The 72,089-nt window shown below is 32.1% G+C and overlaps 5 protein-coding genes across 5 annotated transcripts; 3 read left to right on the forward strand and 2 right to left on the reverse strand.

Moving 5' to 3' along the window:
• Window positions 1-2,647: 2,647 nt before the first annotated feature.
• LOTGIDRAFT_55346 (hypothetical protein) lies at window positions 2,648-4,115 on the forward strand (the record flags this gene model as incomplete). Its single annotated transcript, XM_009047724.1, has 2 exons — window positions 2,648-3,038; window positions 3,967-4,115. Coding segments are annotated over 2 exons (540 nt in total), but the record flags the coding sequence as incomplete, so codon positions are not given.
• A 15,878-nt stretch (window positions 4,116-19,993) lies between these two features.
• On the forward strand, window positions 19,994-36,289 carry LOTGIDRAFT_171529 (hypothetical protein; the record flags this gene model as incomplete). The annotated part of the gene is made up of 31 exons (XM_009047725.1): window positions 19,994-20,081; window positions 20,369-20,448; window positions 20,717-20,891; window positions 21,203-21,315; window positions 21,745-21,833; window positions 21,871-21,989; window positions 22,420-22,514; window positions 23,187-23,279; window positions 23,731-23,825; window positions 24,023-24,088; window positions 24,342-24,480; window positions 25,457-25,507; window positions 26,600-26,714; window positions 27,135-27,253; window positions 27,620-27,709; window positions 28,260-28,421; window positions 28,585-28,623; window positions 28,960-29,136; window positions 29,513-29,701; window positions 30,190-30,700; window positions 31,035-31,187; window positions 31,607-31,824; window positions 32,265-32,438; window positions 32,691-32,891; window positions 33,259-33,404; window positions 33,561-33,615; window positions 34,066-34,188; window positions 34,959-35,105; window positions 35,359-35,429; window positions 35,750-35,827; window positions 36,211-36,289. 31 exons carry the CDS (start codon window positions 19,994-19,996, stop codon window positions 36,287-36,289), a joined length of 4,050 nt encoding a protein of 1,349 aa, XP_009045973.1.
• Window positions 36,290-37,108: 819 nt separating this feature from the next.
• LOTGIDRAFT_224478 (hypothetical protein) lies at window positions 37,109-42,749 on the reverse strand (the record flags this gene model as incomplete). Its single annotated transcript, XM_009047726.1, has 14 exons — window positions 42,686-42,749; window positions 42,324-42,444; window positions 41,777-41,863; window positions 41,361-41,457; window positions 40,780-40,871; window positions 40,230-40,327; window positions 39,917-39,963; window positions 39,430-39,516; window positions 39,233-39,277; window positions 38,944-39,000; window positions 38,692-38,743; window positions 38,205-38,339; window positions 37,459-37,583; window positions 37,109-37,166 (listed from the first exon to the last, which is right to left on the reverse strand). The coding sequence occupies exons 2-14, from the start codon at window positions 42,409-42,411 to the stop codon at window positions 37,109-37,111; spliced, it is 1,068 nt and encodes a 355-aa protein (XP_009045974.1). The 5' UTR covers window positions 42,412-42,444; window positions 42,686-42,749.
• Window positions 42,750-43,555: 806 nt separating this feature from the next.
• Window positions 43,556-43,744, forward strand: LOTGIDRAFT_99667 (hypothetical protein; the record flags this gene model as incomplete). The annotated part of the gene is made up of 1 exon (XM_009047727.1): window positions 43,556-43,744. A coding segment is annotated over one exon (189 nt), but the record flags the coding sequence as incomplete, so codon positions are not given.
• A 694-nt stretch (window positions 43,745-44,438) lies between these two features.
• On the reverse strand, window positions 44,439-47,792 carry LOTGIDRAFT_237739 (hypothetical protein; the record flags this gene model as incomplete). The annotated part of the gene is made up of 2 exons (XM_009047728.1): window positions 44,439-46,231; window positions 47,633-47,792. The coding sequence occupies 2 exons, from the start codon at window positions 47,790-47,792 to the stop codon at window positions 45,039-45,041; spliced, it is 1,353 nt and encodes a 450-aa protein (XP_009045976.1). The 3' UTR covers window positions 44,439-45,038.
• Between the last annotated feature and the right edge of the window lie 24,297 nt (window positions 47,793-72,089).

The following is a 72,089-nucleotide window of genomic DNA, read 5'->3' on the forward strand; positions in this document are numbered from 1 at the left end:
ATATATTGCCATCCAGAAATATTGGTCTGTAAATTTAAGACTGTAATTAGTTCTACAGGTACAATGTATTAGATTATAGACGAACTCTTTGTCTCATTTTCAATTTGAAAAGTGTTACTTGCATTTGACATTTACAACAAATATTTCACGGTATCACACCACAAGTCAGAATAAAAATATACCCCTTTAAGCAAACAATTTTCATCATGAGTATTTTTTGTTCAAGTATTGTTTCCAAAACAATTTTAGCCTTCGTGACATTTTTTATATAAGCAGACCATCTAAATTCAAATTTTCAGTGATATATGCGGAAATGAAACGCAGTGAGCCAGAAATAGAAGATGTTGTATTTCGACAAGGTGGAGTGGATTTTACAGGATCTGCTCATGTGTTACTACCACAAATCTTAGATAGAACAAACCTATTTCATTGTTCTAATCTAAATTTAACTAAAGATTTAAATCTTCAACCAATATGTTACCAAAGAGGTTAGTTATGTTGTCTTAAAACGATATGTTCACCATACGTCTGACCAAAAATAGTGCTTACAGCTTACCGTCGAAAATTGAGCCTTTAAATCAATGTGTGTCCAGAATTATCCGCGTTTGAATGTTAAAATGATGACTCATCTTTTCTTGATACTTTGCCATATATAGAAAAGACATATATATAAGAATAGACAGTGAAATTTCTAGTTGGAGGTATATTTGAAAGGATTATGCAATTTTCCTGTAGCTTCAGATTTTCAGTAACAAAATTGTTTCGCTGGTATGTAGTTTTCATGATAACAATTTTTTTTGCAGGTGATATGAACAGTGTAATGACTTTTAGACCAGTACAAGCTATGAGTAAAACTTTATTTCCCTATAGATCATTACATCTATTAGATGTGGAGGGATATCAGTTTGACAGTATTGAAGGAGTAGATATTATTACTGATAATACCTATGATAAGACTATATTATTGTGGGCCTGGCATCTTATTACTTTAACTAAACGAGAGGTTAGTATTCAAATATTCTTTTAGTATTTCAAAGGGCAATAGTCACTAGTGCTGGGTATCGTCAATCATGCCACGATACGTATCGCGAAATGAGGTAATGGGATTAAAATTAACATTTTATTGTCAAAGCTTCTATATACATAGTATGTTAATTGATAACTTTATAACTGCAAATACATCGATTCACCAATATATCATTCCAGCACTTATAGTCACAAAATTAAAAAAAATACATTCTATTTAATTTAGCCTTAAGTGATAATGAGGAATTGAATTAAATTACATTAAATAATGGAAACGAAATTTTCTAGTTTACCACTCTTGAGTTTTATTTTACACAACGTTTACTTTGATCCATAAATTTTCATAAATTTTTCTTTCCATAAATTTCAATAAACTATTCATGTTTTGTGTGGTTTTCAAATAAATTTTCACCATAATATTCAGTTTTAAACTATGGACTAAGGAGATATGGATATTAGAAATATACCAAGTAAATTGGTACATAGTACTACTTTTTTCAGTCTCATGAAAATTAGACCAAACTTTTCTCTGTTTTATTAGCTTTTATTTGAATATAGCCATTTTGTGATGGGGTGTTGATCAGGTTAGGTCAAAGGGTAAATTTGACGAATATTCAAGAGGGCTGTCGTTAGATCCTAACTGAAGTGCTATATTAAACAGAAAGTAAGTTTGGTCTAATTCTAATTTTGATTAGACTGTAATTATTTGTCATTCAGAAGAAATATTAAATAGGTCTTATATGCTGTTAAAACGCTCAATATAGTCAAAATATATTCACTTAACTTTATATTTATAGCCTATAGAACTGGAGGTATCAACTCTGTTGAAGAAAATTGAAGGATTATCTTCTGTTTCCAAGATAAAGGTATGTCTATATACAAAATACAAAAAGTAGAACAAGACAAAAAAGATGCAAATGAATTTGAGTATCTTATCAAAAATTATTCTTACTTTAAGGAGGATTCAAACCCACGGCAACAAATCGCCAACATGCTATCACTGCTTCTTGGTGTTAAAGATTCATTGTGCTTGTGACAATATTTCTTAATCATCAGTATGCCATGAGAAATTGTTATCTGTCATCATAGGATCTTAATTGAAAGAAAGAAATTAATGACTTCAGGATGAGGAACTTGTAAGTCTTATAAATCCATTTCAGTTAACAAATGCCATCTACAGAATTATTCATCAGATGTGTTTCCATCTATATTTTGGTTTGGGTCCATTGTATGAACCAATGTCGTTTAATAAAGATAACCTAGAACTAAACAAGGCTGCAAGGGTAAGTTTTTACATATTTTGATTTTTTGAGTATTTACATATAAACTGTTTACACAAATTGTTTGTTAACATACAAAATGGCTGTCATACTGAAGTGAAATGTTTTGGATAATAAACCGATGTGCTCCATATAATTAGAAGTGCTTTGTTGTCTTATTTCAGGATCTGGGAGAACTTGTGGAGCAGAATTTATCAAATTCTGGTTTAAAAGCTGTGACTGTGATGTTTTCAGATGACAAAATATATATGTGTGAAGCTCACGAAAGTTGTTGGCAAGTCAATGGTGAACTGACAGAAGTGCCTATAAATTTGTTCAAATCAAATTCTTATTACCTGAAATCCATTCATCTAGCCAACAACAAAATTGAAAGCTTACCTGAAGAATTTTTTACGCGTCTGCCATGTTTAGCAGATATTGATATCCATAGAAACCATCTGAAAGAAATTCCAACCAACATTGAACAATGTAAAAGACTGCTGGCCTTCAATATTGGTTATAACTTATTGACCACCCTACCAGAGGAAATGGCCGCCTGTAAATTGCTAGAAAGATTGGATATTACTGGAAACAAAATGAAAGTCATCCCTCCTGTAGTAACGAAATTAACTAATCTCTACCGATTCTATGCCAGTAACATGCTACTGAAAGAGTTACCAGATGATTTTGGTAACCTCGTCCACTTAGATAAGTTGAATCTTAATGGTAACTGTTTCACATCATTACCCAAGAGTTTTAGTCAACTTAAGAACCTGACAGAATTATTTCTAAATGGCGTGCCTTGGTTTAAAGCTAAAGTAAATGGTATAGTTTCTAAAGAACATTTTGAAGAACATCTGTCTCAGAATGGTCTGTTAGAGTGGTTAGAAGGGCATGATCAGGTAAATATCACTGTTAAATCAAGAATAATAAAAAAAATTAAGTTTGATCCAATGCATTATGATAAAGAAGAATCATTGTCTTCAAAAATGGGAAATTTTTTTCATGTGATTTGCAACAATGTGATCAGTTTCCAGATGAAAGAAGTGGTCATTGATAGACTTCAATCATTGAATTTATCTTTTTTTTAAATTGATGCATAGAGGGCATCCCGTTTGGGGCGAATTTAAAACACGCTCAAATAGTTTACGGCCTGTACAAATCACTGGCATCCAAAATGCTAAATATTTCAGGCTGATTATTTACATCAGCCATCAAATTCGCTTCTCTACCTGAGTCAGACATATTTTATCGATTGATCAACCTTTTTAAACCAATCCGATTTGATGTTGATATTGGAATTTTCAGGACAAACTTTCAATTTTCAAGTTTTTTGATGAAGACACTAATGGTACATTAGACCAGAAAGAATTAGGAAAATTAAATGCCGTTATGTTTAATATATTTCCTAGATTTGGTTATAAAGGAATGGAACCTCCAGGTAATGTTATACGATGAGACGGGGGGGGGGGGTCCATCACTCATCTTGGGTGAAGAAACTTGGGTCAAGGAAACTGACTGGATCTGCTTCAAAAAGTGCTAGAGATCTACTGGCGGTTGATGCAAAGGAAACACCCTCTCCAAAGAAGGCAAAGATGATGTCCCTGTTTCTACTTTTCAACAATTTTCAGCAGTTTTTTTTTTTTTACAGATGATGACATGCCAAGTGGATTTCCACCAGAATTACTAGAATTACCAAAGTTATCATATCTTGGTTTCCGTTATCATGGTATAATATCGGTACCTGAAGAAATAGATAGATTAACAGAATTAACAGTCTTACATGTTGGTAATAATCCTAATCTCCTGTCATTACCAGCTCAGTTAGCTAATCTACAGCTGAAACGTAAGTTGCATTTACTTTTATTAAGGATTAAATAAAGAAATAAAGCAAAAAATGTCTCAGGTTTTTGGGGGAAATAAAAAATATCCTTAGCTTCCTTTTCTCTGTGATATAAAATAATTTTTTTTAAAATGTGTATATAGAAGGAGTGTTGATTTGACTTCATTTGCCAGACACGTCTGACATTGCCATTGAAATGTCCAAGAATGACATATCTCTGTAAGGCCTCCGAGCTGTGTATGTCAAAGAAAATCAGTCTGTAAAAATTCAATTCATTTTTTTTCTTTTGCAATTGAGTATATATGATTTTTTTTATGATCAATGCCAAGAGGTTTGGCCAAGGACCAATTGGTCCTCATCAACCTAAGTTTTTATCTTTTATTTTTTTTTCTTGAAAAGGTTTAGACATAGAAGATTGTCCTATGTTAAAAACACCTCCTAAAGAAATAAGAGCTAAAGGATTTGCCACCACCATAGCCTATTTAAAACGGTTGCTGAGTGGATCATCAGAATGTATGAGGACTAAATTGATGTTAGTTGGTTTGGGTGGAGCTGGTAAGACAAGGTACTGGTTTAAATTAGTGTCTATAGTCTTGATCATCAACATATTTTCTCTTTTAACAGCCACCGTGGCTCAGTGAGTAAGATGGTTGCTTGCTTACCTGTAATTCCAAGGTTCGGGGTTTGTATCTTTTGATTTGGTTATGGTGAAATCATCTATATTCGTGAGAGCTCAGTTGTAATAAGATAGTGCAGGCTAGCCAATAAAATTAGAATTTATTTTAAAGTATTTTAATGAGCAAGAAAAATATTTTGGAAAAGGATAGAATTCTATACATTTACATCTGCCAGGAATTCATATCTGAGGACAAATCCGAGAGATTTGGTGCAAGCCAAAATAAATGATATCTCAGTAAATCAAAGTTATATTAATCCTTGATTTCATCATGATAAGGCCCTTGGCATTATGGTGAGTTTTTTCCTATGTTATTTGTAGTTTGGTGAAAGCATTATTAAGTAATGAAAATAAAACTAAGTTAACAGTAGGAGAAGATATAACAGATGGTAAGTTTAATTTTTGTCATTCATAGTACTTGAGGAAAACAATTCAGAACTATGAAGGTGCAAATAGACAGTACAGGGTTATCAATACAATAGAAAATAGAAGGTAGAGTCACACAGACCTTAATGAAAATCCTGATCTTTTTACAAAAAGAATCTACCTAATTAAAGGGATTGTAAAAAGGTTTTCTAAATTTTTTTATGTGTATCAGGGACACTGATTTGCACCATTCCAATTTGATATCAGATGTCTGTGGTTCCTGCAATTCCACTAATGGACTCACATAAGGACTTTGCAATTAATGACATCATGAAACACTTAGTTTTAGTGGAATTACAGGAACTACAGACGTCCGATTGAAAAATGGAATGGTGCAAAATGATGATATCAGTGTACTACATTATATAGTTGATAAACGCAAATTGATGTTTTTGTCTGTACAGGTATTGATATTTGTCCATGGAAGGTTAAAACACAAGAAGGAGAGTTAACATTTAGTGTATGGGATTTCGCTGGTCAGACAGTATATTATAATACACATCAATTCTTTCTGTCTGATAGAGCTGTGTATTTATTACTGTGGAATATCAGATTAGGTCATGAGCATGCTGGTCTTGATTTCTGGTTAAGTTCTATATCAGTCCATGCACCTAAAGCTCCTATATTTATTGTGGGTACTCATGTAGATCAGGTGGGTAATTTTTATTCTTTATAACAGATGCCTTGGAGGTTATATGTTCTCCCCTCCCCCCTTGCCCCTCAGAAAAATTATTCATACCCCCATTTCATTTCTAAAAAATTTTGAAAATGATTTTTATGTGTTCTTGCTTCCAAAATTGTATCAGTATACACCAAATCAATTTTATTTTTCAAAAAATTTCTGGGAAAAACCCCGAATTTGTGAGGCTTATGCAAATTTGCTTTTGCATTAAAAAGTTGCAAAGTTGTCACTCCATCTATCAGTTTGCCCCCTATTTGTACTCCTAGTTCCAGAAGGCTGGGGATGCCTCGGCATGCTACATTGAAGCTCAGAAATTACAGCCAGATTTCTTAAGTACAAACTGAGCTTTGTTTGTTAATCTAGGTCTCCAAAGTTGAATTACCTACAAAAAATATGTTAGAGAGATATCCTCAAATAGCAGGTTTTCATTATATATCATCACATACTGGCAAGGTAAGATTTCCAATAAAACCTCAAATTTTTGTCTGAAAAAGTGCTAAAGAAAACATGGACTTTTTGTGGTTAAGAAGTTATTTTACTAAGAATCACATTCTAGCTGTCAGTCAAAATGTTATGTGATTAAAATTCTTCATGAATAAGTATTCATAAGTAATACTTTAGCCAGTATGTATAGTGTTAGGTCTTAAGATGTCTTTTTGTATACAAAACGGACTTGTTATTTTGTACAAGAATTCATTTGTTTCATACAATGAAGGCCTATAGTTTGCCAAAGTAAGTATTTGGCAAACCCAGATCCATAATTACTTTAATTATTGTTTTTATTTTTGACATGGGCTAAGATTATTTGGCTTATAAATGGTCCATCATGGATTCCATATGTGAATTGCAAAATTATCCATCTTTCTAAATATTTTGTAGTAAATATATAGACCACTTTGGTTAAAACTCTCTGACTGTCTTACCTAGGTTCAAGTTTTTCTGTCATTTGGATGACATCTGTCACAAACTTCATCAGAATACTAATATAAAGATACTATTTGATTGCTATTTAGGGTATTGATGAATTAAAGACTAATTTAGTAGAAGAAACATTAACACAACAGTATATGGGTGAGAAAATACCTGGTGTTTGGTTAGGATTAGAACAGTCCTTACAAGAGTAAGTTTTTAGCTTTTATTTTTGAATTTTGATAATGGTTGTTTAGTTAGAGTATTTGTATTTTGGTGCCATTTTGATCACTTGTATCCAAAAAATAGTGGTTGTGGTTTCTAATCTTGGTCTGCTTGCAAAAGTCTGGTGATCTTAAATACGTTATTATATTCCAGTCAACCCAGCTGTAAATGGGTGGCAAAGGATTACCTGCAAGATGCAAGACAGGATCTTAACAGAAAAAAAATTATCTTTTTTTTCATAAATTATGGGTTACTTTTTACTTACATTAGATGTTCATATTGAAACATTAGACTGCAATTTTTTAAGAATGAAAAATTGGAATTTATTTGGAAATGGTTTTCAATATTGTATGATTATAAATTACCATTCTGATTGTGCAGAATACAAGAGAAATGTGTTATTACCTATAGTGAACTAGAGAAGAGAGCCAATATATCAGGAATTTTTGACAAATCTGAGGTAATGATTTCAATTTGTAATATTTGTCCAGAAGTTTGTTATAATAACCATAAACTCATTCGAATTTGTATTGGTTATAAATCTAGCAAATACAAGACAAATGCTTGCTCTGAAATGTTGTTTTGATAAAAAAAAAACATATTGTATACTGTATAAACTCAAATTTATTTCAGTGCTTAGTGCGCACCTCTTCTGTAAGGGGCCCATTTTGGGATAAAAAACTGTGCATTATATTCAGAAATATACGGTATATGTTAGTTCTATGACAGAACAGAAGTTGACGTGTGGGCTATATCATATTTATTTCAAAAGGGGTAATATGGGTGACGAATTTTTCTCAATCTTTTTCATAACATGTATTTGGAAAATATTTATTTCAGGTGTCCCAAGCAGTACAGTTTCTCCATGAATTAGGTTCATTACAATATTTTCAAAATGAATTTTTAAAAGGTCATGTAGTAATCAGTCCACAATGGATTGTTGATGTTATGGCATGTATTGTATCTGTTAAAGACTCAGCTATCAAGGTACAGTTAGATGAAAATTGTGCATAAAATATTGTGTAAACGTACATTAGATGTGTAATTTTTTCTTTGAAATGTGTATATTATATATTAAAATATGTATGTTATATTTTAAAATGTGTAAATTATACATTAGAATGTGTATAATATATATTAAAATGTGTAAATTATACATTGAAATGTGTAGATTGTACATTACGATGTGCTTATTATATTAAAATGTGTAAAATATACTTTACAGTGTGTAAATTATACATTAAGATGTGCTTATTATATATTAAAATGTGTAAATTATACATTAAAATGTGTATATTATAAAGTAAAATGTGTAATTTATACATTAAAATATGTATATTATATATTAAAATATGTTGATTATGTATTAGAATGTGCAGATTATACATTAAAATGTGCAAATTATACATTTCAATGTGCTTATTAGTACTATTGAAATTGTGCTCTCAGTTAATTTCAAAGCAACATCATGATCTTAATTGCATGAGATTGAATCTTGTATGATATTTTATCTATAGGATGGACGTTTAAGACATGCTGATATTGGTAAAGTTTGGAAGAAATATCCTGAAGATTTACATTGGTGGTTATTGAGACTAACAGAGGAGTTTGATTTAACATTCAGACTAACAGATAAACCATTAAATATTATACCTTGTTTACTCCCTGAGAAAGAACCAGATGTAAGATTTGATTTTGAACTTTTTTTTTGATCTTTGTTATACCAGCATTTCAATATTCTCAAGAAAGACAATTTGTAGGTGACAGGGCAGTGTGTTTTAGTTTTATTTAAGTGATCCTGGTCAAGGCTGTCAATTCATAGTTTAGCCATCAAAGCTGTAAATTCATAGTTTAGCCATCAAGACTGTAAATTCATAGTTTAGCCATCAAAGCTGTAAATTCATAGTTTAGCCATCAAAGCTGTAAATTCATAGTTTGGCCATCAAAGCTGTCAATGTATTTGCATCATATAAAAACATTACATTTGGACTATGAACTCACACCATAGTGATCACCAGTCGCTTATGATTGCAAGTAATAATTGTTGGATATTGAAGAGTCAAATATACTTCAGATTGATTGGCCAGATATTGAAAAGAATTCTTCATTGAAAGAGACTAAAATGGTGTATAAGTTTGACTATTTACCAGCCGGCCTGTTTAACAGAGGACAGGTAAAGAAACATTCGATAACAATTTCCTTTTATAGGGTTAATATGCATTAATTTTAGTACTTTTCCACCATGTTTTCCCATATTCTCCATTGACCATGTTAGACACAGAGACAAAAAGTTCTTTTCAATTTTATTTTCTTGAAATTTTAGGTTAGATTACACCAGTTTTCAGACAGTGCCTACATCTGGAAGAGAGGATCATTCTTAAAGAAAAATGAACATATTTGTTTGATCAAACAAGTCAAGTATGGACTTATAATTTCTTTTTTTGACTTTTTATGATGGACCTGTGCAATAATGCTGAGTTTTAGTGGAATTACAGGAACCACAGTATGACTGAAAATTAGGATCTTCCGATGGTGCAAATTGATGCTATCAGTGTCCCCAATATACATTGAAAAAAGTCTCAAAAACCTCTTTATGATTGAGTCATGACTGATTCAATATATATAATGGCTGGTTGTGATTTTGCTTTAGTACTGAGTTATTTTCAACTTTTTAAAGAACATCACTGACTGGATCATATTGGTTTCATACAGATGAATCACTTTTCTGTTTTGTCTCATCTAAATAGGGATTCAGAGTTAGTGGTGAAAGCTCAAGGTGCCAGACCAGAGAATGTGCTATTTTTAGTACATGAAGTATTTGAAGGTTTAATAGCTGAATCCTTTCAAGGTGTAACTTATGATTTCTTTTTGCCATGTCCTGATTGTCAAAAATTAGTAAGTTGCCCATTACTATATCACAGTCAAATTTGAAGTTGTTGCCCATATATTTTTTTTTACTCGCTTCCTGGTCGCTGTACATTGGTGGCAGCACAAGCTTCCTTGAACTATAGGTACAAATAGTGGGAATAATGACTTCATGAAGGGGCAAACTGACTTCATGGAGGGGCAAACTGATTTCAGGATGGACAACCTTCAGGATTGAGATTTCAAATGAAGCACATGCGCAAGTCTGCCATGGATGTTCTAAGGAGATTCCTCTGAAGAAACATTTGAAAAATTGAATTGATTTCGTGCAAATAAAAATTTGGGACAAAAAAAAATATAAAAGTTATATTTTGAAATTTCTCAGAAACAAAGTAGGGGTACAATTTCAAATACAGACAAATGCATCAAACACTTAGTTGTAGTGGAATTGCAGGAACCACAGTAATCTGATTGAAAATTTGAATGGTGCAAATTGATGCTATCAGTGTCCACGATAAACATACAAATTTTAGAAAACCTCTTTAGAATCCCTAAGTTATGCTATAAGTTAACCTGTTATTTTTATAGGTTTTGAAAGATCCACATTTATTTGCTGCATCAACTATAAGAAGAGCTACTGAACTTCGAGCACCATTTTTACAATGTTTGAAATATTTTCATACAATATCTATCATAGATTTACAAGGTAATAATTCAATCATGGATTCCTATCTTCGGCAAGTGGCAATTTAATTTTGAAAAATATGGAATTGATGAGAGATCATCTCATGTTACTGACACGTTTGGGATTGATAGTCTTCATCAGGATAGCTAGTTTCCCAAACTAGGTCTAATGGTGTAAGTAAGCAAACTCACTGAAATGACGCAAGAAGGCAAGGCAATAGGGAGACTTTCGGTTTGTATTTAATGATCTAGAGCTCATCTCATGCTGCAACTATGTGTCTCAGATACTCAAAAAATGTGTAAGAATTCATGTTTTTTTTTCCTTTTTTTTTATGTCGTCGCACATTGTGAAAATGATATTTTTACCTTGTGATGTTATTTCAGCCATGTTGCCACCAGATTCTAATACAGACTATGACCTACATCTAGTACAGGCTGTTAGAGGCTTAAAAGAGTTGAAGAAAGAACTAACAACAGGTTTGTCACAATTTGCTCAGTTACTTAATTTTTTTGTTATTTGTTAGAAAACTCTTACTTCTTATATGTTTTGGATGCTACTGGCCTACTAAAATCTAATTTTTGCTAATCATAGAAAAAAATTAATCGCAAAAGTGGTCATTTTTGACTCACAAATTGCGATGCAACGCAAAACGGCTAAAATTGAACTTTGATGTACTTTAGTTTCTATGGTTACTAGGTTTAATGATAACATTTTTTATTTTTAGATTTATTTATGTCATACTGTGCTGAAGATATAAGAAATCCTGCAGATTCTGTACCATGTAAAACTATTGTTAATGATCTACAGAACAAGGGTTATAAATGGTAAGTATAATGCTATTTCATGGCTTATATATTTAAAGCACACTGTTGTATACTTTAGTATTAAAAAAACTGGCCAAGGCCACAAATAAATAGATCTGAGGATTCCTTTCAGAGTGTTCACATAACTAGTTATTATTATATGATATAGGAGTTAAAGGGACACATGCCCCATAATTGGGGATTGATTTGAGTCTTGAATATATGTAAATAGTCTTAAACTATACATTTTATGTCACTATTACACAGGTTCTTATATATATCAATAGCAGCTTTAGTGAAAGTGACATAAACAAACCCTTACTTTTAGTGGAATAGCAAGAGCCACAGACGTCTGACTGAAAATTGGAATGGTGCAAATTGATGCTATCAGTGTCCTCAATACAAATGAAAAATTTAGAAAACGTTTTTACTACCCCTTTAATCAAATTGTCATATATTTCAGTTGGTATAAAGAAGATGCTAGTAAATATACAGTGGATGAAATGGCTAGAGCTTTGATAGATTCTTCAGTATTTGTAGCCTTTATATCTAATAATTACGTGAAAGATGAAACCTGCTGTAATTTATTTAAATATGCCAGATTGACTCTACATAAACCAATAATAATAATAGCTATGGGTAGTGGTTTAGAATGGAAACAAAGTAAACTTGGTATACTACTTGTTGATGAGGTATGTATTAGACTGTACATTTTTTTTTTTATCTCAGACCACATCTAATTTAACTCATGCTCAAAAAATGATCACTTAGCGTATAGCAATATGTTTCTCACAATGCATATATTAAATATCAAAGCTGATAATATCTATGAAGCAGGCATGAAGGGAATTAAGCATTCATCATTCAAAATATAAACAAGTTATGTTTGGATCTTCTCAACCACCAAGATAGCATCTCAATGATGCCAGTGTTAGAAATTATGGATATTCCAAACTCTGACTTGCACATCGCTAATAATCTATAATATTTATTGTAGGTATTTGTTGATATGAGAAATAAAGACAGATATAAACATAAATTTCCTGAGTTAATAAAAACAATTTCTCATAGATTGAATAAAACAATAGAAATGCCATCACTACCTCCATGTTTTATCAGCTATAGTTGGCAGAACTCAATAGAAGCTGTGTCCAAAGGATCAAGGTAAGATATCAAGAGAGCCCTGATATCCAGAGCTCTGATTGGTTGCATGCTTTTGCATATAATCATTGCGTGATACAAGAAAAGAGCCCAATGAAGTAACCTTTTTCTTTCGAGAATGGTGCTTGTACTATTAATTTGTGCCAGTGAACATATATACAAAACAATACAAAATGACTTATACAAGCGTATGGATTGGCTGGTTTGAATATCATGTGACATTATGAATATTTTTTATGCCTGTCACAAATTCAAGGTCTACCTGCTAAAGAGAAACACATTAGAAATACTGTATATTTCCGAATATAATACGCAAGTGTGTATAATGCGCACCCCTTCCTTATCCCATCAAAATCTGGAAAAATCCATTTACCTGTATATAATGTGCACCCTTGTTTTGGAAAAAGGTTGGAGATGGCATAATGCAGACACCACCGGTATGTAATATAGACGATAAACCAAAATATGACCCCCGATTGGGTTGCACAGTAACTCTGTTATATTTTAGACAAGTTGAAGGAGCAGTAGGAGTGACAGATCCTAGAAGTATTAAAGTATATCTAGAACAAAAGAAGATCAAATGTTGGCTAGATGTAGAAAGAACTGGAAATGTAAGTGTTAGAATCCAATTGTTAGGGAACTTTGAATTATTACCATTAACAGCTGCATGTTTGCTCATATTTTGTAATATTTTCAAGGCTGAGAATGCCCTATTTATTGGTTAAAATGGTATTAATTGTTCATTGAAAATTCTATTGAATATGATTTACAGACGGCAAATGTACTAACTTACAACAAAGCATTTAGATCTGTATCCCAATAAGTATATCCATGCTTCAAAAAAATTTTTTTGTTTTGTAGAATGGTTTATTTGATGATATAGCTGAAGGATTAATCAATGCTAAAATAATGGTAGCCTGTGTATCAGATGAATACTCCAGTTCCCCAAATTGTCAATATGAGTTCCGCTATGCTGTCAATACATTAAAGCTGCCTATTGTATTGGCTGTAGTTGGTACTGGTAGTAAATGGAGAGCTTCAGAGGTATTTTATTTTATAATTTACATGTTAAATTAATAATGGTAATATGTTCTGATATAGAGAAGAAAATCTTCCTTTTGAATACTTTATTCCTGTTTGAATCCCTGGTAGAATTAGCATCTCATCACTTAAAGGGGCATTCCGTTTTTTTTTTGTAGGTCAAAAAAATTAATTTGCTCAAATTTGTGAAAACTATACACCGAAAGTGTCTCATTAGGCATCTGAAAGTTTTAAGTAACGATATCCAGCAGTTAATTTTTTAATGCCAAAACTATCTAATATCTTACTTTTGATATATATGTACTTGTATTTGTCTTATTTTTAGTAATGCCTACTTGTATTTGTCTTACTTTTGATATATATGTACTTGTATTTGTCTTATTTTTAGTAATGTCTACTTGTATTTGTCTTACTTTTGGTACATATGTACTTGTATTTGTCTTATTTTTAGTAATGCCTACTTGTATTTGTCTTACTTTTGGTACATATGTACTTGTATTTGTCTTATTTTTAGTAATGCCTACTTGTATTTGTTTTACTTTTGGAGTATATGTACTTGTATTTGTAATATTTTTAGTAATGCCTGCTTGTATTTGTCTTACTTTTGGAATATAAGTACTTGTATAAGTCTTATTTTTAGTACAATATGCCTACTTGTATATGATTTTTAAAGGGATACTATCCTATATTATTTATCTGTATTAAAAGGAATCAAAGCCTCATACAATTAATTTTCTTTTTATATTTAGATTGGTATACTATCATTAGATTGTCCAATTGTCAGTTTTCAAGAGAAAAGTGAAACAGCCTATAATAAGCTACTAGAAATAGTTAAGAGTTATATGCCTGAAGAAAAAGCTGAGGAGAAAAAAGTAGAGAATAATGCTGTAACTCAACAAAAAGACTTGTCTTTCCAGGTATTTCAACATTAACCCTTTGAACTTTGAGTGTAAATTATATATATCAATTACCCTAAATATCTTCCCCTTGGCCTGTGCTTTCGTTATTTTGATTATGTTGTTTTTTCAACCACTTTCACCTAAATACCAAGTAATAGGACTAAAAGCTTATAATATTTTTCATCATCACATGGTAAGAGCCACTTGTTGTAATTGTCAGGCGGCAGAGTAGCAGCTATTGTTGAAAATGATTTTTTGACAATTTTTCCGTTGACTTATTTGGATTTTAAATTCCTAGATCTATTCTTGTTTCAGGAATTGCTGGAGTTGGCACAAAGAAAATTTCTACGACAAATCATGCATTATGCTGAAAAACAAGATACCTCACCCTATCCTAGATTATTTGTAACAGATTTTATGAAACATAAAACTCAGGAAGGTACGTTATTTCTATGGTGTTTGTCTTCCCTTGTCAGTGATGCTGCAATGCATGTCAGAGGGGATATTTTTTAGATGGATAGACAGACAAACTGACAAACTTTTCTTCATTGTATCCAGCATCAGATTGCCCATTTTATTTTTTTAGCATCATTAACACATAGAGGCAAAATATACAACTAAAGTTTGATATTTTTTAATTGTTCTGAATGATTTTTTCAGCAGAAGAAACAGAAGACAACAATGATAAAGATAAGAAAGATAAAGATAAGAAAGATAAAGATAAGAAAAAAGAAAGTACTGACAATCAGAAGATAAAGAAACGTAAAAGTGAACTAGTAGATGATGATGACTTTTACAGACAGAAATTTTCTGTTAATATACTGTGTGAAAATGATGAGGTACATGTAAACACTAACATATGGACTGGGGTATTATTTAATGTTAGAATGAGTGGTAGCTATTCTGGTTGGAGCCAACTCCAAAAATACCGACCAGCTTGGTCGATTTCGATTATCTTAAATAAATTACCCTAAATCTGAAAAGCTATAATTGGGTATGAATATTGAATTAAAGATCACTGGCAAGAGGTTTGACCACTGACTAGCTGGTTTATAGGACTGTCAAAAATTTTGCTTTCCTAGCAAAAATGGTTCCTCCTACTTTATTGTTTGTAATGGAATTATCTTTAAATAAATTGCATTTTTATTTTTTTATTATTTATGTCACATATGTATTTCTTAAGATTATGAATGTGTTTAGAATGCTTTTTATACTCTTTTTAAGGGATGGCATTGTTGCAGTGAACCCTTACCACTACCTCAAGATTTTGGAACCACGAATCTGGAGAAGTTTTCACCATATATAGCTAGAGTTACAGCTATAGCTAAATACAATAAACATCTACTATTAAACTGTCTAGAAAGCGAAGAGGGACAAAAATTCTTAAAATGGCTAGAAGAGGTATGTACATGAGTGTTATGTTGAAAAAATTTTCACTTTCATAACATATAAGACTTGATTCAAGACTTATGGTTTATCTGCAATGCAATGAAAATTAAAGAGCAGTTGAAACTGATTCCAAGCTAGATGTCTTTTTAATTGGATTCATAAAGCTTAACTAAACTTTGATGCAGTATGAATATGTTTGTAGGGTTACAAATGTTTGTAAAATTTCATTTATTATTTAGAGCCCACAAGTAGCAGTTAATGCTGATTTTGAACAGATTTACTATGAACTCAGACAGGAAGTGATTCAAGCAGATATAAGAAAAACTATGGGCAGTTTATCAAGGTAATGCTTTTTTGATATTGTGGCTCTACATCATGCCAAAATTTACAGGGATAGGAACTACATTTTGGTTAAATGTTTAGCATTTAGCTGACATTACTGTCTGGTAAACAGATATATGTATTTAACAAATACATTCAAATTCTGATAATACACTATTAGGCCATCTGTGCTACACTTCATACTGTTGACTATTTCAAATCTCTTCAAAATGGAAAAAGTAAACCTGCATGTACCTCAGTGATCGTTGTATTGGAGCTTGTATTAGCAGCGATAGTGACGTAATAAAACGCTTAGTTTTAGTGGAATTGCAAGAACCAAAGACGTCTGATTGAAAATTGAAATAGTGCAAATTGATGCCATCAGTGCCCCCAATACACATAAAAAGTCACGAAAAACATATTAGTATCCCTTTAAAGCTATCAGGTTGAAGAGTGATGTGAGGTGCTCACACTGTATTATTGTGATTTCAGATGCCATTTACCTAATGGTAAAATAATCTGGTTATGTGAAGAACATCAGAAGAGTATGAGAGTAACAGTATTAAGTAATGAAGATGTAACTAATATCAGTAAAGCTACAGAAAGTCTAACTGTAGATTATATGTTACAAGCTTTACGTGAAGTTAATATCTCAGATGTATCATCACAATTCAAAGGACACAAACAACGCATTGGTAATATAATAACCTATCTAACTAGCTGATCAAGGTCAAATGTGGTTCTCAGAGCACTTTTCAGAAATGGAAATCTGGCGTCTGCTTCTTTTTGATTGACTATAAATGTTCTGTCGAAGCTTAGACTCATTTTCAGGCAGTTTTCAGTATAGTATGTAGTCATATCTAATTATGACTTCAGTGATGTTATATGTACATAACAAGTCAAAAATAGACTGGAAGTTATAACAGTCTTAACTTCCATGGTAGTTTATTATTTTCTTATTGTCAAGTATCAATACGCAGCCTTGCGATACGATTCATGTATTGTGATATGTGGTATCGCGATACAGCGATTCACTGATGTATCACATCAGCACTGATGTGTTTAACATTACAATCAGAGATTAAGGAAAACTATAATTCTTCCTTGTTACAGGACATAAATCTAGTAAATGTTAATTCATTTATTTGCAGGTTCAGCTAAACGACAGATTGAAAATGTCAAAGAGCAAAAACCAACCGCAGTATCAAAAACCACTTCACAGTCTGTGGAAAAGACACCTGCAGCTAAAGAACAAACTCCAGATAAAACAGGGGAAACTAAGCCAAAACCTGATACAAATAAACCAAGTGATAGCCGTCCATCATCTACAGCTTCAGTAAAAAGATCTACTGTAAATCCAGGGCCTCAAAGTAGACAAAATGAGGCTAATAATTCAAATCAGTCGAACGCTAGACCTCTAACAAGACAAACAAGTCGAGCTTGTATTGTGATGTAGAGATACAAGTTTGATGCCTTATTATGATTATCAAAGATATTTACGCATATTCAGGTACGATAAGAAACCAGGGGAGCAGTTCATTTTATTTATAGGTATTTATGAAATGAACTTATAGTTATTATTTTTAGTAGTTCAAAATAGCATTTATTGGACCTGAAACCTGATTTTTACATTGTGGATTGTCCCTGGATAGCTGGATAGACTATAGCATGTCTGATAGCATGTTATATTTGTTGTGGTATTGTTACAGCTGTTTCTTGTTAATAGGTTTGATAAGTTATTTTTCACTTCTACATTCCTTATTGAAGTAGGACGTAAAACTCCATTCATTTCATTTCATTTACATTCCTTATTGCTGGTAGATCAGATTTTATACATGTATTAATCATTTCATTTTCACTAGAAAATGTGTCTCTAATTATGAAGTTCAAAACCTAATTTCTTACAAAATTGTAGGGATATGTTGGAAACTATTATTTCAATACTGCCCTTCATTGAAATAATTTGTGTGTATTTTACGTATTATCTGATATTGTACTGTATTTGTATCATGAAACATTGGTTTGTTAAACTTTATGAAATTTAGCATCGTAGAACATGAGTTACAATTTCTTTACTATAATTATTTCAAATAGGCCTGTGAACAAAGTTGTTTATCTGTTGTTTAAATATATTATGTTTTTGTTGAAAACTTCAGGGAGATAATAATCTTGCACCATGATTGCACAATCTGTGATATAAGTAATTTTTCAAATTTGTTATTACTATTTAGCAATTTTTTTTTTTCATGTGTATCTTTATTATATATTAGCAAAGAGTTACCGGTGACTCTAGAATTTAGCAACTAATTACCTATTATCAATTATTAACTTAATAAATCCCGTCCATTTTTCAGTCTATATATTTTTGCATAGTTATATTTATTTTATTATACAAATTTTTCTGTTATTTTTTGTATACATTCTATTTCAGGATCCGTCCATTTTATACACTTATTTTCTCATAGTAAGCAATTATACACTTTTATTTATGATATTTATCACCTTACTTTTTGTAGAATTTTTTAAATATACAAACTATAATAAAACACTTAATTCTTTGGTAAGCTTTGTTCTTAATGAATGGGAGAGATAAGAAAACCACTTTTAAGCAGGATTGTTTTGGAGCACCTGAGTATGTTAACATGATATCATAGTTGGTGGAACTATTATGCTGGAATTGTCCTTATTTTCTTACTGTTGGTTGAAGCCTATTTTGGTTGAAGCCAACACTGGGTCCACTTTCAGAAGCACAGAACGTGTAATTTGTGGGCTTACTAACGTTCTTTGACAGGATTTAACAAGAAAGAATAAACACTGCTTTGTATTATATACTTTAAAATGATCCCTAAAGGAGGAAATAAAAACAGAGTGGAAATGATTTCCTTTATTACTACAGACCGATATTGAGCAAAAATTTGACATTGGTTATGAGAGTTGTCTCCCTTTACCTGAAAATTGTTTTAAAATTGATATTATCTAGGTACCAGGGAAATGGTATAATCATCTCCACTGCTTAGTTTGTTGGACTGTATAAGAAAAGTCTTAGATTTTTAGATAGTTCCTTTCATAGATCATAATTATGCTTATTTATCTTTAATAGTGTGACCACGAAGAGATTCGAATGCATAAAGTACAAATTGTATTATTGTCCAATCAGAGTTTAGCAAAATAATCATCTCAGCCCTGTCCGGAACTCGTAGGTAAACAATGGCGGCTTTTGTAAATGGCAAAACTTAAATATAGTTTTCAAAGTTATTTTCGTCTGATCTCAGACTTAATTTAGTGCGTTATCTCGAAAAAAAGAGACATGTAACCCAACTAATAAATTCCCCAAAAGATTGAATCGGTATTTGACGAATCAACTTCATCCATATTAGAGAAGTTCATCGACTTCTGACCAAACTGAAACAAGTTCTAACTTGAGTTGAAGTATTTATGATATTCACTGACCTGTCAAGTAAGTTCAAGTTATTATTTCCTAATATGAAGAGGTGATTTTCATAATGATTGCACTAAAATATTGTGCCTCAAACAACAATTGTTTATTGATGCCTGGTAATAGATCAATTGCCTTAGGCATTGGAAAATTGAATCGGATTCGAGATAGGTGAATGCTTATTATTAAAGACGGAGTGATATAACCTTATAAATGACATGGCCTAATTCAAGTCATTAGGCCCTATGCTCTGGACTTATATATGGCACACAAAATCTTCACATGTTATTTTAAATTGTAGAATGACAGATCAAAGTATGAATATCTCATCCTCACTAAACCTGACAATGGATACAAGTGCAAATTATCCAGCAGAATTAGCTAACCTCAGACTACAGTTAAAACAGGCTAAAATTGAACTACAAAGTGAACAAGGTAAGCCTTTGAGGATATCCAGAAATGTTTATAAATACGGTCATTCAAATGCAGAGATGAAAGAAATATTGATACAAGCAAATTTGCATATTGTTGATGATTATGTGACCTAAAGATATTTTGCAGTTAAATGCAAAGTACCGATACTTTTGACTGTGCTATGTCATTGTGTTAATGCTTTTGTCTTATTAGCTTAGCCTATATGACGTTATCAGAACAATTTAGGACAAAAATCAGGGTATAAAATAATATGTAAGTTTATGCATATCTGTTATTGATTCATATAGATCAAGTATCACAACTTCGACGCAGACTGAATACAGCTGAAAAGGAAAGACTGGAGTCAGCTAGCAGGTCCAATATAGAGGTAGGCCAATGTGGAGAAAATATAGTAGCATGTAGTGTATTAATTTACATTTTGTTGTTAAGGAAAACAATTGTAGAAATTGATAAAAATGATGAAAAAATATACAAGATTCTTTCAGGCGTGGTGATTCAATACAAGTGAACCTTGAGTTCATCCACATTGTGCTGACCTCTTTCCATGCTCTAATGGAGAATAGTGAACTCTGAAATTAGGTGAATTAAAAAAAAAGTATTGAAACCAAATTTGAAAAGGTTAGATTTATTTGTAGGTTGCTTCATTAGAAAGTCAACAAGCTAGATTAAGAACTCAGATTGAGAAAGGGGAAGCCAATAGGCATAATGTAGAATTTGAACTAACAAGAGTAAAACAAGAATGGAATCAGTATAAACAAGCACAAGTTGATAGAGAAACTCTATTATTGACCACTAATGATGAATTAAAAGGTAACCATCCATTTGATTTTGATATCCAACTTTTGATAAACCATAGTTATATGTTAAATTTTTGAATCCATCTATTTTATGTTTTTGCATACACATTGCAAATGAAATTTTATGCTGAGCAATGATGTAATTAAATATTATAAAAGTTAATTAAAATTAGACCACTAACTTTCTGTTTTTTATTAGCTTTTATTTTTAATGTAGCCACTACAGTTAGGGTCTCACAACAGCCCTCTTGAACATTCATCCCAACAACCTTTGACCTAACCTGTTGACATGTGCTTTAACAAATTTTGTATTCATATTTTTAGAAAAAGTAAGAAGTTTAAGTGATGAAGTACAATGTTTACAGAAAAAAACTCATTCATTAAAAAATATACATGAAGAATCAGAAAGGAGATATACAAAAGATGTAGATGAAAAGGTACAAATCTAGAATATAAGCTCATATTGTAACTGGCTGTATGAACATTATTGGAAAGGGTGCCTTTTTCAGGGGTTAATTTGAGTCTTGAATATATGTAAATAGTCTTCAGAAGTACTAGAAATGTACAAAAATTGCAAAATTCTCTTAAAATATACCTCAATCTAAGAATTTCACTTTCTATTAAATATCTTTTCTTTATATGGCATCATTGTCATTTTAACATTAAAACGTGGATTATTCTAGACACACATAGATTTGAAGGCTCAAAATTTGACTGTTAGCTATGATCACTATTGCTGATTAAAAAAATCAGTGAAAAAAATGGCTTGAATTCAATTGGTCAAACGGATGAAAAATTTGTGTCCAAAGAATGACATGAGTTTTTTACTATTGTTGTTATTTTACTAATGAACTGTATATTTGTAGAATAATTTACTAGCCAGATACCATGCTGAACAAGATGTATTGATAGCAGAAAGAGATAAACTCAATGCTTTAGTAATGGAACAAGAGATGTAAGTGATTTGAATCATTGATTTTTTTCAATATCAGACTACAAGATACAATATTAACTTATCCCATTGAAGGAAGTGTAAAGTTATCTGTTAAAGGTCATGTTTTCTGTTGCAGTGTTTTAGCAGAATTATCAGAAAGAGTCAAAGATCATGATTGTAAGTGTATTATCTAAATTATTTGAAATTAATAACTGTTGCTCTTAAAATCGAAGTTAATATAAGCTTCATTTGATAAATGTATAGAAAATGACTTGTAGTATTTACAAATAACTCAGATCATTTGTTAAAATCAGGCATGTATTTCTATTACTAGAGATGGGACTGGAGGTATGAATAAGTGTGCATTATATTCACAACTATATAGTATGTCCTCTTGATATATACATGTGATTAGCACATAGTGGCTGTCTGTATACTGGAATAACTGATATAGATGTTATTCACAAACTGTATTCACTCATTTGATTAAATACAAATCTGATTGTTTCATTTTGTGTTTGTCTGAATTTGATTGGTTGAAACAAAACATCACGATTTGTGTTGAAATCAGTTGAAACGTTTCTTATTTGTAAAATTACATTTCTAGCTGATATGAAGAATCATACTGAAAATTTAAGAAGAACTTTAACAGAATTAGATTATTCTAAAGAAAGAGAAGCAAGACTTAAAACTGATCTAGAGGTGTGTAGTTTATTCTACATGAGAAGAATTTTAATTTAGGTTCAATGACAAATAAAAATGAAATGAATGGAGTTTTACGTCCTACTTTTCTGCACAGGTTCAATGACAAGATGTGATGTTGTACAATATGTTGACACAAATTTATGATCCATTTTATTTGATGACACAATGTTTCTTGAGTGAAATTCGATGTTTTAGTCCAGATTTATTGACAATTCAACTCATGAACTGGGCTAACAGTGAGTTTAAATAGTCAAGAATGACCAGTCAGCAATCAGGATTTTTGAAAACGGAAATTGGACTATATATTAAATGTAGTAAAATCCCCCTTCATCACACAAGTGGTCTTGGTCAGAGATATTTGTTGCCGATTAGAGTCTTGTCAGGAGTTTCGCGGACAGGCACGGGAGGCAAAAATCTCTAGTCGGCCGTTTTCAACCATGTCAATCATTACGTGCGTATCATGCACTTGAAAGGAAAATGAATCTGATTGGATGATGTCAGCAGACGATAAAGCTATCAGAGATAATTATCAAACTTGGTTGTTATTATAAATCCTGTCACGGCACAGGCACACCCAAGATGTTACTCAAGACTCTTATCAGCGACAAAAATTGACTACCAAGACTTTGACTACCAAGTATAAGATATATTACTGTATTATTATTATAGACAGCATTACAGAGAAATAAATCATTAGAAGAAAACATTGAACTAGAAAGAGCTGCACATTTAGAAACCAAGTTTAATTCTGAAATTGTTCAGGTATTAACTATATTTAATATATAGATGGACATGTCCTTGTTATTCCTTATCGTCATAATTATATGCCTTGTGTATCAACTACTAGAAATGTATTTAGTTGAGTTGTGCATATACAATTTGGTATTGAATGCAAATTGGCATTGTTAGAAGATGGAAAAGGGTATTCAACATTATTCAAATCAGTTTTTTCTTCTTTTTTTTTTATTATTGGCAAAAATCTGTCTCTCTGTTGAGTAAATAGATCAAATTCCTTCATGCTGCAAGCTGTACACATAGTTTGGAAACAAATTAGTCAGTGGGCAAAATTTCCCTCATTGTGCAATGAATGGGGTTGCCTTTACATAATGTTCTTTCACAACCAAACCTTTTATATGCAGAGAGTTAATATAAATAGGAATCAATCCTATTTCTTGACAATGATTTTAATCTTAGTTTAATTGATCTATTCTAGTTGAGAGCACGAGATCTAGAAGGCGGGGTTGAAGTCGAAAAATCAGCTAACTTTGAGGCTACCAAATCTATTGAAAGGTTGACTAAACAACTTAGGTAAGTGTGATTTGAACTTTCCAAAATAGATGTCGACAAACCTTTTTGTAGATTGTCTTCTTTAGTTCGATGCTAGGCATTATATACTGCAAGATAAAAAAGGTACCACTTCACTCACTATTGGATGATTGGGTCTGTGTTTCATGGTGAAATGTAATAATATATGTAAAAAAAAGATATTTATTCGGACATTGCAGAGAAATAGAACAAGCTTATGAAGAAGAAAGAAGAACTAAAAGAGATGCCATACATAAGCTAGACAAGTAAGTTTTGATTATTCAATAAGATAAAACTGAAAAGTAACAAGATTTGAATTTTGGATCTTGGTTTTGAAGAATTCATTATTGTTAAAAGAACATGTTCAAAACTCTCCAATCAAACGCCACAGATGAAGGTTTAATGAACTGTCAAGGGCCAAGGCAGAGTGTGAAATGGGTTAGAAAAGCAGAGCTTTGTGTGCTACAACCTAGAAATTATGATAAAGAGTTAATGGTCCAATTCACATTCTATTTGTAGAACTGAAAAAGACTATGTTAATATTAGAAGACAGTTGACTAGTGAAGTTGATGATAAAAAACATGTTATAAATAAATTATCTAAAGAATTAGAGATCCACCAGAAAAATTTCAATGAAGTAAAAGAAGAGCTCAGCAAGGTATATAGAATTAAAATACTTAAGATGATAAATCATATTTTATCCATTATGTGGATCGAAATTTTAACTTGATAAATATGCAAGCATAGGCATGTGCCTTGATATTCGTAAAGAGGTTATCTCAACTTGAGGTTAGTGACTTGTAATTATCTTAAAAGTGACAGTATCAGACAGACATTCAACATCTAAATATTTATTTGGGTGTTCTATTGTTTATAATTACATGACATTAGTGTTCTATTGTTTATAATTACATGACATTAGTGTTCTATTGTTTATAATTACATGACATTAATGTTCTATTGTTTATATTTACATGACTTATTTTGTTTATGATTACATGACATTATTATTCTTTTATTGTTTATAATTATATGACATTAGTGTTCTATTGTTTATAATTACATGACATTAGTGTTCTATTGTTTATGATTACATGACATTAGTGTTCTATTGTTTATAATTACATGACATTAGAATTCTTCTTCTATTGTTTATGATTACATGACATTAGTGTTCTATTGTTTATAATTACATGACATTAGTGTTCTATTGTTTATGATTACATGACATTAGTGTTCTATTGTTTATAATTACTTGACATTAGTGTTCTATTGTTTATAATTACATGACATTAGTGTTATATTGTTTATAATTACATGACATTAGAATTCTTCTTCTATTGTTTATAATTACATGACATTAGTATTCTTCTTCTATTGTTTATAATTACATGACAGTAGTATTCAGTTGTTTATAATTACACGACAATAGTGTTCAGTTGTTTATAATTACATGACAATAGTGTTCTATTGTTTATAATTACATGACATTAGTGTTATATTGTTTATAATAACATGACAACAGTGTGCAGTTGTTTATAATTACATAACACAGTTGTTTATAATTACATAACACAGTTGTTTATAATTACATAACACAGTTGTTTATAATTACATAACATGTTCTGTTATAGATGTGTGATAAAACAACAACCAAAATTTGTCACTCCAGAAAATTTCCTAAGGTATATTTTTGGTAGATAGAAACTAAATATAAAAAAAAAAACTGAACAAGCAAGACAATTCCGTCAATCAAAAATCTTATCCAAAGAATGGCAAAATCAAGTAGTATAGTAGTGAACTCCTCCATAGAGAAGTGAAGAAAGAATGTCATATTTCAAGAAGTACTTTTGAATTTTTCACCCTGGTTCTCTCAGTAATGCAGGTTGGAGTAGATTAGATATGGAAAATGCATCGGAATAAACCAAGATTCATGTGTTACATATTAATTTTGAAATGAGTAGTATAATGCTAATATTGTGCGCAAAATTTATTATCTAATTGATTACTGCTTGTACAAATTGATCAAGTTTAGAGCAAAAATTAAGGAGTGAACCTCCGGTTTATTTTTTTCAATTTGAATTTTAGTAGTTAGTTAGTAGTATATTAGTTCTTTAATAATGGGGTGAACCTTTGGTAGTATGACACTAAATTGTGAAGGTTGACTACTATTGACTGACAGTTGAATACTTTACACTATAGAAGTGGACACATAAGTCAAATATGGTGAACAAACACTTAAAAGGGACAGATGCACCATTTTTTTCTTACATATGGTACCTTAATCTCAGAAACAGTAATTTTTTACCTAAGTCAATGAGTAGTGTCCACAGCTCACGGTCAAAATTTGAGCATTCAATTCCATGTCTGTCCAGAATTATCTGCGTTTGAAAGTTCAAATGATGAGTCATCTTTTCTAGAGACACAACCATTTATAGAAAAGACATCTATTGAAATAGGAAATTAAATTTATGCGATTTTGTTACATTTCTACTACTTATGAAGACTATTTACATATATTCATGATCCAAATCAAACTCATCTGTCCCTTTAAAACTGTACATATTATGCCATTTGATTTATTTTTTCGAGTAAAAATAACATGTAAAGGCAGCATGATAATTTTTGTTAAAATTTCATTTTTTATCATTGTAAAATAGAATAAGATTATACAAAAAAGGGGTGAATCTAGCAATTTTTTGGGGAATCTCACCACTTTGAACTTTTATTAAGTTATCAAATTTGGATATTTCATGTAAATCAATTTATTTTTCTAGGCCAGGAAGAAACAAATACATTTAGAAGAGAATTATAATGGAACTGTTAAAGAATTAGAATTAATCTTACAAACATTTGGCACCAGTGATAAACCTAAAAAACCTGTCTTTAATAGTAAGTTAAAGAAAACATTGTGACCTCTCTAAAACTTTTTCTTTATTATGTACGAGTAGAAACTTGTGTATGAATGTTTAACTATCAAGCTGATAGTTTTATTTCAGCCATATATGTCTCTTTTTAAAATGAAAATCTAAAATTTGGTCACCTTCCATTAAAGAAATTGGCAACAGTGATGGTGTCATGACATTATAATCACTACATAATGACCGCATTTGAGAATGTAAATAATAAACTGAAAGTGTCTTTCACAGAGCTTTATGATATTGCATAATAACCAAACTCCAGACCTTAATTATGGAAAGTGCTAGGGATGGCTGAATTTTACTGTATCCCTAGAAGTTCTCATTAAAATTAATAAACAAAATTTGTGTTAAAACAATGGTAACTTATAATTGTTATTTGTATTTTAACCAGGAACTAAGAAAGAAGATGGTAAAATAAAGAAAGCATCACCTAATCCTGGTGAAACATTAGAATCTATTAAAAATGTTTTTATTGATAATAAAAAGAATCTTGATACAGTTACAGAAGAGGTAATAAAAAACTCTTTATCTCATAGTTTTATATGTGAACACTGTTTCATGCAATTCGCTTTAAGGTGCGGGCACACAGACAGTCTTGGTCAGAGATTTTTGTTGCTGATTAAAGTCCTGTCAAGAGTTTCACTGACTGGCACAGGCACACAAGGAGAACAAAATCTACAGTGCTAGTGGTAGAGATGATATGGAAAAAGTGTGAAGTTGTTTGGATGGAACAATAAACTGATGTTGATTTTTGAAAAAGTTCTTTATCTCCGCAAGACAGTGTATGAAATACATACCAATGCAAAATTTGCTTTTTAGCATCTACAAACACTCATTAAAATTTTCATTGATTATATTTCAATATTTACTATATAGATGAATAAATATAAGAAGACTTGTGAATCTCAGAATAAAGAGTTGAAGAATAATAGAGAACTAATACAAGCTAAAGATAAAGCTATTGAGGTAAGAATTTTGTTATTTATCTTGACTATTTCCATTAAAGACACACATTTCTGATAATTTAATAAGGCCAGTGAAGTTAAAATGATTGTATTTGACAGGAAACCAAGTTGAAATGATTTGTAATTGTTATTAACAGGAAATCCAGTAGAAATGATTTGTATTTGTTATCAACAGGAAATGCAGTTGATATAATTTGTATTTGTTATTGACTTGACATGATTTGTACTTGTTATTGACAGGAAACCATGTGAAAATTATTTATATTTGTTATTAACATTGACTTGATATGATTTGTATTTGTTATTTACAAGAAATCAAATTGATATAATTTGTATTTGTTATTGACTTGACATGATTTGTATTTGTTATTGACAGGAAACCCAGTAGAAATGATTTGTAATTGTTATTAACATAGACTTGAAAGGAATTGTATTTGTCATTGACAGGAAAGCAAGTGAAAATGATTTGTATTTGTTATTAATATTGACTTGACATTATTTGTATTTGTTATTAACATTGACTTGACATGATTTGTATTTGTTGTTAACAGGAGACCCAAAAGAATTATACCAGGACAGCTAAAGAATTGAACCGAGTTAGAAGTGATTTTGGTGAACTAGAAGGTGTTTTAGCTAGAATGCAGATTGATTTACAGACGACATCAGCCTATTCTGATAGAGATAGAACTAGAATACAAGAACTGTCAGGAGAGGTAAGACAATCAAACAAACAGCTCAAGAGCTGAAGTTAAAATGGCACAGTGTGTTTGACATTTCCTTAAGAGCATTCCAGGACTCAGTCAAAGCATTAAGTTAAGATTATACTTTTGAAAATATGGAACCAATTAAATATTTGACATCTATTTCTATATTTAGATAATGAAGTTGGTACAGAAACAGAAAGTAGAAGAACAGGTATATCTTAACTTTACTCACAGTGATAAAGCAAATTATTGACATCATCAAAGACTTATTTTTTGTGGAACTGCAGGATCCACAGACGTCTGACTGAAAATTTGAACATTTTTACAATCCCTTTAATGGGGTAACAACTAATGGTTTGAAATTCCAAATGTGGAAGTGCTGTGGATTGTAGATAATTTTGATCAACATTCTCCTAAATTTAGGCACAACATTTTGGAACTTCGACAGACATGACTGGCAATTACTGCCAGTCTTTCATTCCTTTAAATCATCCTGTAACATGAACCCAAATTCTATACCAGTATAAAAAATTTATATTATTTTTAGGATAGAGTCAACTATTTACATGGTTTATATCAACTATTATTATCTGGTAGGATTATATGTGGTCCATCTGGGGGAGGAGACAAACCCTACCCTAAAGCTACATTCACCGATTTATCTGATTTGATATATCAACAAATAACTACATTAATATCTATGTTAGAACAAGCTGATAATAAGGTAGATTATAACCTTATATTCTTGACACGAAAGCAATGGCAACAGCATCCTTTTAGAAGGGAACTTTCATGGTTGAGATTCCCAGAAATATTTTGAAAAATAACATTGACTCATATATTAGGTATAAGTGTGTGAAAAAGCCGAAAGCACTGACACAAGCAGGAGGATTGGAACCCACAGCACCTAATCGCCCAGCAGACGACAATCCAGCTTGCTACAGACTGACTTATTCCACTGCCACATATTTTAGGGGTATTCATCAAAGTATATCTGTCTCTCTTTGCCAACAGAGTTCATGGTGATGCCTTCATTGACCAAGAATTAAGTTATGAATGAGTTGTTGGTCACCTGCACCATAAGTGTTTCTTGATTTCAGATCCTGACGCTGGAGGATGCTTTACAGAGAAAAGATGAGACTTTGAAAGAAATACAGAATTCTAGTGAAGACCAGATTAATAAACTATCAGTGCTAACCAAGGAAAGAGAACTCTCATGGCAGAAACAGAAAGAGGAAATAGAAACACATTATTCTAATTTATTAGGAGATCTTCAATCTAGATCAAAGGTAATATAATGATGTCAGTTGTGTTCACTTTAATCTTCAGCACCCATTTTGAAGGCAGACTAGCCCATTTGGTTAGAGCATTTAAATCTCTCCATTTATTTCTTCTGTCTGAAGATTGCATCGTGTGAAACTCTGAGTGACAACATGTTTTTTTAGGTTCTGTTTTAATATTTCTATATCACTCTACAATTGATGTATTGAGCACTATTTTAACAGTGAAAATATTTATTATTGCATATTAAAGAGCTATAATTATAGTCAATAAAGCGTTTTTCATATTTTTTATCTGATGTGTGGTTCATCTGCGATCAAGATAGACACAGCTTTATGGAACAACAATCACTGGTTTAAGTTATGTGCAGTTGCTTGTTTGAATATCTTGCAAACTAAAACTAAGGATACAAATGCTTAATCAACTATATAATTATTCTCCTTTAATAAACAAATGCATCTTAAGTTTATCATTTCTATGTAAACTTACATTACAGAAAAACCAAAGTATTGCTGACCAAGCTTGGGAGAAAGTGAGAGCAACAGGAAATGTTCAACAAGGTCTTCAATCTGAGTGTTTTGATCTTTCTAACAGACTTCAAGAAGCTCAAAACCAAAATTCAGCTCTTTTGGCAGCTTGTGCTCTTCTGAGTGGTGTACTCTTTCCTTTACTAAATCGCTCAAACCAACTCTCCTCACAACGACATATATTTGAAGAACAGATGTCAAATTGGGACATGGCAACCGAAAGAGTGTTGTACCTCGTTAATTTGCTGAATTCTGAGCTTGGTGGTAAATCATCACCCAAAAAGACAAAAGTTCAACCTTATAAAAGACATCCATTATTGGTATTCCGTGTTGGTGTTATAACTGTCATGGCCGCCAATAGGTTGCGATATTTTGGTTTATGCACAACTAGTGCCTTTATGACATATGATAGTATTTGTTCTGGTAATAGTTTGTTGATTTGTACTGGTGGGGTGAAGCCTGAAACACACTTATTTCAAGGTAGGCACCATAAACAAACTCCTTTTGTTATGACCACTTGTTACAATATAAAACCAAATTGAATGTTTTTGACATTGAAAGCAATTTTATGAATGTGTTATCATTTTAGCAATGACATCTGCCAATAGGTGTATGTTACCTTGCCTGACAAGCTATCTTGTTAAAATAAAATGGCTGTCAAAATATTTTGTTTCATTCTGAAGTCTGTTAATCAATGATAGTCATTGTACCATTTTTAAAACCAAAATAATCCATTTAAGTTATATTATTTAATTAAATCCAAATAAAGTAATTGATTTTGTTTTGTGAAGGTTTCCTCTGTGTATTTTTGTAGGTCAGGGCGATGAAGACTATGAGGATGGTAATACATCTATCAAAGTTGGAGAGAGTAGTTTACTAGAATGGTTATCTAGTCCTAATTTACTAGAAATAGTTCTTACTTCAATGACAGATCTTCAAAAAGTTGCTGGTCAAATTGAAAGCAAGAGTAAGTCATTATTCTCATTTATGACCTTCATGCTAGTCACTTTTCTGAGGCCAAAATGTTTTGTTTTGTGAAGATCAGCTATTCAAATTAAATATGGCCTGCTTATCAGAATATTTGAATGTTCGCTTCTTACATCTCAAAATCATGTTGATGTATGGAACTCATAACATAAGCAAAGCATTTGTGCTTGTAGCTCAGGTTCCTGTTTCACAAAAACCTAACTAAACATTCATCTGATTGGTTGATCAATAATATCAAGTTTAAATCTAGCCATATAAACCAATCAGAATACTGTGTTTTTCAAGATCCAAAATGTAACTTGGGTTGATTGAATTTTTGTGAAACAGGGCTCAGGACATAAACATAACTACATGTAAAGTGAAATTTAGAAAATTTTTAACAAAGTATTATCATTTCAGATAATCCAATAGAGACCAGAGCATTGGTAGGAGCTGCTAGAGGATCATTAAGTAAATTATTAGAAAGATTATCAGCTCAGTTTCCAGCTTGTTCTTCTAAATCATTAGTATCATCATCTAGAGATAGACACTCTACTGTTAAACTGTTAAATAGATGTTTAACTCGTCATCTAGCCACTAAACCACTTGGTGAAAAAAGTAACTTAGCTTCATCTCATGTAAGTAAAAATGTTTTTGTTAATGTATAAAATCATCATCCATGTATAATCAACATCATCAATATATAATTGTAATCTATATATTAACATCATTAAGGTATAATCATCATCAATCTATGATCATCATCAATGTATAATCATCATCAATGTATTAACGTTACTTATGTTTAATCATTCAATCATGTATAAAATCAATGTATAATCATCATCATCATCAATGTTTATCATTAATATATGTATATCATCATCAGTATGTATAATCATCATCAATGTATTATCGTCACTTATGTTTAATCATTCAGTGTATAACATCATCAATGTATTATCATCATCATCATCATCATGTTCATCATTAGTATAAGCTTAATCATCATCAGTGTTTTATGAAGGATAATAGATGATTTGCTGGCTTAGATATTTCAATTGTATTTCTGTTATAGGATTTGATGATGGCATTACAGAATAATGTATTAGATCTAACCAGTAAACTACATAAACTAGAGGTAGAGAGAAATGGTTTATTAGAGGATATAAAGAAGTTAAAAACACCTGTACCTGTAGAAAGTGATCTAACTAGTAACAATATCATAGATGTTAGTAAAAAATCATCAGAGGTACAATCCACCTTTAATTTAAAAAAGTATAATTTTTATTAAAAATGGAGGTCACTAATACTGTATAATTGCGAATATAGTGCGCACCCTTTCACACTACAGAATTTAACAAAGGAGTTGATTTATGTCAGTAAATGAGTCCATGAGCGAGGTTAATTATTCATGTGAAAATATTGCATTGAAACTATCTAAGACGAATCCTAAGTCTAAACAGGTTTGCAAAGTAAAATAAAGACAAATTTGTTTTTTTAGACCTCCCCCAATATTCAGTTTGTTTCTATGGAGAAATTTGAAAGGGTTTGTGAGGAGTTGAATAGTGCTTTACATAGAGAACAACAAGCTCAACATTTATTACAAGAACAAAGTCGACAGTTAACAGAGTTATCTACAAGATTAGAGATGTATGCTACAGATGGTGAAGAGAAACGTCATACTTTATCTGCAGCTGCTCAGGTAGTTTTTCTATTATAGAATTGGTTTGGGCATTAGCCTATGAATTTATTGGTATCAGGTGCAATTTTAGATCAATTTTCAGATCCTTCTTAAGCTGATTGCTGATATTGTAACAAACTGAATAAGCACAATCCCAACATATTGTGTTCTAAGTCCTAACAGTCCGTTCTTTTGCCTATGATTGCGTGGTTTTTCTCTTACCATATTGAAATTCATATTAACAAAAGATCATGGTTATGCTGTCCAAAATTTATTAGATATATGGTATATTACAACTGATTTGGAAATGAGAGCTTTTTTTACAAATTACAAATATTAAAATGTACTAGTATGTCAGTAACTATAAATCATCTTTTTTGTTCAACAGGATCTGTCAGAAATCAAGAGTGAATTAAGAAGAAAGGAACAGACAATAAGACAACTAAATAAACAGACCATGCAATATGAATTTGATAAGAAATCATTTGAAGGAAATTTAACAGATGCTGAAAATGCTTTGAGAACGGCTGCCAAGTAAGTTGCATTATTTTTGTTTCCTTGTTCCAATTTACAAACATAAACAAGAGGAGTCTATTTTGTTTTTAAGGTAGAATAAATGATGATGGAAAATTGTGGAGGTTTTCCCAGATGTGCATAAGTTCCATTACTTTACTTGTTTTTTTTTTACAGAGATAAAGAAGTTCTAGCTAACTATATCAGATCAGTAGAAAAAGCTTTACTTGAGGTAACATGGCATGAATTATTAATTTTATTGAGTTAATCTTTAGGGTTAGGTCAAAAGGTTAATTTGAAGTCTGTCGTTAGACCCTAACTGAAGTGACTATAATTAAAAATAAATAATTTTATAAAATAAATTAATATATAAAAAACGGAAACAAAGTTTGGTCTACATTTAATTCTACTTATAATAAACTGCATAAGATAATGTTAGTGATTGTCCACAGGTGTCCCTGTTAGTCACTCTTGAACAAGAGACCATGTACACAGAATGAATACAAATCAATGGCTCCTATTTGGAAACAACTCAAGTACATAAGTGACAGCAGTCAAAATTTCAAAATTATGTTTTTAATTGTAGATGAAGCAGTTGTCAGATTATTATTAATCTTTTGATACTAGAAAACAATTTTGTTTTCACATCTCATGTTTTGTTGGCGTTTGACAAATTTTTCAGGGTAAAAGACAGTTCCGTCAATCACCAGAAGGTCGTGAAGTTACTTTATCTCAGTTACTATTAAATACTGATCTAATACCTAGTGATATCAGTAAAGCTGGTCCAGAATTAATAGCTTGTCAGGTTTGTACATCTTAAATAATTACATCTTATGCCTTGTTGGTAGCAGAGTTTGGCAGTAGTGTTCTTGTAAAGCTCTCGAAGCCTGCTTTCAATAGCATGATGGCTGAAACATCTGCTCAGTTAATCTTAGATTTACTCATGATTTTAGTATTGGTTAAGAAGTACTTAAATGTACCAAGTGATACTGGAAGGGCAAGGCAACGTAACACTTGTTTTCATGTTAACCATTTGAACACCAAGCGTTATGAAATAACACATCATCTACCCTGAACTCTCAAGTTATATTACTCCCTTGGTTTTAACAGTCATGGTTGCTAGGGTATACTCATTATTATGTCACTAGTAAAGCAACACTTTGTGATGAAGAATGAAATGAATGGAGTTTTTTGGTCCTACTTTTTTGCACCTAAAAGGGCTGTTGAAGACAGTCAACACCATGCAGTGTGCAATGAGGGAAATTTTGCCAGAACAGCAGCATTAGCCTACCCTTTCAATTTGCAACTGTTGAGAAATCTTTAACGTGCACAGCCTGTAACACACAGAGTCTTGGTTTATTCTCCCATCTGAACGACTAGATGCTTTTTCCATCTCAGCCCCTCTGACCTGCATCACTGACGACTTGGGGAAACCGAGTTGAAAATCCAAAAGGTTAAAGGTTAAAAATTTTCACCAAGTTAGTTTATTGTCTTTCCTTTATCAGCTTTAAGCTTAATATATGTTTTTTTTTTTTATTTGTCTGTGGTAATTTCGAATTTGATTATGCTTTATAGAATCTGGTAGCAGCCTTTATTGATGTGTATCATTCAGCTACATCTAAAATCAAATCACTAGAAGAAGAGGTGGTAGCACATAGACAACATGTGGAGGCTATGAAACGAGAACTTAGTGATACTATACATAGAGAATATACTAATCAGGTACCGGAACTTTATACAGATATAACTAGTATTTGTTATAACTCTCTATACTTGAAAGTATTTTGTTATTTGAATGAGGTAATATATGGGTCTATCGACAACTTTTCTCCTTTTCCACCTTCGCACTATGAAGTAATTAAAAATCCCAACAGTTAGCAATAGTGTTACCCAATGGTCCAACAATTGCAGAAAAGTAGGATGTTAACTTGAATACATTTCCTATCAATATCATTAAGACATGATTTCTTTGTAGATACCTCTAACAACTCCAGACCAGTATGATTTAACTAGATCAATGTCACAGAATGATTTTATGCCTCTCAGGTATGTAAAATAGTTTTCAATCATGACACTGCAACTGTTGGGTCTAATAACAAGGACAAATATTGGATTGGACAATTGGTTTGCATGTGATGCTCTGGTCAGCGGCTTAAGATAAGGTCTCGTTGAAAACTTTCAGATGCTAAAAATCCTTACTATTCAGTCAGATGGAATATACAAGTTTTATGATTTTTAAGTTGAGGAATTTTGATTAAATTGAAAATTTCAATTTTATGTTGGTGATATGAAAAATGTCCCATTTGAAATATTCTATACCAGCCTATCCCTTTTCTTTCCATGTTAAATATATTACTTATTTATAGGGAAGATTCGGAAATATCATTCTGTTTGAGTAAAGCAAATACCCCTGTCACCAGAAAAACACCATCTAAGAAAATTACGTAAGCATATTTTTTACCTGGTTTTCATTTAAAAAAAACAAAAACTTTCTTTACTCTTGACCTCATGGAGTGTATTGAACCTAGTGCAGTAGCTAGTTGTGATAAAGGCTACAGATTTTGAATATTTATTCTGCAGCTGGCACCTTAAAAACTGTACTTACTTTTGATGTGAGCAGCAAATATTCTTAACCAGAAATGAAAAAGCAGATATGATAATATCTTGATAAAATTTTCAGTGCCCCCTCCCCCTGCACCGCTAAGTTTTAGGTTGAAAGGGATATATAGTCACAGAAGATCATGCTTTTGTGGATTTAAATGTTGATTCCATTCTTACTGCACTGAAAGTTCAACCACTGACAAGTTTAATGGTTCTTATATTCCAGGTCACCTGGTAAAAGACAGTTTGGTACACCTAAAGCACATGGCACCAAATCCAGGACAAGTTCAGCGAAGAAGTCTTAGTCACTGCTTGTTAGTGTTGTATTCGTTACTTTCGGTTAAGAAAAATTTGGGAAGTTTTCTCAGTAGCAATATCAATAAAAGGATTGCGCTTTAGGAAATGTGGATATTCAATTTGCAGAATTTCTTCATAACAGGCTATTGAAGAAAAGAGTACGGAATTATGTGCCAAGTGGTATTTACAATTTCCCATTGCTATATTTACATTATACCAGAGGTAGCGAATGGAACATAAACTCAAAAACATTCCGTCCAAAAAGAATAATTCTTTGTTTTTGTTGATATTTTATTTACAATGCTGTGATATGTACAAAGATGTTTTTTTTATTTAAACGATTCTAATATGTGCATTTATTTTATTAATTAATTTTTTCTACATGGAAAGTGGACACATGGTGGGCTAGAAATGGCCAAAGCATAATGTTGCTTACCTTAAGGCATGGATTCAAATGCATATCGCCCTCAAGACGGTTCCTAGTCTAGGAAAGTTAAGTATTATTTATAGAATCAAAACAAAGCATTTTCAGACCAGAGCTTTAATTTTTTTTTATACTTTGAAGGGATGTTTTATATAATATCCATGTAGTTTTAATCATATGTATGTATTGAACATAATTAAATAAATAACAGTAAATATTGAAGTGTTCATTTTTTCTATACAGTGTTTCACAAATATCACATCAGAAGAAGGATTTATTGGAGAATTTAAACACCATAGATTTCGTCCAAAAATTGGCAAAGAACTGATATTGTTTTTATCAGATCTAAATCACTAACACTAAGAATAGATAGTTTTTTTCACACAACAGCCTGAAATTATCATCAGCTTTTTACTTTACATTGATAAAGGTGATTTTCTAAAACTGATTTCTCTAAATTTCTCCCTGAAATTAAAGAATATTTAAGTAAATAAATCTATCTTGGGTAGATTCCCTATGATGTTGATGACATATACTTCAGTTATGAATTTAATGTTAAAATTTGTATTTAATTTTGCATTATTTTTTCCCTATCAGACCCACATTTGAGCTAACATTCTGAATTCATCACGGCTAGAGACAAACAAGATTCACTAGAGCTACTGATAGAAACAGATTAGGGCCTGGAAAAATGATCATTCCATTCTCGAAAGATAATTTAGACAATGTAAGATTGAATTTTTGAATGTGAACTTACCTATAAAGACAAATCTATTTATTTTAGGATTGTCTCTCCAGGATGTGGTTTGAAAATCATATAATTCATTTACAGCTTGTACAATATAACATATATCTTCATTTTCTAGTGTTAATACACCCTGTAATGTAAAACCCAGAAGTAATACACCCAATAATGTAAAACCTACAGATAATACACCCTGTTATATAAAACTGAGAGATAATACACCCTGTTATATAAAACTGAGAGATAATACACCATATAATATAAACCTGGGATAATACACTCTGTATTGTAAAACCATTTGTTAACTCACTTCAGATATAAAACCTAGAGTTAATACACCCTGTAATATAAAACTTAGAAGAAATACAAACCGTAATGTAAAACCTCCAGTTAATATGCCCTGTAATATAAAACTTAGGGGAAATGCAAGCAGTAATGGAAGAAGTAAATACAACCTGTTATATAAAACCTAGAGTTAATACACCCTGTAATGTAAAACCTAGAGTTAATACACCCTGTACTGTAAAACCTAGAGTTAATACAACCTGAAATATAAAACTTAGAGTTAAAAAAAAACCTGTAATGTAATCCCTAGAGTTAATACAACCTGTAATGTAAAACCTAGAGTTATTATACACACAGATAATTGCACCTGATTGGACTAATGAAGTCCAGACAAAACTGTGCTGTGCGTATGAAGGGAAGCTTAGCAAATAAAATACTGTATTTTTACAACAATTGTAATAGTTCTTACCTTAAGGCGTAATATTTCTGTTGGTTTATTTTCTTTATTGTTTATTTTTTTCTCCCATAAAAGATCTTGTAAGAAATGTTCTAATTTAGTTTTATTAAGTTCACCTTCTAAATCTATAGTAATACTTCTTATAGTCTACAAAAAAACATACTTATACTGAAAGTTTAAATATTTTAAATATCTCATTTACATTGACAATGAAGTACTGATTTGGTCATGGTAAAGGCACAAGAGAATAAAAATCCAGATTTTGCAAGGAAATAACCCAGATGTCGTACTATCAGTGGGTCTGTGGCCAAACTTCTAGGAAAAGACTTTTCTGGATTTTACATACCCACTCAAAGTATGAAAACTGGAATAAGAAGTCAAGAGAAATATTCCAAGTCACCAAACTTTGGAAAAACCATAATCGTCCCCAGAATATTCTCAAAAGTAACATAAGGAAATGATGTCAGCCTGCCTATTTCTGAGACATCATTTTACTCACTTTATCTATTTTATGTTTACGATCTTCATTAAAACCTCTATCACTAAATAAACTTTTTAAACTAAAAATAGAAAAAAACTTCATGTTATTTTTGTTAATTTAAGTACTATAATTAAAAAATGATAAATTAGATTTTGATACATGGGGTCTCCAAAAGAGTAAAGTATTTTGAAAGATAAATTCATAAACCCAGTTCAAGTGTGACATCAGGTATCCAAAATGGTGAACATACTTAAAAAAGATTTTACATACCTATGGGAATCTAAACTTCTGTAAGCATTAAGATCTAAAATATCTTCTAGATTAGTTCTAAAATTAGAATACAAATTCAAAATATAGGAAAAGCTGCCTGCATGCATTTAAACCTGCTATATAATTCTTGCAGTTCAATCTGGAGCACCAGGGGTACTCTGTCATTCGCCTGATTTCCGTCATTTGTCTGATTTCATAGTGTATTTTCAACATGAATGCTCCTTCTTTCTGTCATACATATATCCTTATAAATAAACACTTAAAAAGTGACAGCATTTTTGATACTTACTTTGCTTTGGTGGTTTCTATTATTTTAGAGAAACTGTTACAGGATCTGTAAAAATCAAATATTCATTTGAAACAATTATTAAAATGCTTGACACTGGCAATTCAGTGCTGTTGGTTTGAATCCTCCTAAAGGTAAAAACAATTTTGAAGCCTTGGCTAGTGCCTTTGAAAGTTTAGATTAATATAAAATAGTCTTACCTTAGATTTGTTTTCAAAGTCTGTAATTCATCCTGTGATATTAAATCTATTTTATTGATAATGATAACATCAGCTAAACCAATCTGTCTAAATAATACAGATACTGTATAGTAGTGATACAACAAAATGGCTTTTCAGCATCATAATTCATAATTTTCATGATAGCTTTAACTTTCTGACAAATCCATTTGAAGTTTACCAATAAGACTATGCAAATCAATTTTTGTTACCAGGTCCTCTAGCACATTCATTATCTATTTTGTTTTTTGCTAGGTGATGGCAAAATAATAAAAATCTGTACAAGCTGCTTGAAGCAAAGCATTTCAAGTAACCAAACATATTGTCTAAAGCATGACAAAATCAGGAGCAATAATTGTTTAATAGTGGAAGCTTAAATGTATGCCTTGAAACAAATCAAATATATTATGAAAATGCCTTTCAAGTAAAACAAAACATAATTATATTAGTCAATGAATGAAAGACCTACCTAGCTGCTTCAATAAGAGATCCATCAGGTTTAACTTCATCTAAATTCTACAATTAAAGATTTAAGATAAAGAGTTCTGAGACATGCACTTTGAATCCACATACAAACACCAGAGATTTTATGGGTACCTTATGGTTGCGCTACCAAGATGCTTCCGCCTAACATTAAAAGACAGGCCATAGTGCAGTCTATTTGCGGGTTAGAATTAAACATCATTTGCTCCATGTACTTCGGAAGTAGTATTCTCACCATGAGAGATGGCTGACATGCAACTTGGGGAATCTGTGCTGATGGTCTGGTAGTTTTAACTTACTTTCTGACAATATTTAGCATCTACCATTGTTATTATACCATCTAGATAAATATCACTACAGAGGTCTTCATCTAACCAAAACATTGACGCTATAGGACCTAGAATAATCACACAATAATAATATCAGTATCACCTATCATTCAAAGATATTTAAGCCAACCAGTAAAAGTGTTCACAGATCACCGTCCAAATTGAGCCTTCAAATCCATGTGTGTCCAGAATTATCCGCATTTGAATGTTAAAATGATGACTTGTCAATTTAAGATGCTCTGAGATATATAGAAAAGACATATATAGAAATAGTGAGTAAAATTCCTAGTTTGAAGTATTTTAAAAAGAATTATGCGATTTTCGTACATTTCTAGTATTTCTGAAGACTATTAACATATATTCAAGACTAAAATCACCCCCCCTCCAAAATGGTGCAACTGTCCCTTTAAATAAGCATTATATGCACCATTTTACAGTATACATGCTCATTTTGACAGGTGTATCAGCAAAGCAAAGTAGGCTGTTTTCAATACCAGTAATATAAATATCCAGTACCAACCTGGATCAGCTAACCCTGTAGTTTCTAACAAAATATAATCAAACTTTCCCTTCTTTACCATTAAATTTTCTATAGCCTGAACACCATTATCTCTATAAAAAATATTTTGCTGAATTTCTCAGTTAGAAAATACATGTTTAACGATGGGTTTCCTTATTTCTTATGAAAATGAAAATGCTAATACCTATATGAATAGACAGAAGAGGTGTTTCTTACATGTCCATAATTAATTCATAATAAGTTAAATTAGAAGAGAATTACCAGAATTTCAATGAGTGACTGATCAAGAAAGGTCAAAAAGTCTTTATTTGTTTTTCCAGACTGTACATACATTGACTTTTATAATTGGTTAATTGTATTCAATAAGAACATAATGATATGATCATGAATACATGGTAATTCATTAGAAACATCTATTATTCAAATAGTTTGCTTAATTTGACACTAAAAAACAAGGAAACCCATCTTTAAATGTGAGGTAATTAATATATAGTTTCATCTTCCTAATCAAAACATGCCTACTATACATTCGGAGTATTGTATGGTGAATACCAATTACTATGTAATTTGATAATCCTTACTTTACAGCACAACATAAACAGCCATTCCTTAATTCTAACCATTCTTCATATAAATTACCATTTTCACCAACAGACATAGATTTCTCCATAGCATCTCCTGTAGACAAATGAACATTCCATGAATATATTTCAAAAGATTGGGTGTATCAAGTAGTATATTTCAAGTGGCCCGAATTCCATTAAGATATCAAGAATATATCTTGTTGCTATCTAGCATTGGCTTTTAGTCTTCCTTAGTAATCCACAAGTCAAAGTCCATATGTAGACAAAAACAAGGATGTAGCCATTCTGGATATTTCAAGATACAAAATTGATCATGAAATGGCAAAGGAAAGCCAGGCTTTCCAGGAAGATTTAGAGCTTTCTATCTAGTACAGGTGCTGCATCGGTCAATATTACAGAACAGTAAACCCTACCTTCTCCGAATTCATTGAGTATCACAGCTATTTTCTTCCCATGTTGTTCTGTTAATACATAATTTAATAAAGTGGTTTTTCCTGCACCTAAAGGAGTAAAATGGTATCACTTAACTACTTGATGTATTAACTATATGGGAGGCAGATCAAACGAATGTTTAACAAAAGTGGTGCATACACACGAGTTAATAAACATTAAGTTATAGATCGTGATACATCCAACATCATTCTACTGTCCTCTTTCTTTTGTCAAAATCAAATATTTCTGAGAAAATTTGAATATTCGTTGATAGTTATATTAATAGTTTCATAAATTCGCATAGGACCATCATTATTAACATTGCCAGATAATGAAAACAGATATTCCTGTTCAGATCAATATAATCGGCAATAAAATTTGATTTGCAAGGCAATAGAGAATTTTGCAAAAGGAGCTTTCAGTACAAGGTCAATTTGTCATGGACCAGAGCTATAACAATTGTAGGCTTTCTGAGATTAACGTATGAATAAAATGGTTGGTGAATTGGTCCCCTTAAAAACCACTTACCAAGATAACCTGTAATAACTGTAATAGGTACTTTTCTATCATCAGTTAAAACTAAATCAGGTATTTCATCATCTGATTCATTAGCCATCTTTTATCCCACTGTCTAAATCTTTAAAAAAATCTGTAAAAACAATGGTGGTGGGAAATAAAAAAAAAATGCTTACAATCGCACATTTTCGAACAACTGTAAATGTGTTAAGTAACCTAAGCATAACGAACTCAGCCACAGTTATACAACTTGTCGACGAGGAAATGGCCAATGTTCTACGAAATATTTCAAATTCTTTGAGATTTTCCGGTAAGTAATGATGGATTAATGGTATGTGAATGTAAAATTAAGAGTACATGTGTTGGTGACTTACAGTAAGGTTTTTAAAATGAAATATTTCACCTTTCAGAAAGTGTAAACAAACCATTCACACAATGCTGCATTCGATTTGTGACTACGTTTGTAATCACACGTAATTCACATAAGACAAAAATTAGTCCGAAAATTTTGTAACGTTTCAATGAAGCTAAAGATATAAACATATGTCATGATTTCACACAGTTTCCGGCATATATTTTCTTGTGAGGGTACCATAAGTCTTTATTTTCACTGGAAATGAATTTTATATATAGCAATTTTCAGTCCATGGACTGGGATGGAAGTGAGTTTATTTTATATTTTACATAAGACTAAGCGTGAGTTTATTTTATATATAGGCTAAGTGTGAGTTTATTTTATATATAGGCTAAGTGTGAGTTTATTTTATATATGGGCTAAGTGTGAGTTTATTTTATATATAGGCTAAGTGTCAGTTTATTTTATATATGGGCTAAGTGTGAGTTTATTTTATATATAGGCTAAGTGTCAGTTTATTTTATGTGTCAGTTTATTTTATATATAGGCTAAGTGTCAGTTTATTTTATGTTTCAGTTTATTTTATATATAGGCTAAGTGTCAGTTTATTTTACTTGTAAGATAAGAAATTGTATTGGAAAATTTGGAAATTTAAGTTATTTTTGATACGATCTGTGAACTGACAGACAAATTCTTTCAGTGAGAACCTTATCAGTTTAACTGTGTATGCTTTGCGGTTAATAGGACTTCCAATAACAATGTCTTTGATACAATGGCTCTGTCTATTTTAGGAGAATTGCCAAGAATTATAAAATATACACCATTATCAACAACATTAAGATTTCATTCTGAAGATGGACACGATCACCACCACCATGAACATGATAGAAAGAGGAAAACGCCAATGGGCAAATTAGATGATTTAGAAATGGATGATACAAGACAAGTTGAAGAAACAGAACCATTAGAAAAATTCCCTGATGATAAGAATCCTGTAACAGGTGAAATAGGGGGACCTCGGGGCCCTGAACCTACTCGATATGGTGATTGGGAAAGAAAGGGGAGAGTCACTGATTTTTGAAAGTTTTTGATTATGATGGTTATTGAGGATATTGAAAGATCTGTTGTATGGAATAATTAAATATCGTGACATTATGTTTTTGTGTGATAAACGCCTGCCAATGTTAATAAATCTTTATATATTAAATTGGTAATTCATATCCCATTTGTAATGACAATATGGATTAACTGTTGTCTGAATTTTTGTACCTTATATAGATTTATCTCCCCTGGAACGACACTTGCCTTATCAAATACAATAAGACAGTGTTTAACGCATTATGGTTCTGGCTAGGCAAATGAATTTTGTTGATGTTATCACACAGAACCAGCATAAGACAGAGGCAACAATTTAATCGTATGTTACAGTAGTAGTTTTCTTGCCTCTTTTGAATTATCTGTGCCCACGTCACTGTTCTACTGACTGTGGTGTTCGCCATAACCCCTTGTGTAGTTGTGTCTTAGACGAGAACTTAGCAGATCTTCACATTTAATCTCATTTGATTTATGTACATTTTTCGAGTGAAGCTTGCTGAAAATCTGTTGTGGTTGTGTATTCTAGGCTTTGCGAAAGCATTGCGAACTGACGGCGCTAACGACGTTAAACGTTCAAGCAAGACCTTATTAATTTTCCACTGTAAAATGTGCACCACTGGTCCTTTTTGTACAACCCATAAAATTCTACTCCATCATATTAATATTTTTTTTCCAAAAAAACAACAAAACAACATGAAATAGTAACAACCCATACGAAACTACGTATGGTTCTTACATGGTGTTATCTTCACGTAAGAACCATACGTAGTTTCGAATGAATAGCAAGTAAAGTGGAAATTAAATACATTCACAAATATTATGGTATGATTTAGGTTTAATCATTGTAAATATTACATTGTTTATTATATGGTGGTAGATGTCAGGATTATTTCATTATATGGCTTGACTCGGTGTAACTATTGTGCCAAACTAAAGAACAAATTAAAACGTTATTATCCTCCTTTCTGGACAACCGACCAATTTCATTACTGCAACGATACACAATATACCATTGCCCCCACAGGATATAGGTACTTGACGCTCCGAACAATCAAGTCTGGCTACGGGACGGCCTGCCTTTTCGGCTTTAAGGCAGTGCTGTATATTTTTCGTCTAAACGTAGTAGCTCTGGTTGTAAAAAGATCCATAATAGGGTCAATACTCAAAATTCGAAAAAGAGAAATGGTGCTAAAAGACTTCACTGGCATGCAATTTAGTTGTTGAAAAGCCCAAAACAAATGGTTTGATTGTAGCCTGCTTTAAGCATATTTTTATATTTAGCTTGCAGTGACCGGTTCAGTGATTGGAGGGAAAACACAATCATCTTTTATGATTGTTTGATTGGTTGGATTATTGTCTGCTTTTACATCACTGGGTTTGTGACTTCCGGTGTCAGTTTGTATTTGGCGCCAATCGGGTTGATATTGTTCAGAATAGGCCTTGAATATCGTCATCATATCTGGAATACGGGTATTTGGTTTAGAAACTGATAGGGAGCGAAGTTTAGCCGTTGATGGTTGCCCCATTGCCCACCGTACGGATGCATGTTTGTCTGATTTTGGACGAGATGATTCAGTTTCGTGAATTTCATTCAGGAGAAGTCTTCTAGCATCTTCGCCATCGATGATATTCTCGTCAAGATTTTTCTCATACTGTTGTTGACAGATATTGGGTAATCTTAAGGAACTGTCCAGAGACATTGAAACCGTGTCGGTACCATGACGACATAAAGGAGTCCAGCATCGCCCATACATCTTCTCTTGACGAGCAAACGAGATAGCAAACTGTTGTGCTATTCTGTTACCATAAGAAACATTGCCCACCGAATGATTGCTACCTTTCATTTTGATTTCATAGCTTCTCTTAGTCCAATCACCGGCATTCAAATAGAATTCGTTGTCCTTGAGCGTTGGTGATGCTCTACACTTCGTCAGTAACATATGTGCTGAAGCATAATATCCATTCTTACATGCTATCAACAAGGCTGTGTAGCCCAAATTGTTCCTTCTGTCGATGTTGATACCAAATCGTAAATATGTATTAGCCAACATCGCCACTATTCTGGGATTGCCACTGTAACAGGAATGGTGTAAAGGTGTGTTCCCGTCATTGTCCGGCTCGTTGATATCTAGAATGTCCTCGGACAAGATTTTATTCACAATTTTCTCCTTCCCATTAAGACAAGCATATCCAAGAGCTGTCCTACCTAATGTGTCCTTGATGTTCATAAACGACCCTGCCGCAAGAAATATTTTGGCCATTTTAAATCCCAAGTCTTCATTTTCTATAAAACACGTTAACATGAGAGGTGTTCTTCCATTGACATCCTTTGAGTCGATGTTCACATTATGTTTGGAGACCAGCAATCGAACTTGATGCAGACGACAATCCAGGACCGCTTGATGTAAGGCTGTTTTCACCAAACGATTTTGTGTCGGTGGTGGTATATCCATGGCTAATACAAGACGACCTGAAGTATACAATATATACAAATATCAACAGTAATATCACTGACAGATTTTAATGACATATCACAGGTATGTCAATGTCAATTGTTATGTCAATAATCAAAGGTTATTTCTTAAGATGATGATCAGCACGTTTATTGTCTGGTGGACTCTCGTCACTCGACGTTACCGTAGACGCGAGAATCCAAAATTGCAAGGAAAGAGACGTGTGAAAAATAACATATATGGACCCCAATAAATGAAAGTATTTTGATTGAAAGGTGTTGAACTGTACCTCAAATCATACAACTTGAGGGAAATGAAGGTGGGGGTGTGGGGGGGGGGGGAGTGGTGGCATACCTACTTTCCTACTAGCTTTATGTTATTGAAGCTATCGTGACGGAAATGGAAAATACGCCCATTCAAATTGAATGTCCATAGTTCATAGTTTCATCGTATTCCAAGGACTGCTAAGGTAAAAACGTATTTATTATTGAAATATATGATTCTTACCTGCTATGTCAATGTTTTAAACAACAAGTGAGTCATGAAATGTAGAGATTATGTTTCCCACCAAACACTGTTTCCAACCAACTAACACTTCATTAATCCGCTAATCCACATAATCCACTAAACTTTATTAACCTATCGTTAAGATAATCTTAAATCGCTACTCGGATTTCTTTAAAGGGAGTATCTCTTGACGTTTTATTTACTTATCAAATCATTTTATTTCAGTAACAGACTTAAACAGTTTTAGAATAGCCAATTAATATGTTTAATAAATGGAATTTTAGATTTTGGCGATTTAGAAGCAAATTGTTTCAAATTTTTAGTAAATCGCGAAATTGCACCCCTTTAAGAAACTCATTATTGCAATGAAATCCACTATAATGAAACCATCTAAGCGTCATATGTTGTAAATCTATATTTTTTTGCCAGTTTATCTACACCATAACTATACCTATATATTCAAAATCAAGACTGAACTTCGTATTCAGCTCACATTAGACGAAGCATGGTGCAACCATGGACACCTCCCAAGATCGGCTTACACTGTATAAAGTTAGGGTTTTTAATATCATTTTATGTTCACCATTGTTTGGCAAACAAACAACCAGTCTAAGTGTCACATATCGTTCACCTATATTATTTTTTCCTATAGTATATCACAATGTAGTCATTACCATTCAAATTATTCATTGCTAATTTAAAGTGGCACACGAAACGGTATATCACAATACTATAAGACGTTGACTCAGACCAACATATTACTACAAAAACATGTCACTCCGAAGAATCTGTTTATACAGAAAATGTATAGTTCTAAGGACTATAGCAAAATAATGATAACAATGAATTGTTTACTCATCACAACCCATATTAAGTACAGCATTTATCTATTTCCTTAATTAGATATTTACTATCGCAAAAAGCCGACATCTTTCTCACGACAACCATTTTAGGCAAACAACTGTTGAGGAAGACATTTTTCTGATGACAACCACCATCTCTAAAAGAAGCAGTTATCTTCCTCGTGAGAATCGTATCATTTTCATGACAACCAGCTCTTAAAGCCGACATCTTTTCATGGCACGTATTGCTTACAGGAGATATCTTTCTAAAGACAACCATCTCTAGAAACAAGCATCTTTCTCTTTACAACCATCTCTAGCAACAGACATCTTTATGATGACTAGAAACAGACAGCTTTCTTATGTGAACCATCTCCAGAAGCAGACATCTTTCTTATAATAGTCATTTCTAAAAGTAAACATCTTTTTATGACAACCAGCTCTAAAAGCAGACATCTTTATCATCACAACCAGCTCCGAAAGCAGACATTTTTATCATCACAACCAGCTCTAACGTCAGACATCTTTTTCATGACAACCAGCTCTAAAACAGACATCTTTTTCATGACAATTATCGCTAACAGTTTCTCATATGATTTGACTCTTGCTATGACAACCGTTTCTGGAAAGGGACCTGTAACATGACAGCACCTCTTAAAGATGACAACCATTTTAATAAGCAGACGTGAAATCTCAGTCACCAATATAGTTTGATAATTTGAGAAAGAGACTAGGTTGTATCTCAATTCATTTTATTTAACTACATATTCTGTCACTTCTTGTATCTAGTCAACCGCTTAACATTTTATGTCAAATTTTCGTTTCTGGTTAAAAGAAATGCACTGAGTTTTGTACACAGCTTAATAGAAATAAATGATAATATTCGTTCCAATGAATGTGCCATCAACAAGGTACCTGTGCAAACACTTAAAAATAGAAAAACCGAAGTTTCCTTTAAAAACATAAACCAATCATGTCTTTTATTCTTAATCAAACGAAAGGAAATTTATTTAAAGACGAAAAAGGAATTTGAAAACTATAATTACTTCATTGAAAAGTTTATTCAGTGAAATGACAACAGTTTCGAAATACAATAAATCATTAAGGTTCACCTGAAGAATGGAATTATTTATATTTAGACAATTATAATTAGATAGAATTTATGGAGGATCACAAACACGGTAAAAAATAAATAGAAGAAATATGACTATAATAAATATTGCTAATTAATCCAGCTATTGTTTTCTATTGTATTATAATTAATCTTTATATTGAACTTATTATTATTCTTCTATTGACTTCATCTAAACACTTCTACATCAAAGTAAGTTGAAACAATAACCATTAGTAAATATTTTACTTTCTTTCGGAAATGATCCCATTTAAAACCACGTGCAAACTTTGGGCTGAACTTTTTTTGATGTATTATTAAGGTATCGATCCAATTTACGTCGCATTGCCCTGCACGTTCTGAAAAGCTGAAGGGACAGATTCGACATTTTTTTTTACTAATCGTACCTTAGTCTCAAAAGCGAGAAGTGTTTACCTAAGCCAATCAGTAATATTGTTCACAGGTCACCGTCGAAATTTGAGCCTTCAAATCCAGAATTATTCGCGTTTGAAAGTTAAAAAGACGAGTCGTCTTTTCTTGAGACACTGACATATATAGAAAAGACATCTATGTATAGAAATAAGAAAAGAAATTCCTTGTTTGAGATATTTTTGAAGAAATTGTGCGATTTTCGTACATACCTTGTACTTCTGAAGACTATTTACATATATTCAACACTCAAATCAACCCTCCAAAATGGCGCCACTGTCCTTTAAACGTTAATTATGCACCAGTTCATTTGCTCGTTTTGGCAATAGAAATTTAACAAAATATACAAATGAAAGATTTGTTATTACGTTAACTTAAAAGATTTATACCGATATCACGACGACGACAATATAGCTGCGAGTCAGAATGATAACTTTCATCGGAATTTGTAAATGGACCACGAGTCCGATCTTAATTCAGAAAAGGGACCGAGTAAGCTGAAAAAAGGGTCTATAACCTGGCAAAACAAATATTCTAGCGACAGTATCTCTTTAAGTTTAACAATTACATAAGACTGTGTATGAAATACACGAGTCGACAATCTGGTAAAATCAGAAAATATTATTTATAAATGGCTAATTTACTTTCATGTAAACATAAATACGACTTGTATTACATACTTGTATTTTCTTTCCCGATGACTGCTAAATTCATTGTTTGTATTATGAAAAGATAATATGTTTTAGAGAGGAAGTTATAACCATTAAAGTGAGGAATATATCTCAATATAAATATGTATTTAATTACCCTTTAAACCATTCCATCATCAGCTCTGGTAATAAACTAGTTACAGCTGCACTAAACTATCAATTTTATAAGTTTGTCTGCAACGAACCATGATGATCATTCCATAACGAAATATGTCAAGACGTTTGGGGGAAATATTAAGCAATGGCTTTAACACGTGTATCCGTCACAAAGTTCGCGATAAGATCATTACAAACGATCAAACATCATTTTTCTATGTTATATGCTCGATTAACTTTTGGACTCAATTGCACAGAGAAAAACATTAAGCTCGTTAAAATGTGAAGTATTTACCAGTTTTTGGAGCAGTTTTAAACATTATGTTTTCTTTAAATGTTGGAATTTGTTGTTTTGCATGGCTTATTTATTTCCTACTGGTTGTAAGATGATAATAAAGATTAAAGACAGTATGCTAGTCTGTAAATATTATTCTATATTATAGCAGACATGAGAGGAATGATGAGAATAGAAACATCAGTAATTACCTCTTTACTTATTCAATACTTATATTGCTTTTTAATTGTTCAGTAAAACAATGTTTCTTTTCTTATTACTTGGTAACTTTACAATTTTTAGTCAACCATTGATTTCCCGCCAAAATTGACTTTTTATCACGTGCAAGACTTCTAAACTTAGATTCAAAGGGAGATAAATCACGTGGAAAGTTATGTAACTGTATAATTGTATTTTATGATAGAATACCTGGAATTTCGAGGCTTACTTTCAAAATTCCCAGGAACATATTATTTGAGAGATGGAACTAATATTCTCGTGCATACATCTTGTCATTTCAAAAATCGGGTTGAGCCAAAATAACACTGCAATCACATTGGCATTGTATGTGGAATTATCTAAAATACTCATTGACTGTCCGGTTGCACTTTCAAGAAGTCCAAAATTTCTAAATTGCACTTGGGATAGCATTCAACCACAGAAAGATTACCATACTGTTACTCACATACGTAGACGATGAAGCCGATAAAGATGATCCTGCAAAATTGCTCAGTGTGCCTAGTTTTCTGTTGGAATAAACTTGGTAATCTCCAGCCCGACTACAGTTCTCCAAATTAAAGCGATTGTAAAGAGGTTTTCTAAATTTTGTATGTGTATCGGGGACAACGATAGCACCAATTTGCGTCAGTAAGTGTTTTAGTAGAATTTCTAGAACCACAGACGTCTGATTGAAAATGGGAATGGTGCAAATTGATGCTATCATTGTTCCGATACGCATAAAAAACCTCGCATATTTATGTGTGTTTACGTCGTTTGTTAGACCTCCTGAGATGCATTAGAGGTTCTTTACTTAGTTAGGTAATCTAAATTTGCTCTGCCATCATACCAGTTAGTATTGATTGGGAACCACGTTTCCATTTATGTGTGTTACAGGAAGATGTCTTGAGCTAACACGATGTAGACGGAGTAGATAATAAATCTTCACTATTCCAAGGTTTTCAGACTAAACTATGGACCATTTGAATGCACTCATGTATGGACTAACCGTCATTGTTAATTAGTAGCAGTATCTTTCTTATTGTACCAACTGGATATGAACCGTCAGTGACAAGGGCACATTAGGGTTCATCTTTTGCATGAAGACCTAAAACCTATTGCTACAGTATGGAACGATGCAAGTAACAGGAATAATATTTCATCGGGTTTACCATCTGCTATATAAATATAAGCCTTATTTAAAAGAGGTGTTCAAATAAACACAGAGTTGGTGATGGAGGTGTTGTACTTTATATATCATCTCCTACTCTATTTATTTCTCTATATATTTATAATAGACTGATTCCATACACAGGGATCCTAACACAAATATCCACAATCGTAAGAAAAATGTGGTAATGAGTGTGTTTTGAAGATCTTACGAAATTTGCCCACCAGATACAACATAAAGACTATTGATACAATGTTGTTTAAAGCCACGTGTTTCAACCTTTCTGTATTTCTCTTTACCAATTTGTACAAGTTTTTCACAAAGCTGATCTAGTGTAAATTATTTACTTACTTCCTACTCGCGTCAACAGGAAACGCGCTAATTAACCAAGTAATGGCCGCCAACTGTCCAGTTTATGTTGAAAGTAAAGACAAATAAATGAAGTATTATTAGCTGATAAAGGGTATCTTTTTTGTTTTTCTTATATCAAAGATCTGTTAGCTGAATTAATATAGAAGAGATATATTTCAACATAATGACTGCCAAGAGGAACGTAAATCTTCAGTTTCAAAGGAGAGAAGGAGTGTTGCGGTTTTATTTTATAGTAAACAAGACAATTGAAGAATAAAGAAAAAAAGGTAATATTGGAGCAGATGGCGTAAGTTATATTGTAACAGATTTATCTGGTAGATATTTTAATACCAGTAAAATTCTTCATAATATATAACATTTTTTTTATCTATTTATATTCGTCAATTCCATTTGTGTCGGATCATCTTTTACAGACGTATTATGATTGTTTTAAAATATCTTCGTTTCGGATAAATATCACTTCCCGCTTTTTTTCCAGACACGGGGGATTTAATAGTCTATAAAATATACTTTTTTTACATCTAAAATCCTAATTTCGTTTCTGCTGTTAACTTACTTGGAAGTGTAGACTGTAGTCACTCTCGTGCACGTCATGACGTTCTGACGCTGTATACCGTACACAATACTTAAACGTCTTAAAACTTTGATAAATCGGTTTCGTTTCTCTCCTTTACGACATTAGAAGTATTAGAATTGAATGATTCTCTGCTGTTGGTTTGGTAGTTGATAAGAATTGCACTTTTGAAGTTACTTCCCTTTAATAACTTGATCTTGGTCTTTTTTTGCTGGATGCGTCAGTTTTGATTTTTGCAAGCAACAGGCGAGACATAAAAATTTCAGAGTTTAAAAATGTGATCTATCACGATAAAATATTACATAATATCTGATATGACATTAAATTTTTATATTAGCAATTCTGTACTGCGCCGTATCATACAATTGAATAATTCAATTGTAGTATTCAAAATGTCATTTGTCATGTGGTCTTTATAGTCTGGACGACGAGGATATTTTTCGTCGAAGCTGTACGTAGACAAAATGGGACTAGATGATAGAGGCTTGATTTGGTCATGTATGCAAAACTGCCCTCCGCTATTGATTTGAAAGATTTATTTTAGGGATCGACTACCCATTTGATTCAAGCGGCATCGATAAGGTTAGAGGATTTTATAGACGGAAGTATCATTTCAATTTTTGTTTACAGAACCACCCCTGTCTTGGTAATATTTATTACATAAGACTTAATGAAGTGTGATAAATATGTTTTCTATTTGTACTGAAATATATCTCTTGTTGGTCAATACGTGTTTTATCTTTTTGTAACATACATTTTCATAGTAAATCAACTGTAGAACTTCCTTGTATAGATAATCAAATTTCCCAGATGGTTGCCCTCTAACCTTGAGAAACAGCGTTCGATCTTTGCTAATTTTAACCCACTTCGTGCACTAGACATTTACGAGCTGTGTTCTTTAAAGTTCGTTACGCAGCAAAGGAGAGAGTCGCTCATGGGTGTCTTCACTGAACACTGAATAATGCTGATAATTCAGATGCTTCTTTCAGCTTTAAAAGACTTTGTTAGTTGATCATTCTCACTTTTAAGAATGTCGCCTTGCGTCCGCCACAGGCCTGTGATTAAACCAACGACGGTCCCGAGGCCCCTGTTGGTTCCATGTGCCCAATTAAGATTAAGGTACAGTATCTAAGAAGCGAAAACGTGTCTCAGGGCGTTGTGGGATGTTATTTTGCAAACAGACCAATAGTCTGATACGATCAGGGGTGTTTACCACTGCAGGGAGAGAGAGATTTTGGGGGATGATATCTACGATTATCTGATAATCAACACAAAAAGGAACAAATACATTTGAATATGTTCGTGATTGGCATTAAAATTTGTTGTTTGTTAATTGTTGGTGTGTACTGACGGTAGTTTGAATATCTCGGAAATTGAATGCACTTCAGAAACTCTTCAAGTACAAAAGCAATTAGACTTGAAATGCGATTGGTTGAAAAGTGTTTAAAACGGTGTCACATTTATAAATAATGATAAACAGTTGCGTGTAACATTGACATTTCTCACCTCCAAAAATATGCAATGTTTTTGCAATCGGTGGAAAAAATACCCCAAACGAAACGTGTAGAGTTTTTATGTCAAACTGTTTGCCTCTTCATAAAAATGGAAAGCTTTCAAGTAAAATAGTAAAATAAACAAGATATAATAGTTAATGTGCTTAACAGATGCGCTATTATATTGAAGAAAATTTTAACAAGTCTGCATATTTGTCAAGTGTACATAACTTAACTATTGAAGAAAAAACCCTCTTTAAGTTAGAGTTCTAAGGGAAAGTTAGGTTCTCTTTATCGTTATGTTTGAATTTCTTTTATTGTACTATATAAATATGGAATAACCTAGACTTTATACATACAAATATTAACCCTAACGCTCCAGCAGAATATTTTCAGAATTTGTCATCAACTTTTGTGAATTCAGAATTCCCATTTTTGGACATATCATACAGTGCATTGAGGTTAACGACTGAATTTGAATCGTTTAAAAAAAATCGATACAAATAATAATAATATTGCTTTAATCAAACATAATTTTGTAACAGGTAATAATATGTGAAATTATTTTTAATATCTCCTTAAGTATAAGGAAATGTTGAGCTTTATAAAAATAATTATGATAAGCTATCATTATTTATAATCGTTCTAATTTAAAAAAAAAATAATAATACATTGCTATTATACGGGTATAGAAGAAGTTGTAAATTTTGACACGTTATTAAAATGTTACGCTATTGATATATAAATATTATAGATAGATAAAATAAGATTGGTGCTAGGAGTGGCCACAAGTTTATTATCCATAGAAAAACACAACAGTTTCAAGTAGGCAGTGATCAAGTACGATACATCTTCACTTTTACTGTTAACAATGCAATCTCTACTAGTACACTGTTCAATAGATTTCTATATGCATACCAAGCAAAGTAAAGTGGGCATTAGACAAGGTTGTTTTACCAAACCACCCCACTTCAACTAAACACCAAATACATTTACCTCTTAGCTCTCTTTAATAACATCTGTCCGCACTACTTTCTCTATTTGAAGTTCCCAGGCGAAAGCTTGATACCTTTGTTGGGTGGATGTTCTTAGAAAAATAAATTTATTTAGAAAATGAGTAAGAAGTTTTTAAAGATCTCTCTTTTGCATACAAAATATTTTGGTAAGTGTTGCTACTATACGATATTAACTACTTACACGAGTATACAATGGTATTACAAATATATTCATTCCCATTCTTTATCGAAGCTTGTGTGAATGTCGCGCAAAAGAACTTTTCACATAACATTTTTGATGGCTTATTCCTATGATTATAACAAGTAAATCTATGAGCAAGACAATTCTGTATCAATTCTAAGACCATAATTGGCATTTAGCCCATAAGCACTGAATATGTGTGATGTGGACACGATTAGCTTCTACTAGAACATCACGCCGGACACTGATCGTAATCCTTTCAGATTGAAAAGGTGCCATGTTATGACAGATATTGCAACTGTTTGATTGTCGAGAGGATTGAGGATACTGCTAAGATAAAGCTCCTTTAGGCGTTTAATTTACACTATTGCAAAAAATATTGGGTGTGGAACTGTCATGCTACGAAAAACATATTCATATCGCATTAAGCGCTTCATTATGACCTTTTGGACAATTGCTACAGCATTGGTCCCTTGTTTGAGAAGATTGAACTATGCAGAAAGATAACCCGATTAGACATTGGTACTCTGTCACTAGGTCCTCATACTTTTAAAGATAAATTATGACGTAGCATTCGATGTCGTAGATACAATAAATGATATTTTCAACGTGTTGTCTTCGATATCGCCGAAATTTTGAAGTTTTAATGAACGGTTGATGACAAATGGAAAATAATTCACTTGGAAAATTACATGTTAACATTCTAACAATTTCTTTCTTCAATCTGATTCTATTACTTCTGCTTTATTATGTTTTCAATCTTATGATAATGTGATATTCTAGGCAATACTAGATCCCTATTCTTAACAGATCAAAACTGGCTATATCTTCAATCAAATGAACAAATGGCAGAAAAGAGGTGGAATTAACTCAGACAATAATAATGAGAACTGGTAATGAAAGTCTACCAACCACAAATAATGACTGTCTGTTAATAAAGACACTTAACTCGATCATAATCTAATCAAGTTTTCCAGCGCCCACTTTCTCACTCCCGGCAAATGAAAATATTTTCCACACTTGTATTTTGATGATGGTAATTGGAAGAGTAAAAGCTTGCTTACCCATCTTATAAATCTACTTGTAGCGAGGGTAGATTAGATTATTTCCAAGACTAATTCGATCACAGAGAAAATGTTATTGAAGCGAACAATGGTATTTGTAGCGGTTCTGATCGAACAATTTGGTGATAATTTTGTCGGGGTAAAGGCCAGGTTTTAATAAGCTATAACAAGGTTCTTGTCATTTGGAAGCAAATAGTCGAGCAGATAGAATTAAATTTACGTTACCACTTGTTCTCATTTAGTTAAACTTGGAAGGAAGTAAAGTACCCGAGGCGTACGGCAATTTAAATGAAACCTGGTTAGGGTACCGCCTTAACGATGTAACAGGCAATTATATTAAAGTGTTTGCCGTTAGGTACATGCAAATTGTAAAGATTACTAGTGTGTTCATTTGTGCATTTAATGGGTAAATTTTCCGCCTGGACAAGCAACTTGTATAGGACTACGATGTAGAGTAGAATAAAATTATCTCCCTTGATATTTTAATAACTATATTTGTTTCTTTAGTAAGCATCAACTATTTTCTCGTGAATTATTTTCTTGATTTTGATACAATTTTCTGCATTGAATTTGTTAAAATTGTATAAAATGGATAAGTGTTATTTGCAAAGAAATTAAATTGACAACTCTATGACTGTGTGTCGTCCAAGTAGAAACATAACAATTTATATCTGGGAAACAAGTTTGATTTAAAGGGACAGATGTGGCATTTTGGCGGTTGATTGTAGTCTTGCATGTATGTCTTCAGAAGTACTATAAATGTACCAAAATCGCATAATCCCTTAAAAAATACTAGCTAGGAATGTCACTCACTATTTCTATATATATCTTTGATATGAATATACGATTCGTCATTTTAACATTCAAATGCGGATCATTCTGGACACACATGGATTTGAAGGCTCAAATTTCGACGGTGAGCTGTGAACACTATACCTGATTGGCTTAGCTAAAGCAATTTCTAAGACTACAGTATGATTAGTCAAAAAATGGCACCTGTCATTTTAAGTGCGTTGTAAGGTTTGGACATAACCAAATTACCACTTTTTTTTAAGAACACGAGTCACTCTCCACCTGGAAAACACCAAAACATTGATGCTTGAAGTTTTTACTTGTCTTTTCTTCCATCTTTGTCGGTGAAATTCAGCTATGAATCTGGCTTATGGTTTGGACTGGATAAATTATTTTATTTTTAAATTCAAAGGTTAAATTATATCCAATAGAATCCAAAATTGATTCCAAATGCTATCGTGCATTTCACAATGAAGATCCAGTAATGTCATGTGGTATACAACTCAACAAGGGAAAAATCCAGCGTGTTTTTTGTTGAGGTTTGTAAAAAATACCCACCCTTAATATCAGCAATGTTGGGCAATTCTTTATTTTCTGATTCTTCAAATGTGTGGTGCAGCTTTCCGAGATCTATCAATAGCAACCCTGTATATTTATCTGAGAAACTTGTTTGACATATGCACGTGCAATTTGAGTTGTAGCCTTGTTAATGATTGTTGATAAAATAAATTGTATTTATATAAGATAGTTAAATCAATAATACTCCATAGTGATAGATGATTCTAATTTAGTTTTAACTTTAGTCTATAACACAACACCAGGTGTCTCGGCTTGTGTTTTTATTCCAACAACATGAAAGGAAATGTGTGTTTTAAGGTCGTCTTTTACATCATTCATTTATGTTCGGGAATTGGTGAAAAATGTCTTGCTTGTATATGCTACATTAAACAAAAACATGGTTAAACACGGAGTGTAATCGTTGTTGAAACGTTTGTTACGAGGATAACGGCTGGTGTTAGCATCAGACAAGGGTACATGTGTTAATTTCATGTTGTCAATTGAGCGGAACTTTACGAGTTATTAGCAAGCCTGCAAGAGGTGTGGGTATATTGTGTATATTGGCAGTGACTTAATGAAGTTATCATATGATGCTATAGAGATAACTTACCTTCAATTTGAAATTATCCTAGTCTCTATCAATATTTGTTATTACATTCCCGGGTGTTAATAGATTTATAAAAACACCAGATAGTTATAACATGATAGGGTAATCATAACGCATCATGTTCAACTCATTACCCTAAGTTCAAGTAATTGATATGGTTTATTAGAGATTTAATTAGGGGAATAACTAGCCAAAATATTTATAGATATCCATTCATATCTCAGGTCAATTTAAGTACAGGAATTGAGCACGACCAACCTGATTTCCTGAAACACTTTAATACTCCTCACACCTGTAGAACAAACCGCCAGGTTCATAAAGTCAGAAAGAATATTATGTGCACTAAAACTTAGCTTGGATGTAGAGATATACCTTGGATAAATGAAATATGCGAAGAAAATATATAGATTTACAATAAATTTACAAGTTATTATAGTTGTTCGTAAACAGGACTATTCGAGATGTTATCAACAAAAAAAAAGTTGCTCGCTAAAAGAGACATTCGAGTTGTTATTCGTAAGGATAATTACATGTAAAGATGTTTGTAAAATGGAATATTAGACTTTCAATCCACAAGAAATAGTGGAATTGTTATCTACGTGTAGTATCTAATGAAATATTTAAGAGAAATGTATTAGTTATCTATAAGTTATCCACTGTCACCGTTAGTAGTTGATGTTTCCTAGCATTGTTAGTGGTTGGTGTTTCCTTGCACCGTTAGTAGTTGATGTTTCCTTGCACCGTTAGTAGTTGATGTTTTCTAGCATTGTTAGTAGGTTGTGTTTCCCTGCACCGTTAGTAGTTGGTGTTTCCTTGCATCATCCGTAGTTGATGTTTCCTATCACCGTTATTAGCTGGTGTTCTTGCACCGTTAGTGATTGATGTCTTATACACCGATAATGTCTTCTCGTATCGATAGTTATAGTTGATGTCTCCTAGAACCGTAGTAGATGATGTCTCCTAGCATCGTTTGTAGTTCATATCTCCTATCATTTTTAGTTGACTGCTAGCACCGTTAGTATAGTTGATTTATTTCTGTACCATTAGTAGTTGGTGTATCCTTGCAGAGCTTGTAATTGATATATCCTAGCACTGTTAGTAGTTGATGTCTCATAGCATCGTTATAAGATGATGTCTTCTAGCACCGTTAGTAGTTGTTAATTACAGAAATAAATCAAATTCGGACAGGAAGATTCTTGCATATTATACTTGTAATGGTAGTAATCAAGAATTATGAAAGAGAAACATGTCTTTACCTGAAAACTCTTTCCAAATGTTCATATCAATTGATAGCTGCTGTAACATATTTATACAAACTATAATGAGAATATAAAACTCTAATAAAAATCACACCTTTATTAAGACAATGAATATAATATTATGATTAAAACAATAAAATATTGGTTAATAAAACATAAAAATATGTGAAAAATAAACACAAGCTTTATCTTCATTGCCAATATTCAGTTGAATAGGCGAATAATGGAAGGAAAATTTCGGTGGAAAGCACTTGTTAGTGACGTGAAGTGTGGTATGATATATGAAACTTGAAGATATATGATGATATGATATTGACAAATCGCGATTATATTGACGTGTAAACCTAACTTAATAATAGTGACAAGACTATAGAAGAATTTGTTGGTGCTTGTAAGAAGGTTATCATAAGGTCTATAAAACACGAATAACAGATATATTGGTATAAACGGGTAAACAGTTGACCTTATTATGTTTGAACAATCACTTATTGAGTAAACCGTGTAGAAAATAAGCCATAAAGTCATATAATTTTATGACTTATTGTGCTAGATTTGGTCTCAAAAACAAATATTGTTAACATCTTCAAACAAAAACTGTTTATCTTTACTGGTATTATACAATATTGTACCGGTCGTGGTTGAAATTAATCCATTAAAATTCTTAATTAATTCTTACAATCCTTGAAGTCGAAGGGTCTTAATGTAAGACGCAACAAATGCAACCTGCATCTACACGAAACCACTCCATGCGTTTATGTCAACTAAATAAACACCTGAAACTTCTCTGTCGGTTTTGGTAACATAGATTATCCGAATCTTGCTATCTGAAATAGAAGTAATTACAAATAACCTCCCGAAATTTAAGCGTTCAGACCACAAATTTACAAAATTTGTGACGTACGCAGATAATAGTGTGGGCACACGAACGGTCATGGTCGAAGATTTTTGTCGTCGCCGTCTAGAGTCTTGTCATGAGTTTCGCCGACCGACTGTGGGCACACGAGGAGACAAGAAAATCTCCATTTAGTTTTTTTTTCAACGAGTATCACTTTCGGATCATGCAATTGAAAGGAAAATGAATCTAAATGGATAATGACGCACCATCTTGCAGACGATAAAACAATCGGCGAAATAAATCAAACTGAATTGATATTATTAATCTTGTCAACATTGCGATAATCGTGTCGTGGAAGCGCTGGCATACTTAGGATTTTACTCAGGATTCGAATCAGCGACAAAATTCGGCGACCAAGACTGTTCGTGTGCCCAAATCATAAAGAGCGTTAGGCATATAGATCTTTTGCAAAATACACTACCAACATGCAACATGATGGCTTGATACCCTGTCGACCTAATCATATGTATCTGTGACACACACAGCTTCTATTTGCGCAATTTCAATTTTCTGTCCGAGACCTATGATTCCTATAATTCCTTAACAAGCCTCCTCAAAATATACTAAACTAATATATTTGAAATCTTTTAAATATCTATTGACATATTGTTCTTTCAATTTTATATCTTTGAATGGCTGTTTCGATCATGTATAGCTTAAGGATCATCTTATTAATTTATCTTTCATGTCCGATGATTGAATGCGTAATATGTCAAAGAACATTCAATATATTTTTTTTTTTGTTCAAATCTTTGCTAAAGATTGTCCTTATCCTATTGCGTCAGATTGTTGAATTAAAAAAGGCAATTCTTTAAGAAACTATTGTTTAATGTTACAGCTGTCAGAAAATAACAAAACTCAATAATATTTGAACAAAGAAAGAGCTTTTTTTAAATTCGAGTTCATCAATTAAATCAAACTTGAACAGATTTCTATATTATTATTATCATTGCTTTCTGACAAATCTTTAAAGTAAACATTAATAAAACATCTGATTATTCAGATAAAAATGACAATTAAAATGGCTTTATACCCTGACAAAAAACATAGAAATGATTATCTTCTTCTGTAAATAAACCTATTGATAGAAGTTTTAATAAAGTACATTTAAATCAAATTAAAGCAATAATAATTATCTTAGGTTTAATATAGTCATTTATTTCAAGGGTCTGTTGAATGCTGAAGACGATCTAACATACATAAACATGTGTTTTGCTGCGAAATTAGTATTATTAAGAAATAAACACTTATTGAAATGAGTTACTCCCCCTGTCTCCTCTCGCCTTTTATTGGAAATAAATTTCATAATTATAGCGTTTCACTTCACTTTTTGACGCTGTATTCTGTCATTTTTTGCCGCGAGGTACATCCTCTAGCCTTTGTCTGTGTATGAATTATTGTGTGCTTTCTAATTGTTGCTAATAATCGGAATTCACACGTGTTCATCTCTTTATTCCACTAAAACCACAAATTATAGTTTATCTTAAGTATTTATATTACAGGCAGCTTAATACAAATAAAGTTGATAAATTTTCATTCATTTCGCGTCCACCTTTCTCTTTCTTCACTCTTTAAATAAAATCCGATCAATAAATTTGATAAAGAAAAAAACTCCGAAATGCCAACTTAGCCCTCCCTTATAGCACCCTTTCTATTTATTAACGTAACAGAAGGGAACAATATCTTGTAAAAACTGTGTGTGTCGAACTCTCCAGTCTAAAAAATCTATATGGCTTATTTCAATATAACACTCTATCCTCTATTGTCCTATAACCTATGCCCATGAATGTGCCAAATGAGACGCTGCTAATTCAAGCAATGGGGTGAATTAAGAGGCTATGGTATTATTGAGAAATCAGATTTTTTGTCAACATGCACAAAAGTATTTTGGTAATTAGTTTGTATGAGGATGTTTTCTTCCTCTAAATACGCCGTTCTATGTGTACGCACCCTGAGGTCATTTTAAACATCATCAAAGCAAAACGCCCTAACCTCTTGACAGTTTCAACATAAACTTGGAGAAGAAAGGTGTCAGTGAAGCACTTAAATGTCGAGCAATATCTTTAAGAAAGGCATGTTTTCAACAAAATCTGTTCTTCAACATATTTGGCAATGTCAACATTTTGGAACATGAACCAATTTCATCTCTTACTGTGCATCAATGCGTTTAAAAGTATTTGCAAACAATGGGTGAAAGGGGCTCCAAAGGCGACAGTAGAAATCCAACATTTTGCATCATATTGTCAATAGCAAATCACCCAAGAACAATTGCACATGAAGTATATATTTATAGGTAGCAAATAATTTAATGTTGAATGTAGCAAATCATATAATGTACATTGTAGCAAATGAATATAATATAGAATGGGGCAAATAATATAATGTTGAATGTAGCAAATCATATAATGCTGAATGTAGCAAAGCATATAATGTAGATTGTAGCAAATCATATAATGTAGATTGTAGCAAATCATATAATGTAGGTTGTAGCAAATAATATAATATAGAATGGGGAAATAATATAATGTAGATTGTAGCAAATAATATAATATAGAATGGGGCAAAGAATATAATGTAGATTGTAACAAATAAATATAATATAGAATGGAGAAATAATATAATGTAGATTGTAGCAAATAATATAATATAAATGGGGCAAATAATATAATGTAGATTGTAACAAATAAATATAATATAGAATGGGGAAATAATATAATGTAGATTGTAGCAAATCATATGATGTAGATTGTAGCAAATGATATAATGTAGATTGTAGCAAATCATATGATGTAGATTGTAGCAAATAATATAATGTAAATTGTAGCAAATCATATAATGTAGAATGTAGCAAATAGACTAAGCCTTCACATTTATCTACACATATAATATCAATTATTAAAAGGTTATATCCTCAAAAAGAATAACAAGAGATATCAAACGAGTGTTCGAAGTCTACGAAAATCACACTGAAGTAATCGTAGGTGTGCAACTGACAATATATCGTCTTTCCCACCATGGTTGTACCATAGATCGTTACACAGCACTTATTAGCAACAAGCAGTACAAATATGACTCTTGAGAATAAATTATACGGTATACATTTCAAAGAGAAAAAGAAAACTGCCCTCAGTGAAAACCACCAGATATCATCTTCAACACATACTTGAAGTTTATCGCCTGGCAGCTTTTATCATATGTCTCTTACATACCCTTTATTCACATTCAAGTTTTAGACCCAACATCTTATTTGTCAGTCTAAATATTATTTTAACAAAAATGCATACAAAATGACATCAAATGTGTACAATATATGAAAACATTATTTACTGTGAGTCATTCTACTGAAATGATTTAAAAGTATAAAAACGTTTACTTTCACACAAAAAGTAAGTAAAAATAACAATAAGCTTTGAAAAGGCATTGAACGTACACATAAAAATCTTCAATGATTTTTGCTTGATGAAATTTATTTAATAAACTAAGGATAGGCGACAAGCACCTGTGTTTATTTTCTGATTTTGCTAATGTTGTTAAAAAGATAAAGTAGGTTTTCAAGTGGTCGAGGGTTACCAATAGTCAAGTGAAAACTCGGGAAGATTTCAACATTGGCGAATTTTAAATTGTGTGACAGTATGATATATGGGAATATAAAACTGGTATGGGTACTTTTCCCTATGGTTTGATTAATTTTAATTGAATATTGGAAGTAAGAAGCTGGGGAACGAAGGCGGGGTGAGAAACCGAGAACAAATGGCGAAAAAAACGATGGTCGAAGGCGAAGAAATCGAGGACTGAAAGCGAAAAAAGAAATTAAGGACCGAAGACAAAGTTAGAAACCGAGAACATAGGGCAACGTAAAACACCGATGACAGAGGACGGTGGCAGAATTAGAAACCGAGAACTCATTCGAGCAAGCATACCAAAGACCGAAGGCGAAGTAAGAAACCGAGGACCGACAGCCAAGTAAAGATTCTTTTGACACCTGCTTTGCATTTGGTAACCAACTGTTGTAATGGGTGATTTGGTAAAGGTGTTTTTATACAATTATATACAATAATTATAAAGGTACTAGTTGACTAGATGTAGGAGGAAATTAACTTATAAACATTTTCTAACAAGTTGATATTGATACATCTGTTTTAACTTCTTTAATATCTTTATTTTACCTACAAAACTTCCTGGTTTCAAAACTATCCTATTTTCTTAAAAAGAAACGTTCTTCTTATGATGGAAAAACATTTGTGTTTCATTTGACCATTGTATAAACTAGAGACTTCAACACAAACGACTGGTAAATTCAACATGAAACATGTTGTGAACATCAGACAGAAAACAAAAGGAAGTTGATTATTAGAACCACTCTAGATTTTATATGTTAGTCGCGTTTAAACGACTTACTATCGGAAACACGTCCATTCATAGACTTTTTCTCTTGTTATGGCAGCTAAGATTGGACAGCTAAAACAACTACAGCATATAGAATAAATAATCGAGAGGTTGATTGAGTGTCGCGACTACAACAAGCAAAATCTTAATTACCTTTTCAATTATGCCTTCTTTCTTTGCTATGAAATCTGCTTATTTGGCACGTTTTATTACAGTTCCAAATTTTCAAGATCACAAATTTGGTAGAGATCAAGTTAGTTTATTTCGCCACCGAAAACACCTGTTTTAATTATTACGATTATATTTGCCCCAATGTTTCAATCCGTGACTGGCTGTTGACATACTATAGGTCACAATCCGATTGGCTGGATAAGTTCACAATACCATAGGATGCTGAGATTATCTCCTATAAGATATTTGATGTACCAGGCAAACACTAGTGAAGGCTTCTTATCTACCAAACCAAAAGTACCGAATTATTCAATTGATCCAGATCCTACTATTACGATTACAACCAACTACCACGATTGCCACTAACTACCACGATAACAACCAACTACCACGATTACAACCAACTACCGCGATTACAACCAACTACCAACATTACATCCAACCACGATTACAACCAACCAGCTTCCACCATTGCAAACAACTACCGCGATTACATCCAACCACGATTACAACCAACCAACCTCCACGATTGCAAACTACCCCGATCACAACCAACTGCCACGATTACAACCAACTACCAAGATTGCACACAACTACGTAGTCTGCGATATAAGCTTTTGCTGGAATTGATTATCTACCAACTTGGTATAACTTAAACTTCCACCCGCTTTTGAATCTGCAGCCTTTCCTGTTGTCAATCATAACGTATTTAAAAAGAAAATGAAGTCGAGAAAGGATTCACAAGTACATTCACCGGAAATTCGATCAAATTCTTCGTGAAATCAGAGGTATTTTAAATTGCGTTTTCGTGAACATATTTAAGGTCGTGTTAAAAACATGCGCCTTCGATCATTTTATCAGTTATCAGAGATTAATTTCAATACGAACAAAGTAAACGAAACGACAGTCACATTTCATAAATCACCATAAAAAGCTTTAAATGTCTAATAAATAGTTCTAAGTTAATATAAGGTTTGTAATATGAGTTAAATGGTTTCCTTTGATCTGCACAGATTAAAACCCAATATCATAAACATATAACTTCAACAAATTGCTTTTTTCTGAGATTTGTTTTAAGATGAGAGTGTATCTGAAGACGATAGGACCAGTTATGATAACATAAGAAAAATGTAGCTATTTCATTTCTAAAATAATTCTCCCGAGCTGTTTTTAAACTTTGACTTGTTTAATATAAATTTCACAAATGGATAACCCGGCTTTGATAAAAACGTATGATAGGAGAGAATTAAACAAACATTAGCAGATTTTGCTTATAAATTCCTTCTAGTTGATGTCAAAAGAGATTTTCGAATGTTTCCCTGCTTCCAAGAAATATGTTTGTCTAGCAAAGATCACACGATAAAAAGAGGCGAAAGAAAATGTATAATATATGGGAGGAATTGGTAGGATAATAACATATGTTTACAGATGGTTGAAATATAACATACATCCTGTATGGTCCAACTGAATCTTTCCAAAAATCACAAGTCTTCTATCAGTATAACATACTGTATACTTAACATCTATAATATAACCAAATATTGTAATATAACATATTGTATAGTGAACGTCTATAATATAACTATACCCAACATCTAAAATATAGCATATACTGAATACTCAACATTTATAATATAACCGATTATTATAACAATAAATATAACTATACTCAACATCTATAATATAACTATATATACTCAACATTTAAAATAGAACATATTGTATACGCAACATTTAAAATATAACATATTGTATACTCAACATTTAAAATATAACATATTGTATACTCAACATTTAAAATATAACTTAATATACTCAACATCTATAATATAACATACTGTATAATCAACATCTATAATATAACCAAATATTATAACAATAAACATAACTATAATCAACATCTATAACATAATATTTTGTATATTCAACATCTATAATATAACCAAATATTATAACAATAAATATAACCCTTTGTACAATATCTTTTTATATATATAAATAACGTTCATGGAATTGTTGAGGACCCACATTATGTATGCCAACTTATTCTAACTTGATGTCTTTGATTGCAATTAAGCAGATATTAAGAGAGTACCACGGTGATTCAAGTCCACGCTACGACTGGAAGACTTCGAAGACTACATGTAATTGCATCTAAATTTTCGAAGATTAATACCAACTGCACTGGGTATAACGACCCACCATCGACTATAAAATCACAGTAGTTGTCACTCAGTTACGATTAGTTGTCGCGCCTCAAAATATCATATTTAAATGAAAATTTCATCAGTTCCTGTTGCCATCATTCTCTCTCGAAGCTCTACACCAGGGTGGTGAAGGATATAGGATGATTGGATTACTTGTATCTATAAAATATTTGTAGAAGTAGAGTTATAACCACGTGCTAAAAACTAATATTTCAATAATATATATATCAACAAAGTTCTCAATGGTACCACTACATTCTTGAAATCGGGTGGGGGAGGACATTATCACAGGAAACCACACGAAACTCAACTCCAGCTCAAAGCTCAAAGGACCTCTAGAATTCTGAAAAACAACAGATACAAAGGTAGTTTATCTTAGAGCGTTGGTTCTTTTCGCACCAATGTAGTCCGTGTACTAATACATCAAATAGTAGACATAGCCTGGGTAAATTGGTTATTCTTTATGGATTTATCTATCTTACTTTATTGTCTTAAGGTCAGAAAATAAGAAAACATTCCAAAGGTCGTCTAGAGATAGTACCGTTTGAAAATGGCCATTGGGTAGAGTTTGGAATACAATAAGTAAACAGATCAAGAATTATGAAGGAATAATATTTTGTACTAAGAATGAGACGTTATGTGTTTTTAGTTAAAAACAATGCCATACAAAGAAATTATTTTTGAGGAAATTTTAATTTATTATTTTAACGGGTGTTTGCGCCCTACAAACATTTCGTTGAAAGAACACCAGTGCACCTCGCATTCAAACTTATTCTTTAATTCAACTCAATTAAAGATGAATTATATGAATTTTTTGTTGTACGCAGAATTTCTTGCATGAAAATTGGCATTAAACGATTCGGAAGTATCTAGCAATGTTAAAGGCTGACATTACATTTCCAATAGTATTATTCAAACCAAGATACTTACTTCGAAGATAACGAAATGATATGAACGGAGTTTTACGTCCTACTTTTCTCCACCTTATTGGTTAATGAAGACGGGCAATGTCATGCAGTGTACAATGAGGGTTACAACCAACAATAGACTACGAGTTATCTTCTATAACTTGGTCATAATGTAGCGACATGCCATACACATCTTTTCACTGACATCTAATATTGAATATCAGTAGATATTCGTTGTGCTTTTCGTTAAGTGTTTAGAGGAGAAATCTTATTCTGATAGGCAGTAGGGAGTAGGCTACTGGATGGCAGCTGCCCAACACGTCACGTCACAGAATAGCGTGATTAATTATGTACAGTCGTTACATGAACTTCTGACAAAAACAAATTAATGTAACATAATGTACGCGTGTCCAATTCCAGAAAATATACAGTTATGTCTGAAAGAAAACTTGTGTGTCTGAAACTTTCGGCACCTAGATAACTTTAAGGATATAGATCTGTATCGGGAACACTTGCAGATTGTTCAGCGTGTATTTATCAATTATCAATCCGGCGTTTGTGATTCCTGCAATTTAGAAAATTTTAGCAGATTATGTCAATTATTGTATAGCGTGTGAATGAACCATCCGAGCCCGTTGCTGGTCACCCCCAACGAAAAAATGGATTGCCTCCCTGAAAAAATTATGACAACCGACCAATTCCGTTACTGCAACTAAACACCCCAAACAATGGGCCCCACTCCACTATATATACTTATTGCCCCTAGCCTGTGAACAATTCCAATTCAGTCGACTTTGACGATTCCTGCTAAAACACGATCCGCTAATTAAGACGCCAATGCATAAACAAAATTGGCTATTTTCTGGCATACAACTCGAAAATCACACACAAAATAGTATGCAGTGAGGAATTGTTTGTCCTTCTCCGGCCACCCTTCTATGAAAAAGGTGCAGATCGGCGGGGATTACGTTTCACTTTATTTTCGGACCCTCGGATTCAAAAACCAATAAAGCACCACAAATACCATTGAAAGTGGGTATCAGTTAATGAAAGATGGAATTTTTATATACTACTTGGGTACTGTCTTTTATGTAAGAAGAGCGATAATATTTGACATATTTATCAAATATTTTCATTACACCAAACTTGTAGAAAATCTCGAGATCAGCACGAGACACTTCAGAACTTAACAGAACTTGCGCAAGACCATAATGACCTCCTGCCCATGTCGGTCGTTTCTGACAAATTGTTCTTATATAATAGCTACATTATAGCTTTGATCTACTACCATCTTCAAAATACTTAAAACATTTTCTTACATTCTTCTGTCTAATTCTTCAAGTCCATTATGTTCATTTTCACGCTACATTACAAACAACCATATATCAATGACTTATATTCGCGCCTGAGTGATGCAGCCCCTCCCATTTGGGGCCCATATGCTCTTCATCTTGGTTATCTGGTTTTGATTAAGCAGGCGGTGATTGCTAATTATCTTGTTGCTTATTTGTCAGTGAGGAGTAGCGAGTAATTTATCTCATCAACACTTTACTGCTTATTTCTTCTGTAGCCTATTATTTAAGGTAGATTTAAACACTCAACAATCGCTAATCACTTAAACCCCCGTCATTATTACTCGCCTTAACATCAAAGAAAGATAAATCAAAGCTTTTTAAACTGTTTGAGGGTGATTATCCCCCTTTAAGACATAGGGGGCGATAAAAAACAAAAAGGGGTTGAGCTGGATGTTAGTCCACCCCTTCAGACCCCCTGCGAGTAATCTACCTTACTTACTCTTTGATGTTCAGTAAATTGTAAGGTTTTACCTATATAAGTAAACTAAATGTTGTCTAGCTGAAACTGAGTGTAAAATAAATTGTGATGTTTAGATGGAATAAGATTTAGGTTGGCGCATTAACCCTACTTATCTAAGCTTTAGGTTTTTTACCAAAAGATAGTAATAGTAGGGGTTAGAATAATAGTTTAGTTTGAACATTGTCAAGTAGAATTGTATTAAGTATATTCTTGTAGCCTAATCTGTTTTCAAAATCCTTTCTATTCTACACTTTTGCAAGTCAACTTTTCCTTTTAAATTTTCGTTCAGATATATAATGATATATCAGAATAACGTTGATTTTATATTTTCAGCTATTTCAGTATAAGAAATGATAGTTAACGTATAATCTAGTTGTCTTAGCATTTAACTTGTTTTATCACAAATCTTTGCTTTGTGACCTAGGCCAGTGCTTTCATGACACTGTGTTCTTACCACCAGCTAACACTAATATTATTAGGAGTAAGTCAAATGAGAAAACTGAAACCTACAAAAGGACATTGTCTCCTATAAGGCTTGTCCTTATTTTTCATAGCGAGGAAATATTTTTTTATGTATTTATGTATGGTTAAAAGCCACCTTGGTGCATGAAATCATTTCTTTTATGAATAGCGGTATTTAAATAAAGTTTTAACCAATTCTGTTTGAAATTGATTTGTAATGTACTTTACCAAAGATACAGTTATGGTAATGTGGACCATCTGAACGGAATGCCAAAGATAAAAATACTCAGATGTTGCCATAATCTTTTCACACAAACACTAATAGGACAAATCTGCATATACTCGTAGATTTACGAGAAAGCTCCCTAAACACGGGACCTCCCACTTAACTTTCAAATTTATTATTATTGTATAATAAAAATATATATAATATAATAATGCACATCTTGACATTCTTTGGCCCTACCCAGCCTCTTTGGATGATTCTCAGAACCGCCATTGTACCAGAGCAGTAGATAAACCAACATCTGAATCAGCAACACTGTAAAGCAGCTGAAAGTACAACAATCTATGCCTTTAAACATATTTGGAGAGAGAGTGAAAGGGTGTGAAACAAATTATACAAAGAAAAATCTAAGATAAAAGGTTTTGTTTCAATAAGACTAACAAGGCAATTATTACTTGACTTCGTATGATTTATTCAAACCACGTGGCAAGGACAGACAATTATCAAAATATCGCCAGTTGTGCTTGCAGTTGAGAGAAACTAACGTAGGCTGCACAAGTCTGGCAAAACTTACTTCAAATTATAATAAAATAAACCAACTGCCTTTCATTTGTAAGTCTTTTAATATTTGACGAGGTTACATTTTATACATTTGTGTTGATGATTAAATTGGTCTAAAGAAATGTATATTTCCCAGATTTGTGTTTTCTTTCATCTTAGTGTTTTGTTATAAATCAAATTTGTTTTGATTCTTGCAAAAAATGACTATTATTCTTAAGCAATTCTTTGATGATACTTGTTCAAATTGGCTAGATAAAACAAGGAATTTCGATAAAACAATACGCGAACGTTCTTAAAAACAATCAAGTTTTCAGTATGAATATATTAAAATGTCAAAGAGATTTCAGGAAAATGGTCAAATTTTTAAGTAAAATTAATCCCAGATTAAACTACGTTCATGCTACTGCGGGTTTGATAACGTTATATAATCTATAAAAATAGATCTGCACGAAAATCGCATAATCCCTTCAAATATACTTCAAACTAGAAATTTCACTTACTTTTTCTATATTTGTCTTTTTTTATATGATAGAGTATCATAAAAAGACGAGTCGTCATTTTAACTTTCAAACGCGGATAATTCTGGACACACATGAATTTGATGGCTCAAATGTAGACACGTGAGCTGTGAACACTATTACTGATTAGCTTAGCTAAAAGAGACTATAAAGGTATAATTGATCGAACGGACGGTGAAACTGTCTCTTTAAAATACAGGAACAGTTGACAATGTGAAAATATCTTAAATTCCACGCAAAAACTACTCTGAAAATACAAATATGAAGATATTTTGAATATTATGATTTCTAATTACCTTCGAGTGTGTATATGAATTGAAAACGAATTTAAACAATGTAAATCAGTCATCTCTTTGTCTTGTGAACACAGATTCTTCACTAGTTCAGTATCACGAGCAGCATATTGTTTTCTTGATAAAAGTTAAAACAAATAAAAGTGCTTTTCTCATTATCT

Source organism: Lottia gigantea (genome assembly GCF_000327385.1).
Source record: "Lottia gigantea unplaced genomic scaffold LOTGIsca_116, whole genome shotgun sequence".
NCBI classification, from domain to species: Eukaryota; Metazoa; Mollusca; class Gastropoda; family Lottiidae; genus Lottia; species Lottia gigantea.